General features: G+C 37.4%; 2 protein-coding genes and 1 pseudogene across 2 annotated transcripts; 2 read left to right on the top strand and 1 right to left on the bottom strand.

The window, feature by feature from the left end:
* The first annotated feature begins 13973 nt into the window (after nucleotides 1-13973).
* LOC143638582 (MKI67 FHA domain-interacting nucleolar phosphoprotein-like) lies at nucleotides 13974-15018 on the top strand (annotated as a pseudogene).
* A 7916-nt stretch (nucleotides 15019-22934) lies between these two features.
* LOC143639461 (transcription elongation factor A protein-like 3) lies at nucleotides 22935-23540 on the top strand. The gene has a single exon (XM_077107622.1). The coding sequence runs from the start codon at nucleotides 22935-22937 to the stop codon at nucleotides 23538-23540; it is 606 nt and encodes a 201-aa protein (XP_076963737.1).
* A 14817-nt stretch (nucleotides 23541-38357) lies between these two features.
* Nucleotides 38358-39302, bottom strand: LOC143638760 (transcription elongation factor A protein-like 4). Its single transcript, XM_077106590.1, has 2 exons — nucleotides 39222-39302; nucleotides 38358-38984 (listed from the first exon to the last, which is right to left on the bottom strand). Exon 2 carries the CDS (start codon nucleotides 38955-38957, stop codon nucleotides 38358-38360), a length of 600 nt encoding a protein of 199 aa, XP_076962705.1. The 5' UTR covers nucleotides 38958-38984; nucleotides 39222-39302.
* Nucleotides 39303-72089: the final 32787 nt, after the last annotated feature.

The following is a 72089-nucleotide window of genomic DNA, read 5'->3' as shown; positions in this document are numbered from 1 at the left end:
TTTAATGGATTATTTGGTTTTGTGTTTGAGCTTCTTCTACATACTGGATATTAATTCCTTGTCATAGGTATAGTTTGGAAATATTTGCCCCCATTTTATAGGTTGTCTCTTCAATTGGTTGATTGTTTCCTTTGCTGGGCAGAAGATATTGGTCTGAAGTAATTAATTTGATTTTTATTTTGGTTTTCTTATGCTTTTGGGGTCTCATCCAAAAAATAAGTTGGACATTTTAATGTCCTGAGGCATTTTCCCTTGTTCTTCTAGTAGTTTCAGTTTCAGGTCTTACATTTAGGGTTCTGGTTCATTTGAAGGTTTTTTTTTTTTTGGGGGGGGGTTGTTTTGTTTTGGGTACCAGGGCTTGAATCCAAGGGCACTCAACCACTGAGTCACATCTCCAGCCCTTCTCAGTTTTTACTCTGAGACAGTCTTGTTAATTTCCTTAGGGCCCAGCTAAGTTGCTGAGACTGGCTTCCAACTTGCCATTCTCTTTTCTCAGCCATCTGAGATGCTGGGATTACAAGCATGTGCCACGGCACCCATCTTGAGTTTATTTTGTATATGATGATAGATAGGAATCTAGTTTCATTCTTCTTGTGGATATACAATTTCCCCAGCATCTCTGATTGAACACTGTTCTTTCCCTAATATTTGTTCTTAGCATTTTTGTTGAACAGCAGTTGGCTGTACACATGAGTTAACTTCCAGGTTCTATATTCTGTTCCGCTGGTCTATGTTTATTTTTATGCTAAAAATATTTTGAATACTAAAAATTTGTAGTGTATTTTGAAAGTAGGTAGTGTAATGCTTCCAGCTTTCTTTCTTTTGCTCAAGATGACTTGGGCTATTCAACATAATTTGTGGATGTACAGGAAGTTTAGGATAGTTTTTGTAGTTATGGGGAGAATGTCACTGGTATTTTGAGGGGGATTGCACTGAATCTGTAGATCACTTTGGTAAGTATGGACATTTGAACAACATTGATTTTTTCCAATCTATGATCAAGGGACGTCTTTCCATTTTTTGTGTCTTCCTCAATTTCTTTCATCAATGTTTCATAGGTCCCATTATAGAGATTGTTTTCCTCTTTGGCTAAATTGCTTCCAAGGCATTTTATTTTTTATAGCTATTGTTCATAGGATTGTTTTCTTGATTTCTGCTTTAGATAATTTGCTATTGGTGAATAACAATGATATTGATTTTTGTATGTTGATTTTGTATCCTCCAAATTTAGAATTTTATTAGTTCTAATAGTTCTTTGGTAAAATATTTCAGTTTTTCTCTATAAATGATTGTATCATCTGTAAACATTTACAATTTGTCTTCATTCTTTCCAATTTGGATGGCTCTTATTTATTTCTCTTGCCTGATTGCTCTGGCTAGGATTTCCAATAGTGTGTTGAATAAAAGTAGTGAAAGGAGATATCCTTAGTTGGTTGAAGATTTTATAGAGAAAGCTTTCAGCTTTTCCCTTTTCAGCTGTTGGTTTGTTATACAGGACCTTTATTATGTTGATGAACATTCCTTCTGTACCTAATTTGTTCAGGTTTTTTTTTTTTAATCATGAAAGGTTGTTAAAATTTATTAAATACCTTTTCTGCATCTATTCAGATTATCATGTGCTTTCTGTCCATCATTCTGTTGATGTGGTATATCTTGCTTATTGATTTGCATATGTTGAACCATTCTTGCATCACTCTGATGAATCCCATTTCATCATAATGAATAAACTTGTTGATATGATATTAGATTTTTGTTTTCTTATATTTTGTTGAGGATTTTTGCATCTGTATTTGTCAAGGATATTGGCCTGTAACTTTTGTGTATGTGTGTGTAGGTGTGTGTGTTTGTGTCTGTGTCTGTGTGTCTGTAGGTGTGTATCTCATTTTGGTGGAAGGAGCAGGCTGACCTCATAGAATGATTCTGGGAGGTTTCCATCTTCTTCAAATTTTTTGGAATAATTTGAGAAGAATTGATATTACTTCTTCATTAAATGTTTGGTAGAATTTAGCAGTGAGACCATCAGGTCCTGGGCTTTTGTTTGATGAGAGACTTTTCATTATTGATTTAATATCTTTTTTGTTATTGCTTTCTTTCTCAACCTATATATGAAATACAGGTTTTATATTTTTCATGATTAATTTTGCAAAGATTATATATATATATATATATATCCAACAATTTTTTTCATTTCTTCTGGGTTATCAAATTTGTTGATATGTAGTTATTGCTAATAATTGATAATGATTCTTTGTATTTTGTGCCAGTGGTATGTATCCTTTTTATCTCTGATTTTATTTGAGCATTCTTTTTTTTCTAAGTTAGTCAGCCTAAGAGTTTGTCAATTTTATCTTTTCTAAACTAATTCTCTGTTTAATTGGTGTTTTGTTATTTTATTAGCCTCTATTTGCTAATTTTGTTTATTGTTTCCTTCTAATAATTTTCTGTTTCATTTTTTTCTTATTTTTCTAGATCTTTTTAGATACATTGGTAGATTATTTTTTGAGATCTTTCTACTCATTCAATGTGGACACTTATTGCTGTTTGCTTCCCTCTTAGTATTTGTTTTGCTATATCCCATAGGTTTTAATATGCTGTGTTTCTATTTTCATTTGCTTTATGAAATTTTTCAAATTTCCTTCTGAATTTCTTCCTGTATTTATTCGTTGTTCAGGAGTGTGTTGTTTAATTCCCATGCATTTGTATAGTTTCCAAAACTTTTCTAGTTATTGATTTCCAGTTTTAGTGCATTATTGTCAGGAAAGATATTTAATATTATCTTCAATTCTTAAAATTGGTTGAAAATTTTTTTTTTGGAGTTCACAATATGATCTGTCCTGAAGAATGTTTCATATGCTATTGAGATCAATTATGTTCAGAGCTGATAGTAAGAGTGTTCTGTAGATGTTTGTTGGAATCATTTGATCTAGGGTACAGTTGCACTCTACTGTTTCTGTTGATTTTCTGTATGGGTGATTTTTCTCATATTTAAAGTGGAATGTTAAAATCCCCTACTATAATTACATTAAAGTCTATTTCTCTCCTTTAGGTCTATTAATATTTATTTCATACATTTAGATGTTCTGACATTGGGTGCATATATATTTAGAATTGAAATTTCTTCTTGCTGAATTGACCCCTTTATTATTATATAATGACCTTTCTTGCCTCATTTAGCTGCTTTTGACTTAAAGTTTCTTGTGAGCAGAGTATAGTTGGGCCTTGTTTTTTTTTAAATCCATTCAGTTACACTTTCTTCTAACTGAAGAAGCTAATCCGTTTATGTTTGAGGTTATTATTGCTGGGTAAAGCCTCTGGCCTTTCTACTGCTATTTTATTACTATGTTTTAACATTTAAAAAATTTCTTTTCTTTCTCCCTCTTGTAGTCTTCTTTTGTGGTTAAATCATTGCTCTAGTAGTATGTTTTAATTCCTAAATTATTATTTTTGTTGTATCTATAGTAGTTTTTTTTCTCTCTGATTACCACGATGCTTTCATTATATCTTCTGATTGTAGAAAATTATTTTGAAATGATAACATTGATCATAAATATAGGCGAAAAAAAGAAAAAGACTGATGTAAAAACTTTGTATTTACACTCCATTCCTTTCCTCATTTTGCATTTTTGACATCCCATTTTGTATCTTGTTATGTTGCCTTCCTCTTAACTTGTTCGGGTAGTTATTAAAATTTTTAATGTTTTTAATATTTATATTAGGACTAAGTAGTTTACATACCAAATTTCAATATTAGAGAATTCTGAATATGTCAGGATAGTTGCTCTTACAAGTAACTTTTGCATTTTTTGCAGTTTTCCTCTCATTCAGTAACATTTCTTTTTTTCAGTTCAGGAAACTTCATTTATTGTATCTTGTCAGACAGGTCTGGTGGTAATAAATTCTCTTAGTATTTGTTTGTTTGCCTTTTTCTCCCCTTCATTTATACGTATAATTTTGTTATGTACAATATTTTGAGTTGACAGTATTCTTCTTTCAGCGATGTGATTATCTCATCCCACTCTCCCCTTGTCTATTATATTTCTTCTGAGAAGTCTGCTTTCAGGCAAACTGGAATACCCTTATGCATTATTTGTTTTTCTCTTGATGTCTTGAGAATCCTCTCTCTATTTTGAACTTTTGAAGTCTTGATTAGACTAGATTAGTTGAGTTTAATCTGACTGGTAACTTTTGACCTTCCTGTACTTGGACATTTGTATCTTTCTGTGAGTTTGGAGAGTTTTCTATTATTTTCTCTTTGAAATTTTGCTCTACATCTTTGGCATTCTCAAGTCCCTCTTGATTCCTAATAACCTGAATATTTTCTTCCAAATTTCTTGTAAGCTTTCTTCATTTATCTTTGTTCTTTGTTATTTTTCTCCCCCATCTGTATATTTTCAAATAGCTCATTTATCCTTTGTTCTGTTTAATCTATTCTTCTATTGATGCCATTTAGAAAGTTTTAATTTTGTTTATTATGCATTTCAGCTCAATAATTTGTTTGTTTTAAAATACTTTGGTCTCCATTAAGTTTTACTAATAAGAGTTCTGAACAGATTATCTATCGCCTTGAAGTTTATTGAATTTCCTTAAAACAGCTAATTTAAATTCTAACTTCGAGGATTTATGCATATCCATTACTTTAAGATTCATTTCTAACACTATATTTTGTTCAATAGATGAGTTAATGTTTCCCTGAAATTTTTTTGATGCTTATTGGCACATGGCAGTGTCTTTTCATGGAAGGATTAAGTACTTATTTCAGATTAATTATATATATCCGTTCTTCAAGAAATTAATTCTAAAGTAGTTATTTTCTTTGAACCTGTGATCACTGCTGCTATTTAAGCACTAGATGGTGCCCTTAGGCTGTGTTTGCTATGAATCTTATTATGTGCCACTGTTTCAGCACTAGAGGGGAACACCAAGTCTGAGTTTGTCACAAATCTGAAGTTGATGTGTTATTCAGGATCAACTGGTGGATTTACTAAAAAGAGTATTCCATCCTTGCAACCCTCCACCCGGGGCTGGTTTAGGTCCAGAAGCCTCATCCACAGTCTCTCTCCTATGGTCAGATACACAGGACTCTGTCTCATACTGGGCTTCATCATGGAGGGAATAGACCCAGGCTCCTGAGCAACAACTATATACTAGACTTTTCCCCATAGAGACAGTGATATTATGTCATATTGCTTGGGGTTGGGAGAGCATCAGAGTAGCTTTACTGTTGCCAGTGTTACAACATTGGGTCAGAACTAGAGATTACAGCCCTGAGACCAGCACAACACAAAGGTTACACAAAGGTCTGTACTTCTGTTGAGGGCCTTCTGCTGTGGAGTATATGTTGCTTGAGATTGTTTAAGTCCACTAGAGTAGTGATGTGCTCCAGAATATTAGTTCACCCCACTGGAACAGCAGGTCTCTATCTGGCACTGGGGTGGGTCCTAAGGCTCTATTCATGGCCCTGGCCTACAGACAGGAACTGTTAGGATCTACCTGGTATTGAGTTTCACCAGCCTGGCACTAAGATCAAAGACAAAGTCCCATGCTTAGTCCTCGTCTTACTCCCCAGTAGATGCAGCTTTTCTTTGGACTGTACTATCTGAGTTTGGGGGAAGGATGGTAGAAGCAGTCTCTTCCCTACCAGACTAGGGTAGGTCCAAGAATCCATCTGTGAGCACTGCTCTAGGGGAGGGACTGTGAGACTCTGGATTTCTCTGTGTTAGGCCTACTACTGGGTTCAAAGACTATAGTCTTGGGGTTGGGAGAGCATCAGAGAGCATCAGAATATCCATTCCCTTCCTACAAGAAAGAGATTTCTGTCTTCATGCTTCATTAGTTGGAGTTTGGTAAAGGATGATGCAAGCAAGTTTGTACTTCCTATCTTCTTCAATGTGTCTTTTCTTATTATAAAACTAGGTACTATTATCTCTCAGTGTATTCTTAGCTCTTGTGAAATCAAACTTGTGCATGAATAGCTTTTTAGATTGGTGTTTCTATGAGAAAATAATCATAAGAGGGTCTTAACACTGTCTTCATCTCAATATGGTCTGGCAGCATTTCTACAGACAATATCAAACTGTCTGAAAAATAAAATAATAAAATAATCCCATTCATAATAGTTATTATAATAATAATAAAATACTGTGGAATAGGGCTGGGGTTGTGGCTCAGTGGTAGAGTGCTTGCCTAGCATATGTGAGGCCCTGGGTTCAATCCTCAGCACCACATAAAAATAAATAAATGAATAAAACAAAGGTATTTTGTCCAACTACAACTAAAAATTAAATATTTTTAAAAATACTGTGGAGTAAATATACCCAAGGAAGTTAAATATCTACACACTGAAAACCATAATGAAAGAAATTGAATAAAATAAAAATAAACAGAAGGACATTTGTATTCTTGGGTCAGGAAAATTAATATTGATAATATATTTATGGTACCCAAAGTTATCTACAGAATCAATGAAATCCCTACTGAAATACTGATGGCACTTTTTACAGAAATAGACATAAAGATTCTAAAATTCATGTGGAAATGCAAAAGTCCCCAAATTGTGACAGCAGTCTTCAACAAGAAGAATAAAGATTGTGTCATCACACTACCTGATTTCATCAAAGCTATATGAAGAAAATGATTAGGAGTGTGATGTAAGAGCCTACAGAATGGGAGGAAATATTTGCAAACGACTCCTCTAATAAGGAATTAACATCCAAAATACATACATAAATCAAAACATTTAACACATACAAAAAAGAACCCAAACAATAAATGGGCAAAACAACTAAAAAGGCATTTCTCAAAAGAAGAAATACAAATGGTCAAAAAGTATGTGAAAATATGTTCAACATCTCTTGCAATCAGGGAAATGCAAATCAGAACTATGTTGTGTTTTTATCTCACTTGGGCCAGAATGGCAATTCTCAGGAATATAAATAATAAATGCCAGCGAGGATGTCAGGAAAAAGGTAGACTCATAACTGTACCTTGTTGGTGGGACTACAAATCAGTAAAACCACTCTAGAAAACAGTATGGAGATTCCTCAAAAAACTAGGAATGAATCCACTATATGACATAGCTATCCCACTCTTTGGTACTTATCCAAAAGAACTAAAATCAGCAAACCATAGTGATACAGCCAGATCAATGTTTATAGCAGCACAATTCACAATAAACATATTATGGAACAGGTCCAGGTGCCCTTCAATAGATAAATGGGGCAAAAATGTGATATATATACACAATGGAGTTTTACTCAGACATTTAGAAAAATGAAATTTTGGCATTTGTGGGTAAATAAATAGAAATGGAGAACACCATACTAAATGAAATAAGCCAGACTCAGAAAGTCAAGGGTCAAATGTTTTCTCTCATATGCATAAGCTAGAGCAAAGAGAAAAGAGGGGTTTGGATATCATTAGGATAAAGCGAAGATCAATGGAAGAGAAGGAGATTAAGGGGGAGGCAGGAATGACAGGAAAGGGAAGGAAATGTGGAAACGACTTGACAAAATTACACTATATGCATTAATAAATATACAACAGTGGATTTCACCTTCATGCATATCTATAAAGCACCAATTAAGAATAAATAAATAAATAAATGGTAGACCAGCAGGACACAAGGACAGAAGTAGGAGGAGGAAGGAGTAAAGAGGAGACACCAAGCACTCAAATGGAGCAAATTAAATTCCATGCACATACGATTGTTTCAGAATGAGCCAAACTATTATGTATAACTATATTGCAATAAAAAAGCATTAAAAATATTAAAATAACAATAACTTTAAAAAAAAGCCATAGTAATCAAAACTGCATGGTACTCGTCTAAAAATAGACACATAGACAAATGAGATAAAATGTAGACCCCAGATGTAAATTCACACATTTATTGTCAATTTATTTTTTATAAAGTTGCCAAGATTACACTAGCGGGTAAGTAATGTTTCCTAAAAAACAAAGCATGCTGGAAAAACTGGATTACTACATGTAATGTAAGGAAATCAGAACTTTGTCTCATATCATATATAAAATAACTCAGAATGGATTAAAAACTTAAAACTGATACTGTAAAACTACTAGAAGAAAATGTAGGCAAAATGCCAATTCCATTGATCTGAGCAATGTAATTTGGAGGTCAATTTTAGTTATGACCCCCACATTATAGGTAACAAATGAAAATAGATAAATGAAGCTACATCAGAATAAAATGTTTTGTAGAGAAAAGGAAACAATAAACAGAATGTACAGACAACATACAGAAGGGAGAAAGTATTTTCAAGCCATACATGTAATATAGGATTAATATTCAAAATATATAAGGAACTTGGGTTTGGGTTGAAGCTCAGTGGTAGAGCACTTACCTAGCAAGTGTGAGGCACTGGATTTGAGCCTCAGCACCACATATAAATAAATGAATAAATAAATAAATAAATAATCAAATAAATAAATAAATAAATGTATTATGTTCATCTACAACATATATATAACAAGATAACTAATAAGTCTTTTAAATGAGAAAAATACCTGAATAGACCTTTCCAGAAAAAAAAAAAGACATAAGAGTGTCCAATAGGTAATGAAAAAATGCTCAGTATCAGTGATCATCAAGGAAATGCAAATTAAAACCACAGATGGAATGACACTTCACACCTGTTAGAAATGCTACTATCTTAAAGATAGAAGATGCATCTTTTGTGAAGATTCAGAAAAAGGATAATCTTGTATATTGTTGGTATAAATTCAAATTAGTACATCCATTATCAAAAAAAGTATGGAGCTTCCTCAAAAATGAAAATAAAACCACCATATGATCCACCAATCCCACTAATAGATATATATATCCAAGGGATATGCAATTGGTATGCAAAAGAGATACTTGCACTCCCACAGTCAATGAAGTATTATTCATAATAGCCAAGATATGGGAACAACCTGTGTGTCCAACAATGAATTAATGGATAAAGAAAATATGGTATATACATACAATGGAATGTTACTCAGTGTTTAAAAAGAAATCCTGTAATTTGTGGCAATATGGATGAACCAACCTACTTATGTTAAAATAAACCAGGCATAAAAAGACAAACACTGTGTGATCTCCCTTTTATGTGAAATCTTTAAAAATAAAATTCATGGAAATAGAGTATAATGATGATTATCAGGGACTGGATTGGGTTTTTAAGAGAAAATTGTCAAAGGCACAAAATTTCAGTTAGGATGAATACTTTCAAGAGATTGATTGAACAGCATGGTAACTACAATTAATGACACAACATTGTATATTTGCAAATTGCCTAGACAGTAGACTTTAGGTAATTGATAAGTATGTAAGTTAATGCATATGTTAAATAGCTTGATTCAGCTTTTCCACAGTGTGTACATTTATCAATACATCATGGTGTATTCCATAAATATATATAGTTTTTGCTTGTCACCTAAGTAAGCAAATGAAAGAGACATCTAGAGTGTGTGTTTACAGAGCAAAGGTATTGTGATCATAGAGTGAAAATGCAGCCATCAAAAACTCGGAAAGAAGAGAACAAAAAGAGAAGAGGCTTCAGGAGAAATCAACACTGCAGACACCTTGACTTTAGACTTTCAGCCCCCAGAACTACGAAAAATAAATGTTCATTATTTAAGTTATCCAATATTTGGCATTTTGTTATGGCAGTTTTAGTAGAGAATACTACAGGATAAAATATAGATTGCTGGTTTCCAAGGACTAGAGGAGAGGGTAATGGACAGGGGATGCTTTATGGGTGAGGAATTTTATTTTAGGATGTTGGATATGTATTAAAGCTAGATGTAGGTGGTAAAACATCGTGATTATAATAAATGTCACTGCATTGTTCATTGAAAGATTGTTAATATTTTTAGATATTTTATTGTAGAAAATAAGTATAATAGAAAATTTACATCTTAGTCTTTTGTAAATGTGTAATTTAGTAGCATTAAGTATATTCATATTGCTGTGTATTTATATCAATATCCATCTTTAGAAATTTTTCATAATGCCCAAATTGATATTCTCTCTAATCCCAATTTCCCCTTCTCCTTAACCTCTGGAAACCACTGTTCTACTTTATGTCTATATTCATATGACTATTCTAGGTACCTTATAACAGAAATCATTCAGTATTTGCCCCTTGGTGTCTGGATTCTTTCACTTGGTATATTTTCAAAGTTCATTCATATTGTATCATGTAATAGGTGTTCATTCATTTTAAACTGGAACAAAATTCTACTGTATTATACATCACATATTTTTTATGTATTCATCTATTGATAGACACTTGAATTCCTTTCACATTTTGATCATTGTTAATAATGCAGTTATGAACATGGTTATACAAATATCTGAGTTCTTACTTTCAAATATTTTGTTATATTCTCAGAAGTTGAATTATTAGAATATATATGACAATATTATGTTAAGTTTTTGAGTAAAAATCATAACATTTCTCATAGTGGCTGCATCATTTACACTCCCATCAGTAATGTAGAAGCATTTTAATTTCTCCACAGCCTCTGCAACACTTTCTGTTTATTTATCATAATAAAACAATTACACATTTACATTATTTATCATTATCATGCTAATGAGTATACAGTGGTATCTCATTGTGATTTTGATTTTTATTTCCTTAGTGAATAGATATGATAAACATAATATCATGTGCTTATTGGCCATTTGTATATTTTCTTTGGAGAAAAAGTTTATTCAATTTCTTTGTCTTTTTAAAAATATTTTTATGGATTTGTTTTCTTTTCTTTGGTCATTGTTGTCATTGAGTTCTTTGGGTTCAATCCCTATTCCTTATAAAATATATATTTCCAAATATTTTCTACCAATCTGTTGATGGCCTTTTTACTTTATTGATAGTGTATCTTGATGCAGAGTTATCTAATTTTGATGAAGTCCAATTTATTTTTCTTTTGTTTTGAATACTTTCAGTACCATATAAAATTGTATATCCAATGTCATCAAGCTCTTGTCATATTTTCTTCTAAGACATTTATAGTGTTAGTTTGTACACTAGTCTTTGATTTATTTTGAATTAATGTTTAAGATGATGTAAAGGTACAACTCCAGTCTTTGGAATGTGCATATACAATTTTCCTAGTACCATTGATAGAAAAAATCCATCTTTCCCCCTGATTGAAAAATATCTAGGGGCAGGGAGACAAAGATGGCCAACTCATACTGATAAATGGGCAGACACACAAATCATATGAAACAACAAGGGAACAAACCATTCTAAGCAAACCAAATAACTTAATAACAGAATCCATTGACACCACAGTGGAAGAAGTTTTAGAGGAGGAATTTAGAAATTTCATAGTTAAACTGATCTGTAAGGTAAAAGAAAATGTAAGGAGTGAAATCAGAGAGAAAATACAGGAAGTGAAATATTACTTCAAAAAGAGAGATTCTGGAAAAATAAAAAAACAAGTGGAAATCCTCAAAATGAAGGAATCAATAAACCAAATGAAAAATTCAATAGAGTATCATCAGCAGACTAGACTACTTGAAAAATAGAATTTCAGGTAATGCATGCAAAATATATAATCTTGAAAAAAAAAGTTGACCATGGAAAAAAGACACTAAGAGACCATGAACAGAATTTTCAAGAAAGATGTGATAATATGAAAAGATCAAATTTAAAATTTCTTGTGATGGATGAAGTCTCTAATACAAACTAAAGGAATGTGAAATCTTTTCAATGAAATAATATCCAAAAATTTCCCAAACCTTAATAATGAAATGGAAAATTAAATAAAGAAGGCACACAGGACTCCAGACACACAAAATCGCAACAGATCCACATAAGGCACATTATAATGAAATACCTAACATATGGAATGAGGATAGAATTTTAAAGGCTGCTAGAGAAAAATGATAGGTCACATTTAGAGGTAAATAAATCTGGATTTCAACTGATTTCTCAACCCAGACTCCAAAATCTTGGAGATCATGGAAAAATATATACCAAGACCTGGGAGAAAATGGATGACAATGAAGAATACTATATCCAGAAAAATTAAGCTTCAGATTTGATGATGAAATAAAAGTCTTCCACAATAAACAAAAGTTAAAAAATTCACAACTAGAAAGCCTATACTAAAAAACATACTCAATAAAATATTTCATGAAGAAGAAATAAAAAATAAAATTGAAAACCAGCAGAGGGAGGAACTATACAAGAAGAATATAGTCTATCCAAGGAGAAACTGCTACAAATTAAGAACCAGAAATAAATCAAAATAGCAGGTTATAAAAATCATTTCTCAATAATAACATTGAATATAAATGATATAAACTTATCAATCAAAAGACATAGAATGGAAGAGTTGATTAAAAAAACAAGACCAAACAATATGCTAGACTCACCTCATAGGCAAAGATATCCACAGACAGAAGATGAAATGACGGGACAAAAACATATCACCCATGTGGATCTCATAAACAAGGAGGGATTTTCATCCTCTTACAAAGTGGATTTTTTTGTTTGTTTGTTTTAGGGTACCAGGGATTGAACTGGGGCACTTGACCACTGAGCCACATCCCCGGCCGTATTTTGTATTTTATTTAGAGACAGGGTCTCATTGAGTTGCTTAGCACCTCACTTTTGCTGAGGCTGGTTTTGAACTTGTGATCTTCCTGCCTCAGCCTCCTGAGCTGCTGGGAATACAGGCATTCGCAAATTCACCTGGCTACAAAGTGGATTTCAAGCCAAAGTTAATCAAAAGAAACAAAGAAGGTCGTTTCATACTGTGTAAGGTCATTATACAACATGAAATAACAATTGTAAATATTTATGCCCTAAACAAACAATGAAGCACCAAAGTACATCAAACAAACCCTTCTCAATTTCAAGAGTCAAATAGACCACAAAAGAATAATACTGGGTGAATTTAACACACCTTTTTCATCACTGGATAGGTCTTCCAACCAAAAACTAAATAAAGAAGTAACAGAACTAAAAAATAAAATTCAAAATTTAGTCTTAACACATATAAATAGTATATTTCATCCATCAATTACAGAATACACTTTCTTCTTAGCAGCACACGGATCATGTTCTGAAATAAACTTTATATTAGACTGCAAAGCAACTCTCAACATGTACAAAAAAATAGAGATAATACGTTGGATTCTATTCTATTCTATTCTATGCTATGCTATTGAACAATGAATGCATAGCCAAAGATATCAGGGGTATAATAAAATAAATCCTTAGAGGTAAATAAGAATAATGATGTATCAAAATCTCTGGAACACTATGAATGTGGTTCTAAGAGGTAAGTTCATAGCATTGAGCTCATTCATTAAAATAAAAGGTCACCAAGTAAGTAGCCCAACATTACATCTCAAGGCCCTAGAAAATGAAGACCATATCTACACCAAAACCAGTAAAATAAAGGAAATAATTAACAGCAGAGATGAAATGAATGAAAATGAGGTTAAAAAAATACATGGGGCTCGGGGTGGAGGTCAGTGGCCGAGTGCTTGCCTAGTATGTGTGAGACACTGGGTTCGATCCTCAGCACCACATAAAATAAACAAATAAAATAAAGTTATTCTTTCCATACACAACTACAAAAAATCTTAAAAATATATAAGAACAAGGAAACAAAAAGATGGGTTTTTTTGTAAAACAATGAATAATATTGATAAACCCTTGCTAAATTTACCAAAAGAAAAAAACAAATAATTGAAATTTGTGATGAAAAAGAAAATATCACCATGGACACTACTGAACTACAGAGGATAACCAGAAACTACTTTAGAAAATCTAAACTCCAAAAAATTAGAAAATCTTGAAGACATTGACAAATTTCTAGAGATACATGACCTACCAAATTAAATCAGGAGGACATAAAAATTTTAAATGTATCAATTTCAAGTAGTGAAATTGAAGACACCATGAAAAGCCTACCAACAGATTTCCGGGAGCACGCTGTGTGGAGCTATGTTGCTTAGGAGCTTTCAGCATGGCAGGTTTTCACTGTCCCCCAGACAGATTCTTTTGCTGAATCCGCAGGAAGATGTCCAGTCTCAGAAGAAGGTACAGCTGGTTCACCAGTGCATAACCCAGCTTACAGCTCCTATGTATATACTTGATGCTGGCTCGGGAAATGCAAGCCTAGAAAACAGTTGATGATTTTCTTTGTGGGGAGATAGACATCAAACAACTATTTCTTTACATTACTGCTGTGATAAGTAAAATACAGGAGAAATAAAGCAAGAAAAACTTATTCCTGGAGTAATCTTCGTTGGCCACCCGCCTCAAGCACTTTACAAAACCCAAATCAAAGCATATTCCTTCCAGTTTGGCACTATTACAAGATTCAGACTGTCCAGAAATAAAAGGACCAGAAATAGCAGAGGCTATGCCTTTGTGCAGTTTAAGTCTGAAGATGTTGCCAAGATAGTTGCTGAAACAATGAATAACTACCTTTTTGGTGAAAGATTTTGGGATAAAAATTACACGAAGAACTTTTTAAAGAGTGGAATGGGACATTTAATCAGACATCCAGCCGTGAAGCAGTATAATCAAAATTGGACATTTATTCAAAAACTACACATAGAAGAGTGATTTAAAAGGAAAGTCAAATTGCTCAGGAAGAAATTAGCAGCAAAAGGAATTCATTATGATTTCCCTTCATTTGTTTTATCCAATAAGATAAAAGAGACTTCAGATAAACCTACAAAGAAGAAAAATATTTCAGGCATACCAAACAAGAAGAAAGGGCTTCTTAAGGCACTGGTACCACTCCTGAGAAGTCTACAGATAACCAGGGACCCACAGCACTTTGTACACTAACATTTTTGTTGTGGGAATGGATGGTGATAAAGATGATGAAATAGTTTTCAAGCAGCCTATATCTGGTGCAGAAGAAGGAGTACAAGAGACTCCAATGCCTAAGCACTCAGGGAAAAAAAATGAAGACAAAAAAAAACCAAGCAGTAATTCTGAACGCATTATGTGTATTATAACTTCTGACAAAATGTGATAATTTTCTTACAGTGGCTGACTATATTTTACAAGGTACAATGAAAAGTAGCCATTGACAGAAGTGAAGGAAAAAAATATGCTATTTTTTTGTGTGTGTGTTCCCTAAGGAAAGAAGTGGCCTCACCAAACAGCATGTTGCCCTTGCTGAAATACAAGGGCACAACACAGCCTTCAGTGGTTGGGCTCACACTGCCTTTGTCCTGGTCTCCCCTTGTTTTCCTGTCTCCTCTTCAGTTTGCCTCTGTTAAAGGGTCAGTGTTAACTGCACACATAAGTACTGATTTGCTGGCTTTTTATCACCACTAAATAAAGACAGTAAAACCTGCTTAAAAGAAAAACCTACCAACAAAGAAAAGCCCAGGACAAGACTGATTCTCAGCTGAGTTCTACCAGACCTTTAAAGAAGAGCTAACAAATCCTCCTCAATTATTCCACAAAATAGAAAAGGAAGAAACCCTTCCAAACTCATTCTATGAAGCTAGTGTCACCCCAATACCCAAACCAGACAAAGACACAACAAGGAAAAAAACTTCAGATTAATATCCCTGGAAAACAAAGAGGCAAAAATCCTTAGTAAAATACAGGCAAATCACATAAAAACACATTAAAAAGATATTGCCCCATGATAAGTGAGTTACATCCTAGGGATGCAAGGTTGGATTAAAAAATATGGAAATAAATTAATGTAATTCACCACATAAATAGATTTAAACATAAGAATCCAATGCTTATTTAATAGATGGAGAAAAAGCATTTGATAGAATACAACATTCATTTATGTTCAAAACACTAGAAATCTAGGGATAGTAGGAACATATCTCAACAGTGTAAAAACTATATACATTAAACCCAAGGCCACATCATTCTAAATGGAAAAACTGAAAGCATTCCCTCTAAAAACTGAAACAAGACAGGGATGCCCTCTTTCACCACTTCTATTCAACATGGTTCTTGAAACTCTAGCCAGAGCAATTAGGCAAAAGAAAGAAATTTAAGGTATACAAATAGGAAAAGAAGAGCTCAAACTATCAGTAGTTGCTGATGACATAATCCTGTATTTTGGAGACCCAAAAACCTCCACCAGAAAAATTCTAGAAATTGTATTAATAAATTAATATATATACACTTAAAATAATTTAATTTATACCAATGGTATACTCTGATTACAAAGGAATTAAATTTCTAGAAATTCTAGAAATTGTAGAAGGATATAAAATTAACACCCATAAATCAATTGTGTTTTTATACACCAATGATGAATCAGCTGAAAAAGAAATAAAGAAAACTCTTCCATTTGCAATTGCCTTTAAAAATAAAATAGTTGGGAATCAATCCAACAAAAGAGGTGAAAGATCTCTACAATGGAAACTACAGAACACCAAAGAAAAAATTAAATAAAACTTTAGAAGATGGAAAGATCTCCCATGCTCTTAGATAGGCAGCATTAATATTGTCCTAATGTCTATACTACCAAAAGCACTATATAGATTTAATGCAATTCCTATTAAACTTCCAATGACATTATTCATAAAAATAGATAAAATAGTCATGAAATTCATTTGGAAACAAAGGAGGCCCAGAATAGCCAAAGCAATCCTTAGTGAGAAAAGTGAAGCAGGAGGCATCACAATACCAGACCCTTAAATAATTCTACAGAGCAATAGTTAAAAAAAAAAAAAAAAAAACAGACATGAAGACCATTGGAATAGAAGTACAGAGACAAACCCACATAAATACAGTTATCTCATATTAGAATAAAGGCATCAAAAACATACATCAGAGAAAAGATAGCCTCTTCAACAAATGGTGCTGGGAAAACTGTAAATCTATGTATCAGAATGAAATTTAATCCCTGTCTCTTAGCCTGCAAAAAACTTATCTCAAAGTGGATCAACGACCTAGGTATTAGACCAGAAACCCTGCACCTACTTGAAGAAAATGTAGGCCAAATACTTAGAAATCAACTTTCTAAGCCAAATGGCTTAGAAATCAACTTCCTCAACAACCAAACATCAATAAATGCGATGATATCGAACTAAAAATCTTCTTCACAGCAAAGGAAACAATCAAGAGTGTGAATAGAGAGCCTACAGAATAGGAGAAAATCTTTGCCTCCTGCACCTCAGATAAAGCGTTACTTTCCAGAAAATATAAAGAACTCAAAGAGCTTGACACCAAAAACTCAAATAACACAATTAATAAATGGACAATTAATAAACAGACACTTCTTAAAAGAAGAAATATGAATGATCAACACATACATGAATAAACATTTCTAGCAATTTAGAAATGAGAATTAAAACTATACTGAGATTTCACCTCACTCCAGTCAGAATGGCAACTATCTAGAATATAAGTAATAAATGTTGGAGAGAATGTGGGAAAGGGTAAACTCATAGATTGCAGGTGGGACTTAAAATTGGTGCAAACCCTCTGGATAGTGTGTGCAGAGCAGTGGCTTGAATCACCATCTCTGACTGCCTCATGGCTGCATTTGCTCTGGGAACTTCCTGTGATAACTGTTTCAGCTACAATAGTAAATTAACAGAAATGACATAAATATTTATGTGTATATCTTTCCTCTCCTATTTGATATAAGAGAAAATACTATAAAACTATAATTACCAAGCAGTATGTATGGGTTTATAATGTCTACATATGTAATTTCTATGAAGTTAGTAATATAAAGAAGGAAGGAGAGGATGGAGCTACATGTTAGAGTAAACATCTTGTTTCCCATTGAATCAGTTATAATTGATACAATGTAGATTGTTTTATGATGGTAATTTTAATTCCTAGGACATCTACTAAGACAACCTTTTTAAAATCTTGTTAAAGAAACAAGAGAAGTAAAATGATACACAAAAAAATACCTTTTAAAAAAGAATAGTGGGGAAACAAGGGAACAAAAATATTAGGCCTTAATGAAAATCTATATACACTTAAAAGAACTGAATTTATACAAATGATATGCTCTGATCACAAAGGAATTAAATTAGTAACCAAAAACATAAGAAAATCTGGAAATCTTAGAATTATGTAGAAATTAGACAATATACTCCCATTACATCAGAAGAAATCATTAGATAAATTAAAATGTTTTGAAAAACAGAAGCACAACATATCAAAACCTATGTGTATAGTAGAGCATTACTTAGATGAATACATGTCCTTTAAATCTTAAATCAACAATCTAAGTTTCCACTTAAAAAAAAAGGAACTAGCCAGGTGCAGTAGCACACACCTGTAATACCAGTGGTTGGGAGACTGAGGCAGCAAGATCGCAAGTTCAAAGCCAGCCCCAGCAATTTAGCAAGGCCCTAAGCAACTTAGTGAGACCTGTTTGTAAATGAAATATAAAAAATGGGTTGGGTATGTGGCTCAGTTGTTAAGCTCTTGGGTTCAATCCCTGGTAGCCCCGTCACCAAAAAATAAAATAAAATAAGAAGGAAAGGAATGGTAAAGATTGGAGTGGAAATAAATAAAATAGAGGACAAAATATCAAGGAAACTAAAACTGGGATCTTTGAAAATATGTATCTTTAAAAACTGACAAAACTTCAGCTTCACTGATCAAGAAAGAAAGATGAATATTGAAACTACTAAAATGGGAAAAAAGGACAAGAAATCAGTACTAACCCTGTAGATAAAAAAAAAATGTTATAGAATAATACTATGAAAAACTGCATGTCAACAAATAAGACAAGATGGTTTCAAGAATGAGACAGAAGTCACCAAAAGTGACTTAAAAGCAAACAGACACAAGTAACATCACAGAAAATGTCAGAGTATAGGACTCCAGGGCTCTGTAATGAGCAATTGGGGAGCTAGACAAAACAGTAAGAATCAACATTCTCAGAACTCTGAAGTTCAGTCAAAAAGATAAAAACTTGGCAAAGAAAGAAACTTGGCAAAAAAAGAAACTGCTTTGTAGAGAGAAATTTTAAATTGCCTACCTACCATGTCCCAGATTGGCAGAGAACTTTTGATGGCAGCCCATTCTCTTGGTTTAGATTACTAATTCTAGAGGTAAGGGATCTTATAGAATTATAAGATTGTGGGTTGTGGACATCTTGGAATCTCTCTGGAGGACCAGACTGGGAACACGTCCAGGGCTAGGGTTGGTTTGGCTTTCTGGTTGACATTTTTCCAAAAGCATTTAAAGTCTCATATAATGGCCACAGCAGTCCAGGGAAAGAGACAACACTCAGGACAGCAAATAAATATAATGAGAATCCTGATATGGGAGAGTTTGGGAAAGTATATATGTGGAGGAACAAGCTTAAAAAACAAAACTCTCATATATACTAGGGAATTATTAATACCATATACACAAATGCAAGAGTGGGCTCCCATATTCAGCAAATATCAAAGAAGACTTAGGAATTCACTTTGAGCTTACCTTCAGGTTCTAAACAAGCTGAAGGTAAAGCATTGCAATATGCCCCAATTCAAAGCTTATCAGCAAAGACTGGGACAGTCTTTCCTTCTTTTTCTCCCCCCTTTTGTTGGCTCTAGGCCTTTAAAATAACTGTCCAAACAGAAGCCCACTAATAAGCTAATAAAATACTAACTTCACAGGCTGCACATAACAAAGAATGTAGAATCTACAGATATAATTTAAAAAGCTAATAAACAACAAATGATAACTCACAATAAAGATCAAAAACAAAACCTAGGGAAAGGGAGAATCTGATTGCAAGAGCGAACATATTATAACCAAAATATAAAAATTCCAACAAAATTTGATGAAGCATTTAAAAAATCCTACAAGTATATCAATTTACAGGGAAGAATAAATTATTAGAAACTACACAGGAGAAAGTTTTATATATTGAACCCACTAGATAAATTTTTTTTGTGGTACTGGGGATTGAACCCAGGGATGCTCTACCACTGTGCTACATTCCCAGCCCCTTTATTTATTTTTTTTAAAATTTCAGACAAGGTCTTGCTAAGTTGCTGAAGCTGCTCTCAAACTTGTGATTTTCCTGCTTCAGCCTCTGGAGTCTCTGGGATTATAGATGTGCACCATTGTGCCTAGCTTAGACAAAGTTTTTTAAAAAATATTTTTAGTTGTAGATGGACACAATTCCATTTTTTAATTTAGTTTTGTGTGGTGCTGGGTATTGAACCCAGGACCTCACACATGCTAGGCAAGTGCTCTACCACTGAGCTACAATCCCAGCTCCAGACAAAGATTTTTTTAAAAATTTTTATTTTGTAGTTGGATTTCCTTTATTTGCTTATTTTCAGGTGATGCTGAGAATTGAACCCAGTGCCTCATACATGCTAGGCAAGTGCTCTGCCATTGAGCCACAGCCCCAGCCCTAAACAAAGATTTTTAATCAATTGTCTTAAAAATGCTCAACAAAGTCAAAGGAAATCATTGATAAAGTATAAAATGAAATGGGAAGAATGTCTCACCAAATATAGACTATGAGCAGAGAGACAAAAATATAAAGATAGAAATAATAAGATAAATTGTTTCTGGAGCTCAATAGTACAAAGACTGAAATGAAAAACTCTCCAGAGGGATAACAACAACAGATCTGAGCAGGTAGAAAAAAGAATCAATGACCTTGAAGATAGGCCAATTTATGTAATCCAAAGAAAAAGGATGTGCAAAAATGAACCAAGCCCAAGAGACCTGTAGGACTCCACCAAGCAGGCACAGGGGAAAAAAAAAATAGCCCAGCACAATGCTGCACACCTGTAATCCTAATGATTTGAGAGGCCGAGGCAGGAGGATTGCAAGTTCAGCAATTTAGCAAGACCTTATCAAATAAATAAATAAATACTGAAAAATACTCAATCATAATGAAAAATACAGATCTATGTTTCCATGAAGTTCAATGAACTCCAAACAGAGTAAAGAGATGAAAAAAGACACATTATAGCCATCTTTGGGTTGGGTAATGGTTTCACAAATATGAACAATAAATGGAAAAGGAAAGGGAAGAAGAGCAAGCAGGAGTCAATCATAGCAGTCTGTTACAAATCAATTGTTTGATGAAGTTTTATCTGAAGTCCATATTAAAACATATTTGCCTTCATTGTTAGCTACCTGATATTCTCCAGCAATGATTAACAGTCAAATGTAGGAGAGAAGTTTTCAGATTAGAGAGAGGCTAGCAGAGATGGCATGAAGAGTTGATGGAATCAGTTTGGGGTACGAAGACTTTGAGGTCCCTAAGGGACATTTAGGCAGTGATAGCCAACAGACAGTTGGCAAGGTAGGACAGGGATTTGGGGAGGGAATGGTCTAGACATGCAGATTGGGGAATCACTGGTGTTTAGAGGGAAACAGATGAGATTGCCAGACAGAGAATATATGTGAATTGAGGAAAGAAGAAGCCAAGAAAGAAACTCTGGGAACATTGCCATTTAGAGTGACAACTCAGTTCCCTGACATGCACCACCTCTAGGCTCTGGAGTCAGATAGAGATGATTTTTAAAGTGATTGTGGGATTCAGGAACTGAAAGCTCTTTGCAAAGCTGGGTACCCTCTCTGATCAGCTGTCTTACCTGTAAAGAGCATCAGAGAAGAAAATTATGCAAGTATGCTGTGAGATGTTCCAGGTAAAGCACCTGGGTTCAGAAAGCCACCCCCTTCTTTTGTGTGAGCCAATTCCCTTTTGCCATACCCCCTCCCCATAGTCAGTAACTCCCCCAGTACCTCTTGCATGGGGGTAGAGGGGAGGTGGGGAGGATGCATGGCGGGGGGGAATCCAGTTAGGGTGACGCGGTGTTCATGTGACTGGCTTGGAGCAGACGTGGGCACCAGCCCCCGCGCCCGCCAACCCCGCGGTGCGGTCCTGGACCCGGCGCCCACGCAGAACCATCTCTTGAAGCTGCTGCCTTGGCTGCTGCGAGCCCGAGTAGGCGCAGGCCTGACCCGGGTCCTCGCAGGTCAGTACAAAGGCGGGAGCTGCCAGCGGACCCAGGGCAGGGGTGGAAGTGCAGCAGCAGACAGAGGGCAGGGGGAGGGATAAACGAAATACATAAGGAGAGGGGCGCGTTTCGGGGTGGCACAGCGGAAAAGGAGGACCCTGCAGAGTTCCCGTTGCCTTCTCGACCCCCACGTCCCTCCATCCATTTTAGCGCAAGCCTTGGTGGGGCGGGGGTGGGGGGGGCACTCCCGCAGTGCGGCAGTGAAACGTAGACGCTTTCTGGGGATAACCCCCTCTCACACTCTGCGCCTACGAAAACAAATTGAATGACCTGGCCGAAAGCAGGGATGCTTTGGGCAGGTCGCCTCTGGGGAGGGGGACACGCAGACCCAAAGGTAGTTTGGAAAGCATCCTGGTTTGGTGCCCAAGGCCTGAAAAGAAATGGCGGCTGGGGTGCGGGAGAGGGTAGTAGAGGAGAAGATTGAGTGAGGAGGGCCTGGATTCAGGATAGGGACCCAGTCCTGGTCATTTCTGAGCCCCGCCCCGGCCCTGCGTTCTATCTGCAGGTCTGCGCATCTGTTCCCAGAGCTCTGGGAGGCCTGTAAAAGAGGAGCAACCCGCCCAGGATCTCTGCAGGTCAGTAGGGGGTGGGAGGAGGGAGCATGAAAAGGGACCCAGAAGGGGTGAGAGTGCAGAGGACACGGCCCCAGACAGACTGTGGTGCCCCACCACCCGCCCCCACCGCATGGATTGCACGCACCTCGCCACGCTGAAGCGGCATGGAGAAGGTGACGGACCTGCCAGGGAATGGTTGGCTCGCTGTGGGGGGAGGAGTGTGGGGTAAGGGACCTGCAGAGGCACACTCGGAGGGCCGGACCAGCTTAGGGGAACCCTCTTAAGGGCGAGATGCAATATTCTGTGGGCCTGCGTACACCCCCAGACCTTCAGTCTCCCATGTCTCCTTTTTGTCTCCTCTTCTCTGCATCCCTACCCCCCATGACAGAAGGAGGGGGAATCTCGACATGGAAAAACCCTACCGCAAAAATGAAGGAAAACTGGAAAACGAGGGAAAGCCAGAAGACGAAGTAGAGCCTGAAGATGAAGGAAAATCAGATGAAGAAGAAAAGCCAGACGAGGAGGGGAAGCCAGCAAGGGAGGGAACTCTAGAGGATGAGGGAGAGCCAGAAGAGAAGGGACAATCGAAAGATGGGGGCAAGGCAGAAAAGCAGGGCAAGTCGGGAGGTCAGAGCAAGCCACCAGGGGAGGGCAAGCCAGAATCCCAGGCAAAGCCAGCCAGCGAGCCGCGGGCCGCTGAAAAGCGCCCCGCTGAAGATTATGTGCCCCGGAAAGCCAAAAGAAAAACGGACAGGGGCACCGACGATTCCCCCAAGGACTCTCAGGAGGACTTACAGGACAGGCATTTGAGCAGTGAGGACATGATGAGAGAATGTGCAGATATGTCAAGGGCTCAGGAAGAGCTAAGGAAAAAACAACAGAAAATGGGTAGTTTTCACTGGATGCAAAGAGATGCTCAGGATGCGTTCAACCCAAGGGGCCAGCGGGGTGTCAGGGGAGTGAGGGGTGGAGGTAGGGGCCAAAGGGGCTTACACGATATTCCCTACCTTTAATGCCTTTGGTCATGGATTCAGACTTCTCTGATGAGATTGCCAGCCCTGCTTTCCCTGGTAGATACTTCTTGCCAGGTCCTGTGCTTTAACCTTAAGCTGATATTTTGCTTTAGGTGTCACTCTTGTTGCCAGCAGCTTTTTGATCTAACTACAGCGCTCTGTCTTTTGGTACAGAATTTTCACCCCATGTGCATGGAAAAGATGTTCATGGTACATTGTAAAATAATAAACAGTTTGCAGAACCACAGGTACAGTATCAGCAAACTTTTGTAAAACTGTAAATATGTTGACATAATTCATTTGAACACACAGAAAACTCTGAAAGTGTGTTCACTAAAAAGGAGATAATGGTTATTCCTACATAGTAAACAAGAATAGGTCTTGCCTGTTTTATATAATGAGTTTGACTACCTGATGTTTAGGTGCCCCCATACCTTCCTTCGCTGGTATACCCTCTGTGGGTCTTCCATAGGTGTTATCAAGTCAGTGGGCACTGCTGTCCCCTCTCCTGGATCCTCTACCATCCTATGGCTCTTCCATGTTTGACTAGTTTTTTGATTGTTGTTCACTGATCTCTGCTTTCTCTTAAAGGATATGGATTATGTTTGCCAGCATCATAACATTAAAATTCTAAAACCAGAAAACAATACATGATAAGCAATTAACTGTTGGTTAAGCCTGTGATATCATTGAAGACAGTTAAAATTCCATGTCAGAATGTAAAATAAGTAAAATTCACATTACCTTTGGGACTCATAGCTAGAGACATCTGCCTGGAACTTAAATTCATTTCTATGAGGGTCAGTCTTGTCATCTATAAGCTAGGGAGATCTTAGTTATTCCCAAGGCAAGTCCAGGCAGCAAAGATATAGATGCTGCTCTCTTCTGGGTTCTGCTGTGTCTGCTGGACACTGTTCCCTTTATCCTGAGCTTAGCACCCTTTAATGATAGAGGTTTTAAGATGTCAACTTATTTGGAGTCACTGCTGAGCCAATATTCACCACCCTTGACCACTATAGTGAAGTGGATAAAGCCTTCTCCTGACTTTGGAGTTACCACCATCAGTTATTTGTAGTATCACCCTAGTGCTACTTAGGCCCTAATTAATATCCTTGGTTTCTTTTTTTAGCCAAATGATCATTTGTGTACATTTTGTTGATTTGTTTGTGAGATATAAATATTCTCACTAAATTCAGATATTGCAGGCTAGGTCAGAAACAATATCTATGATAGCACTTGTTTTGTTCTCATAGGTTAATAATATCTTGCCTGCAGATTCTCTTTCCTAGGTTGAAATCATTTACAGGAGTTTCTCATTGGGTCCCACCTTAGCAGTTCAGTAGAACCATTAACACATTTTGAGTGTTAAATTTTTAGTAGTAAACTTGTGGCTTATGCACCAGTTTCATCAGCATCACTTGAGGGATAATCTGAAATAGAATAATAATTTCAGGCCCTATCTCAGACCTACCAAGTTAAAATCTTCATTTTTACAAGATCCTAAGGTGATTCTTTTGCACACTGAACTTGGAGAAACACCTCCTGAAGGGAAACTCTTCTCAGATTCCATACTCCAACTTCACATGAAATCATGTGCCTGAAGGGATAAATATACACATTATACAATATACACATCACAGATTGTTAAATGGACCATGTTCACTAAACCACACTTTTCCTTTCTCCATGCAAAATATATCTTGAAATCAATTCAGTGGGTCAAAAGCTACAAATTTTCTAATGAAATGGGATATAATAGAGACAAATAGGAAATATCAAATTGCATTGTAGGTAGTTAGGGTGAATATTAATTTTGTGAAATTTGTGTTTTATATGTATATGCATGTGGGTATGATAAGTTGTGATGAACAGTTTATTTCTCACTGTAGGTTGTGGTAAAAAATGAGAAATATTGGCATTATACTCTTTGAATCTTAGGGCATAGCCTGTCTATTTCATACTCATATTCCTAATGCCCAGCATAATTAAATGACAAATATTAGGCACTTAGTAAAATTGGAAATAATAATGACTAATCAGGAATCATGAATTATTCTCCTTTTAGCCCCTATCTACCTAAATAACCTTGGATAAAGAAATTAAGTTGTTTAGCCAGGGTTTGTTTACAGTCTCCCAAAGCTATTGTAGTTCACAGTCCAAGCTGACATTATTAAAGAATACATAATCTGCAGCACCAAGGAGAGCTCCTGGGCTGTAGTGGATGGGACTTCTCAACCCCAGGAACATAGACTCTGCAAAGTGAAACTAACCAACTGTGGGATTTGTGCTGTAAAAAGACCCAGTGGGGGGTTCTGTACATGCCACAGGAACATAGCTTCACAAAAGAGTGAAAGCATGCCTGCCATCATGGGAGGCCAGGAAGTTGGGAAGATGCCCTGGAGGAGTAGCAGTTGAGCACATACCTGAAGATTATCTTTTTCCACTTAATTTATGGAAATTCATGCTTTTGATTTTAGAGGCAACATATATCATATTACTTTTGTGCTTGGACTATGCACAATTTCTAGTTTTGAGTGGTAATCAGAGGGGAAAAAAGATCTACAGTATCTACAGTAGGTCTAGGCTATATAGTGCAAGCTTCTCTCACACATCAGTCTCATGACCCTGGAAATTCAATTGTATTGTGTGTATGTTAGACACAGAGGATCCATGAAGTCTTAGAAAACTCCAGTAGTAGAATTAAACTACACAGTCCTACAGTTTTAGAGCAAAACCATAGCTCTTGGCTTGCTATTAAAACCTAGCACAGACTTAACACTTGATCGTGCAATATTAATTTTCTGCACAAAAGAGTCACACATTGTGAACTTGTTTCTGTTTACTCTCCTAAATAATAAAGTGTGTTGTGTGTACCAACTTTCCAGCATTAGTTGAAAAAGGCTTTAAAAGTAGGCCTGAGTAAGTCAAGAAGGTACAGGTAAATGAAATGTGCAGTTGGACCAGACTCCTTTGATATATACTTCTGCTATTTCTGCTCTTTCTCAACCTATGTTCTATAGTGTAGATCTGGAATGTCCTCTATAAGCCCATTGTTAAAGGCTTGTTCCTTAGAGTGGTGCATTTTGGAGGTGATTGAACCTTTAAGAAATGGGGCCTAGTGAGATGTCTTCCAGTATTTGCCCTTGAAGGGGCTATTGGGACACCAACCCCTTCCTGTCCCTCTTTCTCTCCCATACTCAGTCATGAGGTGGATGTGTCTCCTCTGCCACTTGCTCCCATCATGACACATAGTGTTGAAACAGGCTCACAGCAACAGGGTCGGCTGAAAGTAAAATAAAGCCTCCAAAACCATGAACCAAAACAAAATTTCCCTCTTTATAAGTTGATTTATTGTAGGTATCTGTTACAGTAGCAGAAACTGAATAAAATACTATATACATCATGTATGCCCTCATGGGGAGTTCATCATCCTCTTGACCACTTAGAAAAAGAGAGACAAACAATGGCTTCATTTATAGATGTATTTTGGTGGTATGTTGCAAGTGAATAGTGCTGAACAATATTGCAACTCAGAGATAATCCAAAGAAATGATGGGAAAAAAACATGCTACCAATGGGTAAAATTTTGTGTGGTTCATATGAGTGTCAATTTTTAAATAAAATCTATCACCGTTGGGGGTTTGGATCTATTTTGCCTCATTGGCAATGAATAAAAGATTGTATGATCAGGGACTTGGAGAGATTTATGTTAGAAAATTAATGATGAGATAGCTTTGGGAAGAGGTTTATAGATCAGCCACTCATGAAGGGCACACATAGAAAATATATTTATGTTTCAGTCCATTCCATTTATTGATTCTTAGTTTTAATTCTTGAGCTATCAGAGTCTTATTAAGGAAATTGGGGCCTAATCCCACATGATGAAGATTAGGGCCTATTTTTTCTTCTAATAGATGCAGAGTCTCTGGTTTAATTCCTAGGTCCCTGATCCATTTTGAGTTGAGTTTTGTGCATGGTGAGAGATAGAGGTTTAATTTCATTTTGTTGCATATGGATTTCCAGTTTCTCCAGCACCATTTGTTGAAGAGGCTATCTTTTCTCCAATGCATGCTTTTGGCGCCTTTGTCTAATATAAGATAATTGTAATTTTGTGGGTTAGTCTCTGTGTCAATAAATGGGATGGACTCAAACTAAAAAGTTTCTTTTCAGTAAAAGAAACAATATGTGAGGTGAATAGAGAGTATACACCTTGGGAGCAAATTTTTACCCCTCACACATCAGATAGAGCACTAGGGTATGTAAAGAACTCAAAAAGCTAAGCATCAAAAATAACAAATAACCCAATCAATAAATGGACCAAGGACCTGAACAGATACTTCTCAGAAGATGATGTACAATCAGTCAACAAATATATGAAAAAATGTTCATCATCTGTAGCAATTAGAGAAATGCAAATCAAAACTACTCTAAGATATCATCTCACTCAAGTCAGAATGGCATCTATTATGAAGACAAACAACAATAAGTGTTGGCGAGGGGGTAGACCACAAATTTTCATATCTGTGTATATAAAGTATGTTCACACCAATTCTTGTCTTCATACATGTACTTTGGATAATGATGTCCATCATATTCCACCATAATTGTAAACCTCCTGCCCCCCCTTCTCCTCCCACTCCTCTGCCCTATCTAGAGTTCATCTATTCCTCCCATGCTCCTCCTCCCTGCCCCACTATGAGTCAGACTCCTTATATCAGAGAAAACAGTGATGTGTGGAAAAAAATACATTCATACACTGCTGGTGGAATATGGAAAGCAGTATGGAGATTTCTTGTAAAACTGGGAATGGAACCACCATTTGACCCAGCTATTCCTCTCCTCAGTCTATGCCCAAAGAACTTAAAGACAGCATACTACAGGGACACAGCCACATCAATGTTTATAGCAGCACAATTCGCAATAGCTGAACTGTGTAACCAACCTAAATGCCCTTCAGTAGATGAATGGATTAAAAATGTGGCATATATACACAATGGAATATTACTCAGGAATAAAAGAGAATAAAATCATGGCATTTGCAGGTAAATGGATTCAGTTGGAGAAGATAATGCTAAGTGAAGTTAGCCAATCCCCCCAAAACAAATGCCGAATGTTTTCTCTGATATAAGGAGTCTGACTCATAGTGGGATAGGGAGGGGAAGCATGAGAGGATTAGATGAACTCTAGATAGGGTAGAGGGGTGGGAGGAGAAGGGAGGGGGCAGGGGATTAGCAATGATTGTGGAATGTGATGGACATCATTATCCAAAGTACATGTATGAAGACATGAATTGGTGTGAACATACTTTATATACCCAGATATGAAAATTTGTGCTCTATATGTGTAATAAGAACTGAAATGCATTCCATTGTCATGTATTTAAAAAATAAAATCAATTTAAAAACAAATGTAAATTTAACTGCATACTTGTCAATGACTAATGAGTCAAAGAAGAAATTCAAATAGAAAATAGAAAAAAAATCTTGAGACAAAGACACATGAAAATACAGTATACCAAAATGGAGGGGATAGAATAAAAAAAAGCTTATAGTGACACATGCCTACATTAAAAATGAAAAAAGATCTCAAATAAAGAACCTAAATTTACACATCAAAGAATTAAAAGAAGAAAAAACCGACCACAAAGTTAGCAGAAGGAAGGATATAATAAAGCTTAGAGCAGAAATAAGTGAAATAAAAAAATATCAGAAAACATAAATGATACTGAATTTTTTAAGATCACCAAAATTGATGAACCAGACTAAAAAAAGATTCAATAAAATCATAAATGAAAGAGGAGCTACTGCAAATACAGTTTTTAAAAATATTTATTTATTTTTGGTTGTAGTTTGACACAAAACCTTCATTCTATTTATTTATTTATTTTTATGTGGTGCTGAGGATTGAACCTAGGGCCTCGAATGTGCTAGGTGAGTGCTCTATCACTGAGCCACAACCCCAGCCCTAACAAGTACAGTTTTTTAAAAGAATACAATAAAGTGTTTTACTGTATTCGAAGTGTAAAACATAGTGTTTTGACAAAAGTATATCTGGCTTAATGATTCCTACACTTGACCTAAAACAGAAAGTAGAACTACAAATTTTTCTTAAATATCTGTTTTTTGGCCTTCATTTGTGTCTCTGACCAGCAAGAAAATATAACTCTTTAAAATATAGCTCTTTAAAATAAAAAGGCTCCAGAGGGAAAAAAAAGAAAAGATATTTATGTTTCATAAGGCTATCATTTACTATTGCATAACAAATTACACTTAGAAGCTTAATAAAACACTCATTCATTAGCTCAAAAGTTTGTAGGTCAGAGGTCTGGCCCAGCATGATCCTGTTCTCTGCTTAAGGTCGCGCAAGGTTGAAATAAAGATGTCAATCTAACTCATCTGAAGGCTTTGTGGGGAAAATCTGCTTCCAAGATCATTCAGCTTGTTCTCCTAAGTCAGTTCCTTGCAGATATAGGCCTGTGGTCCCCATTATTTTTTGGCTTTTAACCAGGCTGTTTTTAGCAACTGATGGTCATTTGCATTCCTAACCCTGTAGCCCTTCCAATCTTTGCTGTGTAAGGGCACATTTAATCTCATTCTTCTAATCTCTGACTTATCTTTCTCTGATCTGAGATCTGTATTTTAAGGGATAATATAATTTGGTCAGGCTCACCCAGATAATCTTCCAGTTAAGGACAAACTGATTTGACACTCTAATTACATCTACAAAAGTTCTTCACAGCAACACATATATTATTATTTGATTAACTGAAGAAGGTATTTATATATTGTGTGGTGGTAATTTACAGAGCTATTTCAGAATTCTTCTTGCCATTGTCTGCTTTCTGGTTCCCTAAATTCATGAATTTCTTAGCAAAACACACTTAGCTCCTCTGAAGATTTCCTGTAATCTCATCACATTAACAGCATCAACTCAAAAGTCAAAATATCACCATCTTAAATCATCTAAATCAGTGTTGATGAGGATCTCGGGCATAATCTATTAAGAAAAATTTCTGAAGACATCTCTCCCCCACACCTGTGGATCTGTGAAACTAAGGAGATAAATTCTCTGTCTGCAAAACTCCCCATATGTGGTAATTAGATGTAGCACACCAGTTCCAGACAAAAGTATGTGAAATGGAAGATAAAAAGAGGCCACTGGCTCAAAAATGTTTCCTTACTAGTTTTTAAGGTCTGGGGATAATCGCCTGTGGCTCTCAGCTTTAACTTCTGTGCTCTTGCCTCTGTCCTCTCAGCTCTGTAGTCTAAGCTCTTAGATCTGTCTTTGAGTAACCCTTCCTTTTTCACTGAAGGCAGCGCATGTTCCCAGCTGAGTAGTTTATCACACTAGGAGAATTTGGGGGAGTCTGATGGCCTCATTTTATTGTATATTCTATTTCATTTCAAACTGATAGTGTTTCTGCTGAATATTAAGAATTTATAAAAGAATCTTAAGAATCCTATATAAATGCCACTGAATTTTACTCCATTGGAGAAAATCTACAATCAAATATTTTTGACATCATCTTTCTTTATATTAGGTAGCTGGGTGTGGCTGCTCTTAGTTCCTAAAGCCCATACACATTCTTTACTTCATGATGCCCTCCATCTTCAAGCTAGTAGTGTCACATTGAATCCTTCTGCTTTGAATCTCTATTTCTCAGTCACTGAGTTCAATATTCTCTAAACTTCCTAGAAGCCATATAATTTGGTTGAGAGAATGTGAAAGTTATATTTTTAATTTCTTGAAAATGACCTTTATGTGACAGAGTACTTGGATTTTGTCTTTTTGAGGTTTCAGCAAAAGTTTGTACCAGATATACCTTCTCCCACAATGCCATATTTTTGGAAGAAATCTCTTAATTTTAGTGTATTTTGCCATTTGGATAATAATATGGAATTTTCCCAAGTCATTATGTCCTTGTTGCTTTTTGTTTAACAGATAATCCCTCAAATGATCATTCCTATCACGTTTTATAACAAATAGCAAGAAACCTCAAAACTTTTCTTGGAAATCTCAGCTAAATGTCCAAGTCTATCACAAGTTCTACTTTACACATAACTGTGGGAAACAATTTCTCTAATCTTCATGCCACTTAATATACAGATCTCCCTTCCTCCAGTTTCTAGTAGCACGTTCCACACATCCTACTGTTGCCTCACTAGCAGAGTTGTTAAGATGTTTATTTTTACTTTATACTCAGATCAAGTAATCATGCTTTTCAAAATTCTCCCAGCATCTATTCACTGACCATTTCCCAATTTACTCTCACATTTTAGGTATTTGGTATTTTCAGTACCAAAATATGTATTAGTACCCCATTATTGTATAACAAATTACTTAAAATTTAGCAGCCTAAACATCCACTTATTATTTTAACAGTTCTATAAGTCAGAACTTTTGCACAAGTTGGATGGATTCCCTGCTTACAATCTTATAAGGTTGAAATAAGGTGTCAGCTGAAATTAGTTTCTATCTGGAGGGTTGGAGGGGTATGCTATCAAGTTCATTCTTTTTGGCAGAATTCATTCCTTATTCTGGCCCCCAGCTGGGATAGAGGCAACTTGCCCTGATTTGTGACTGATCTTATTTAAAGCTGGGTTTAAGTCATGTAAGCATAGATATAGCCTAAGATATAGCCTTTCCTGGTTCCAACTGAAATTCAAGGATGTATATTGGAACCCCTCCTTTAGAACCTCAACTTCAATTTCTGTTGCACAGAAACAGAATGATGATGGCTAAAAACACTAATATCCTCAACTTTCCTACCAGCAAATGCCTCATGACTAAAGTTGTGTCAAGGGTAGCATTCACCTTTGTGGGCTGCTTTTCGATTGCATTTATAGAAGTCTTCACTTCCTTGATATCTTTCCAATGATTTTCAGCATAATTTTTGTTTTGTTCGGCTTTTCTAATAATCTATCATGGGAGGGTTTGCTCTGATACAAGCTAATCTATCATTGATAGAATCCTAACTTCTATTGTCTTACTAATTATTAAGAATTTCTTCCATAAACAATGCATTTTGGTGATCATTTAAGTTAGCAAGACATATCTTGACATTTTGCTCACTTTGTGAGCAGTCCATGTACATACTTCTCCAGATTTCCTTCTCATCAGTTTCCCAATTTTGCACTCCAAGTCACTGGAAATCTAGTTAGCCAATTTGCTAGTCCAGTTGCTCTTGAATTTGAATAATATCTTTTTGCATCCCATGTGATCAAGATATATGTTATTCTTCGGAGATGAGATGCCCCCAAAAGCTGATAGGTTATCCAATGCAGCAATATTCAGAGGTGAAATTATGAGATTATGAGAGCTATAACAATCAGTGAATCAATGATGGATTAGTAATTTGAAAGGACTACTGTACTGGGTGGTAACTGTAGGGAGGTAGGTCATGGCTGGAGGAAATAGATCACTGGAGGATGCGCCTTCAGGGATTATATTTTGTCCCTGGCTCCTTGTGCGCTCTCTCTCTCTCTCTCTCTCTCTCTCTCTCTCTCTCTCTCTCTCTCTCTCTGCTTCCTGGCTGTTATGGGCTGAGTAGCTTTTCTCCACCGTGCCTTTCCACCATGATGTTCTGCATCACTTCCTACAAAACTGTGATACCCCAATAAACTTTTCCTCCTCTAAGTTGTTCTTGTCATATATTTTAGTCACAATGATGAAAATTTGATTAACACAATATGTCATCTAAATTTCTTCCCATTAGGAGAATTTACCTTTGTTCTACTCTTTCAGTTCCAATCTCTACTCTCTTCTCCAGTCATAAGGAATGTTCCATTAGGCCATAAATATGAATTGATAGTTCAGCAACAGGAAAAGCTACCTTGAGAGTCTGAACATCCTGCTTGTGCCATTTTCTTGTGCCTTGTACTCATCCTTAGGTTCATTTATTTATCTATAATTTCAATTTTAAACAGAATTCTTCTGTGTGCATCTCTTCTGTGATTTGCTGGATCTGCTCCTGATAAGCAGTTTAGGATGCATTAGTTATCTGGAATTCCATAGTCAGATATTTGGTTCCTTCTATCATACAGAGGCTACTTTTCAAAAAGAGAACAATTGTTGCCTTAGTCAGTCATTTCCAAAAGCTCTTTAATATGATCATGGGTTATGATACAGTTTGGGGTATCCAGAGATTACCATCAATTCAAAAACTTTAGTAATCACTCTTACAATGTCTTGGTATCTCTCTTGTTTTAGTGCACAGTCAACCTGGAAAGTATTTGCAGGTCCACTGGGGAAATTTTGATGAAAGGTTCATAGTGTACCAGTGGCTATAGAGGGCCTGTCTTCTCATTTGTTAGGAATGAAGTACAGAAACACCACTACAACAACTTGAGTTAGGGTTTCTAACATACCTACTTTCTTTTCTGCCTAAATATGTCAGGCAGCATCTGACAGGTTGTTCAATTATCTCACTTTAGGAATGCTCTTATTACCATCACAACAGATCCCTGTAGGTAAAAAATCCTCTCATTACCATTTTATTACTGTGGCTGATTGTGGTGTTGCACTCACTTTGCCTTAGCTAATTAAGCCTTGTTACCTGTCTTCCACCACTCTGGGATCCAATAATTCACATTAAGATTAGGTAGTAAAATTTTACTGCAGCATTCTCCACCATCACCTTCAACTCATAAAGACACACAGAAATCTTTAAGGATGCTGATAACCCTCTCACCAACGCATTTCACAATGGCTTAGAGTGTGCCTGCACAAATGCCCCTATCCCATACATAAGGGTTCCATTCCATCCCTACTACTGTTCTTAATTTATTGTAAAAGCCATAGCAGATGGAGCATTTCATTGTCAATGGAACTGCAACACTACAAGGACCTGGGCTTGGTCTTCAGCTGTGCCTGCCCTAAGACAAAAGACTCTCTCAAACCTGCCATGAAAGCTTTCTGGTGCTCTACATGTGTTCTTAACCTCCAATGTTCTCATTTCCCTATGCATACTCTATATGAACACATACTCCCACATGTTTTTGATAATTATTTCATCTCCATGAAGTAGGCCTGAAAGACAAATGAAGAGAGGCTACTAAATATACAGAGCCTATGGAGAAAGCCACCTCCTAGGAACCTTAGATAATGGACTCTGCTAGCATGTGCTGACACCTTCAGGGAACAAGTTCCTGACCACATTCTCCATTACGGGATTCAAGAGATCAAAAGAGTCATCTGATGTGTTCCATGTAGGCCACTCTTCCTTGGATCACAGAGCAGGGTAGAGAAGAATGGAGATTGAACCAGGATGGGAAGATGGGGAAATATGCAGCAAATTAGTGACGGTCATGGGGAAAAGTGCCTGCACTGGAAAAGAGCACCTCTATTTAGCTTTATATACATTATAAGGAGAAAGGGAAAAAACATTATTCTTCAAGGTTATCTGGGGCAGAATTGAGGTTTGCTTGAATTTTTCTATTAAAATAAGAAATGCACATGGATATTGACCCATGGTAAAAGCATAGAGCATGCTGAATTAAGCATATTGTCTTATAATCATGAATTTGAGGAGTTTTGAGTGATTTGTATCAGCTCATCAGTTTTATTAATTTCAGTCAGATTATTTGTTTCTGATCTAGATGGACCTTTCTTCCAAGGATTCTGCTGTTGGGGCTGGCGATGCAGCAAGAATATGCCTACATGTATGAATTGCCAAGATCATTGTAATGTCATGTGTAGCTAATAAAAAAATAAAATTAAAAAAAGAATATGCCTACATAAGCAGCAGTGTACCAGAGACCCTCTTTTGTGCTCTCTGGTTCCATGTACACATCAGTGTTTCTGGACCCAAAATAAATACATCTTTTCAGAGCTCTTATAGAGAGGGAAGATGCTTGGAGGTCATACCTAGCCATTCTAGATCCATTGCTATGAGATTTTGGCTATGGTGTATATCCATGCTACTTCTATGTTGCATTCTTTTTTCTTCAATAAACTTTAGATTTGCAAACATTGCCATTTGTGGTCCCATGAGTCTCCCATAGTAATGAAACTGGTTAGCTACCCTAGTTTTCAGGGCATCTGAAGCAGAAAATACAACATACTACAAGGTGCCTTGCTTACGCCTTTATTTATAGGCATAATTTTCTCTAAAGACACTTGCAGGTTCTGTTCAGTATATATAGTAATTGTTGCTGTTGGATTCTTACTCCCAAAATTTGTTTTATACTTTAGAAAGGTCTTCCCTCCCTCACCATCCAAAAATAAGAGAGACATTATAATTCTTTTTTCTGCTTACTTTATGGTTTGCACTGAATGTGACTGAAATCATAATGAATATATAAATCAATGCCTTTTTAGTGTGAATTAGAATCACCTAGGATGCCTGATAAAAACAGAGATTCCAGAGATTTATTCACTGGAACTTAGGAGTGGGTCAAATAGTTGACATTTTCTTTTGGTGATTTTGATAGATGTCAAGCTAACACACCTTAAAAATGCATTAGTGATGGCTGGTGATGTATCTCAGGGATAGAATGATTTTCTAGTGTGTGTGAGGCCCTGGGTACAACTCCAGGACTAATGCATTAATCAAATGAGATAGGGTTAAATTTGTGGTACAAGCCCTTTTCCATGGTGTTCCTTTTGGAACTGCAAGTAAACACTGCTAGAGAAGACTCCACAGTTATTTATGTAGATAGGGAATTATGTGGGACAAAAACTCTTGATTCAGCTACTATTATTTATAAATTCATTAAGAACTGTGCTAGGCACTAGGGGTACCAGGATAAAGGTCAGATTGTGCTTTGAAAAGCAGAATCCAATGTTTCCCAATTTTTTAAAGCTCCAGCCCACAGCCAGAAATAAATTATTCACAACTCAGGTACACACATGTACATGTATACATAACTGAAACACAAATTTCACAAAAATATATGCACTTTATCTACCTGAAATATAGTCTGATATTTACTATCTGGCTCTGATTTATTTTATACCATTTAATTAAACATATTGCAAGTCTTCACTGAATTTAAAATATACTAATAAATGTAGGGGGATGAAACTGCAGTTTGACAATACAGGTCTACTTAATAATCTGTGATGAATGTATTATATAATGCATATATTTATCTTCCTAGAAACCTATTTCATGAGGTAAGAGTGGGGTGGCTGAGGAGAGTCTCCTTATAAGCCAGTGTTTCTTTTTTGGGGGGAGATATTGGTGATTGAACTCCACCACTGAGCCACATCCCCAGCCCTACTTTGTATTTTATTTAGAGACAGGTCTCACTGAGTTGCTTAGCACCTCACTTTTGCTGAGGCTGAGCTTTGAACTCACAATCTTCTTTGCCTTAGCTTCCTGAGCTGTTGGGATTATAGGCATGCACCACTGCACCTGGCATAAGCCAGTGTTTCTCAAACTTCAATATGCACAGAAATCACCTCAGGGTATTGTTAAAATTAAGATTTTGATTCAGTATGTTTGGTGTAGGGACCTGAGATTCTGTATTTTCTAACTTTCTCTCAGATGATGTTGATGCAGCTCATGCACAGATCACTTTTTGTGTAGCAATGCTCTAATATTCACAAACGTATTAAACTGGTAAGGCAGTACCTACCAAGAGTTACCTAGGACAAAATTTCTTCTAAGGATGACAAAAAATTGGACAAGTCACTGACATATGAGAATAGCAAGTGTGTTATGCAAAATTTACCCCAGTCTCTCACATCTGAATCTGATAGAGAGATTGCTGCATGCAAAAATGCTATCAACCAACCGAGAAAGAATTATTTTACTAAAAATATGAAATCCATCAGGGGCCAAAGTTATCATTGAGATGTTACTAAATTTGGTAAGTAAAACTCAAAAGTGAGGAAAAGGGTATTATCCATATTTCTATAGATGTCATGGCTTGGAATAGAGTTGACTTGGCTTACTAGAGATTCCAGAGAAATCAATTGGGCTTTGTCTTGATGCCTGCCCATCAGCAACACTGGGATCCTTTGGAGGTTGCAAGATTTATGAGAAGGGGCACAGTGCCTAGCAGACATGGTATTACATAGGGGAGGATAATACCTACCTTTCAACTTCCTGAACGTAACCCCAGGTACAGGTGAGATGTACCCCAGTCTTTCTCCAAGTGTCTAAAGGAGTCTTGGTTCTGCTAGTACTGGGGATAAAGAAGAAGGCAATCTAACACATTTCACACACTTTGTACTTCATGTAATATACTCAGCAGTTATGGAATGCAAGTATTATCTCCATTTGACAGATAAGAGGACAGTCCCTTACGAGTAAGGGGTTTGTAATAACCATAGATTTCTCCAAATATGAGTTCCAGAGGTATGGGAGTTTTACCTACAATTTTAGTTTTGACAACAAGAATTTTAAGTGTTTCCACAGCCTTTAAAAGCTTATTGGACAATTTTTCCATTGTTATTTATGTACTGTTTTCTAATTTTCAAATATCTTATCACTTTTTGTGAGATAAGAAATCTGTTTTATTTAGGAAAAAAATAAACAGATAAGTTGAAAGGAAACAAGGAAAGAAAATCATCCACAGCCCACAACTCAGAAAAACAATTGTTAACCTTTTAGGGATCAAAACTTTCTATCTTCTCTGTGCACACATACACTAAACTTTCCTTTTACAAAAACAAATAGATTCTGTAGATGATACTGTAAACTCCTTTATTTTTCCAAAATCACAACAACTTTGCAATACACATGGGGAAAATTCCCTACATAAACACAAAGTGAGTGCTGCAATAGTGTCAAAAGAATTTCTGGTAACAGAAGAGACACTTAATGTATTAGCTTAAAACACAAGACCTGGCAATTGCCTGCCAGGAGCACTACACATAGGGAATGTCTTCAAGGTCTCTCCGTGGGGCTCTACAGCCACCCCTGAATTCCCTTGGGCCCCTTGGGTAGAAGGGGTCCTCTAAATTTCTTTGCATCCACAAAAGCCTCCCTAATTTCTGTCTGCTTTTTCTCATGTCATCCTTCACCTTAGCCATACTGTCAAATTCTCTTATCATATCCTCATTGCTGAAATTCATATCATGTATGGACTCTTTATACTCCTTGAGGTAATGAGCCAGCCCCTTGTCAGTTTTTCTTTTGGCTTTCCTGGGTATGTCATCCTCAGCTAGGCGCTTTTCTGCAGCCCTTGTTTCACTTTCTGGCTTTCCTGAGCACTCTGGCTTTTCCTCACTTTCCACCTTTCCCTCTCTCTCTGGCTTTCCTTCCTCTTTTGCTGTTCTCTCACTCTCTGGCTTTTCCTTATCCTTCAGCATTTCCTGATGTGCAGTCTTTTCCTCATTTTCTAACATTTCCTTGTCTCTCAGAGTACAGGCTCCTTCTGGCTTTTCCTCATCCTGTGGCTGTTCTTCATTTTCCTTCTTTTCTTGGTTGGAAGGTGTTCCTCTGTTTTCACTGTAGAGTTCTTCCATGTCACGATTTCCTCTCCTTTTCCTGTCCTGGGAATGGGGGAAGAGAAGAGAAGACTAAGAAGAGACATGGGAAATTGAATAGGGGTGTAACACAGGTTCACAGGGTACTGCATCTTGCCCTTGTGAGGGTTCCTCTTAGCTTGCCCAGCCCTCCAAGTGTGCCTCTGCAAGCCCCTTACCACACATTCCGCCCCCTACAGCACGCATTCCCGGGGCTGTGCCCTCCGCACTCTTACCCCTTCTGGGTCCCTGTCCATGCTGCACACCCCGCCTCACTGACCTGCAGGGATCCTGGGCGGGTTGCTCCTCTTTTACAGGCCTCCCAGAGCTCTGGGAACAGATGCGCAGACCTGCAGACGGGATACGGGGCCGGGCAGGGCGCTCAGGACTGACAGGGACTGGGGTCCCTTTTTAAAATCCAGGCCCTCCTCACTCAACCTTCTCCTCTACTTCAAGTCGCCATTTCTTTTCAGGTCTTGGGCATCAAACCAGGATACTTTGCACACTATATTTGGGTCTGCATGTCCCCCTACCCGAAGGCAACCTGCCTCACCCCTTCCCCCCTTTTGCCCAGGTTATGCAGTTCCATTTCATAGGTGCAGAGTATGAGAAGGGGGTTATTTCCAGAAGGCGTCTACGTTTCACTGTCGCATTGCAGGGTTGCCCCCCACCGCATGACTTGCTCTAAAATGGATGGAGGAATGGGGCGGAGGTTCGAGAAGGCACCTGGACTTCTGCAAGGCCCTTCAGTCCCTGCCGCTCGGGGTCCCCCTCCTCACTGATCTCGCTGATCCCTTCCCCCGCCCCCAGCCAACTGCAGAAGGATCCTGCTGCCACCCACCTCCACCCCTGCCACGGGTCTGATGACAGCCCCTGCCTTCGTACTGACCTTCAAAGACCCAGGACAGGCCTGCGTGTGTCCTCTAGCTCAAGGTAGCCTTCTAACGGATCACCCGCCGCCCAGAAGAGAGTTCTGTACGGATGCAGGGATCCAACTGCAGGGCGCACGATCAGGCAGGCGCAAAGGCTAATGCCTAGGTTGGGCCCCGGCTGGTCACGTGAAAGCTGCGTCACTTGAGTTTCCCCGCGCCCCCCCACCATACTATGCCAAAGCACCTCACCCCCCCACAAATCCTAGAGACTTTGAAGCTGCTGAAGAGGGGTGTGTGTGTGTGTGTGTGTACACCCAGAAAAGGAGGAGGAGTTGAAAACCGGACCCCAGGTGCATTACTGGTGCACCTAACAGCACCCTCTCACACCATCCCTCTCAGATGCCCATTTTCATCAGGTTTGACAGCAAATCAGAAGAAGTACTTATTTAACAAGAACGCTCAGCTCCTGAAGCTCACAACCACTTTGAAAAACGCCTTTGTCTAATTCCCCCCAGATCCTTAAAAAAAGGAGGAAGACTTTGCCAACACCTTGATTTCAGTCCAATAAAACTGATTTGAGATTGTTGACTCCTACAACGGTAAGAGAACAAATGTGTGGTGTTTTAATTAGCGCTAGAAAAGTAATAAGTTTACTAAACCTATTCTAGACTAGTTTGACATAAGTTATCAGTAATAGCAAGGCATTATTTTAAAATTTAAAATGTTGAGAAATATTAAACTAGAGGTGATGCTAGGTGAGTATTCAACAATTCATATTGTTGGGGATAAATCATCCTGAGATAATTTTCATCCTGAGATAATTCGCAGAAATTCACTAGCATAATGACTGAATGTGGCCTAGGGTCAATAGAGTCAGTTTTCCTAGTTCCCTGGACAAGAAGACTAACTTTACAAAAAAAAAAAAATTCTAAGCATTATTGTAGATTTACATGTAATTGTGATTTCCCCCCAATGGTAATGACTTGCCAAAAGCCCCTTGGTGCCCCTGGCCCCTGTGCTTTATGTTGCAATGTTCACTCACAAATCTTCTTTTATTCCTGGGTCAGTTATACATATTATTCTTGAGAAATTAATATAAAATATACGAAGTGGAATGGGAAAATATATAAAATAAAGTGAAATAGGGTGATAGCTTTCTTTTCCAACACTATCCAACTAATTAAATGATTGTTTTCTTTTTTCCTAAATTCTCTGAGAAATCACTTCAGAGTGTAGATATGAGACTCAAGCTAATACATAATGGAAAATTTTGCATTTGCCTTCTATTAAATACTTCCATTTATCATGCTCACACTTAAGGATAAGTGTTTTTGAACTGTGTATGAATTTCCCCTTGACAATCCATTCATGTGTGACTGAGTACTAATAGTTTTCTTTTTCCAAGTAGACATGTCTAGTAAATATAAGCATCTAGTTCTCAGAAGAAAGATTTGCAATATAGATTTTGGCTGGAATTCCTGGCCAATAATGCACACTTAATAAATATCAGTTGAAATGATTAGTTTAAGTATTAATTAAAAAGTATGGTTCTTAATCCATTAAGAACTCCTATAACAAAATAGTAAAAAGAATAAAATTTGTTAACAGTACACAGAGGAAGAAATTTAAATAAATTCTTATTTCATTTTATTGATTATTGTATCATAAAAGAATATAACTCATTAATAATTAAGACTAATAATTAACACTTATCACATATTAGCTACAAAAATCATAGGCAGAAACATACCCAATATAACATGGGCAAAAATTCACAGGAGACACACTTTTAAATTAACAATGCATGTAGATGAAGAGAAAGAGATAAGACTTGAATGTGATTCAAGGAATTGGAAACTGACCTATCAGTGTGTTTTTAAAATATTTTTATGAAATATTAAAAATACATTTAAGTATTATGATGATGCCAAGAATGGAGGTATTTACTGCAACACTGAAATAGAAAACAAAAAAGGAATAAAACAAAAAGCAATCTAAAATCTCATCAATAAACAATGAATATAAAAATAAAAATCAACAAAAATATTTCTGCTTCTCTGGGGAATAATCTCTGTTTTTTTCTAATACTTTTTTATGGAAACTTGATATTGGTATAAGTAGACAAAATTTCTTTGTTTTCTGTTTGTTTCAGTGCTGGGGATTCAACCCAGGGCCTTTCACATACTAGGCAAGTGCCTTAACACTAAGCTACATCCCCAGCCCAGACATTTCTTATGGCAAAAAATGACTATGGATCAGTGAACACTTCTGTTTTTGACTGTGTCCATTACTGCTATGACACCTGCAAGTGACACTCATAGGCTTTATAAAACATTGACTTTTTTCAGGCATGGTGCTTGTAAACAGGTTTCCTCCACACTCTTTGTGGTATCTTTGTTATACCCAGACACTCACATAGGGGGACAGAACATGCGAAAAACAACCCCTAGACAGATCTCTAAGAACTTCTCCTGCTAAAAAGATATGCATATTTGACAATGTCTTCCATTTTATCTCATTACAAATTCAAATGAACCTAGTACCAGTTGGCACCAGATGAGTCTTATGAGTTTGGCTGCCAATGTGAATCCAAATTCACTGATGTGGGAGTTATAAACCAGCACAAAAATAGTATATTCATTCAATGAAATACTATGCTACAGTTGAAATGAATGAGTTATATCTATAAGTGTTAAAATGGGTGAATCTCTAAAGCATTTTCAAGTGAGAACAACTCAAATAGCAACAAGATAAAATCAGTATAATGCACTCTGAAGCTAAATCTTATGCATATAAAGTGATACCTTACATTATTCATAATACAAGCATAAAAGATAAAAGTAGAAGTAACTAACTGGAAAGTATACATATAGTTGTTATCTCTAGGGAACTAGGGAAGAGAATAGATGATGAGCTTTTCATTGGATCTACAATACATTTCTTTAAAAACCAAAAATGTCTGAATCAAACTTGGCAAAAGCTAAAGTGTGTTAGATATGGATGATGAGCATACATATAACTATCATATATTTTCTTTTCCTTTCCATGTTTGAAATATTTTTAAACAGAATGGATAATATTACATATTAGTGACAGTTTTAACAAAATGTCATTGTTAGAGTACAAATGGGCAAAACGTATTCCTGACCCCCCAGTACTGTAGTATCCAGGGTTTAATTCTTGGATCCCAACACTTCCCCATCTTCCCTCACTTGTAAATAATTTCAACTAGTTCCTTGGGATAAAAATCATATAAATATGACTCCATTATGTATACCCCATGTCCAGATCTCACTCCTAAAATCCAGGGTAATATTATTTGATTTTCTCTGCAGTTCACTCCTTTCCCTTTATAATGTGTTTTAGAAAAACTGCATTACATAACATGCTTCAGAATTTATTTAAATATCTTATTTCTTCATGAGAATTTGGATTCTAATTTTTTTCATCCTGTGCCACACACAGTTTGTACTACGTAGCTTAGTCTCCACTGTAATTAGAAAAGATGGTATATGGTTTTTAGAGGAATAAATGCATTTATTGTTTAACCTAATTCATGACCTAGTATCCATTGAAACTGTGGTATGTATTCTCCTTACCTTCCCTCACTTTCCAAAATAGAGACTAGTGCATCATGAAAAGTTGTATGACTTTACCATAAAGTCTCCAAGAATAATCTAGATGAGAGAATGAAACTGTTGGGGATTACCACCAAAGGACAGAAGTCAAATAAACTGCTGGGCCCTTAACCTTTTACTGCTTAAATGCATGATATGTGTTTTCTTCTACCTGTGCAGGACAGCAGCACTGACAAAAGAAATGTGGCAGTTTCTGGTATAAACTAATCACCTATTCATCAAGGTCAGACTTTCTTCATTTAAAAAATATTTTAAAACGGTACCTTGAACAATAAAAATTTACCAGATTTTAACCCACTCTAGGAATCAATAAAAGCTTATGTCTCCCTTTGCTCAGAAAAGCCTGGTCCCCTGTCCATCAGTGCTGTCTCCATTCAGGTGAACCCCAATTAAGACCTTGCCAATATGGTTGCATTCACTTGACTTGATTTCACTTTTAGTGGCATAGAGTCAAATCTTCAATATCACAACCACAGTATAACTCAAAGAACACAGAATGAAAGAATCCTAACATGAAAAATTAGAAATGAATGAATTAAGGAAAAACTACAATAAAATATATACAAGCTTATTTTGAATGGTCAGCAAAATTTTAAAAAACAATGGATAAAACAATAAAGATAATTGAAAATAAAGAAAACTAATTTTAAAAATTAACCAAGAAAATATACAAGGTTCAAAATAACAGGAAAGAAATAAAAATCCAATGAAAACAAAATTTCAAGATTCCTAAGTGAGTAATTTGCATAACTCTATTCAAATACTTTTGAAAACACACATGATATTTCTAAGTGTCTAGAAAACCACAACTTTCACAAACTGATACTAGTAGAGACAGAAAGTACAAACAGACCCATTGCACAAAAGAAACAGAAAAATTGGTTAAATTTCTCTCCCGAGAAAATGTGAAGTCCAAGAGAATTTTACCCCCCAATTTTTTTCAATACCAGAGATTGAACCCAGGGGCACCTAACCACTGAACTACATCCCTGCCGCAGTCTGGCTAATGGCTCTCAGCACATCCCGACCCCTTTCTATATTTTATTTTGAGGAAGGGTTTTACTAAATTGCTTAGGGCCTTGCTAATTTTTTGAGGCTGCCTTTGAACTTGTGATCCTCCTGCCTCAACCTCCTGAATCACTGGGATTACAGGCATGTGCCACCATGCCTGGTTTCTACCAAACTTTTAAAATTTGATCTATTCAAGGAATGTGGAGAAGCAGAAAAACTTTCATATTCTTATAGTTAAGCAAGTATATAATTGATTTCTGTGACATTTAATTTTATGGGTTAAATTGACTGAACTATGGGGTGCACAGACATTTGGTGAAACATTATTTCTGGGTTTATGTGTAAGGTTATTTCTGGATGAAATTAACAGTTGAATTGATTAATAGATTGAGTAAAGTAGATTGCTGTGTCCAATATGAATGAGTCTTATCCAATCTGTTGAAGTCCTGGAAAAAATAAAAAAACTGAGTAAGAGAGAATCCTTTCTGTTTGCCTGTCTTCATCTTTGAGCTAGGCCATTTGACTTGGACTCAGATGTTAACTTACACCATTGACTCTCCTGATTCTCAGGCTTTTAGATCTGAATTAGAACTATACCATCAGATTTCTGTGTCTTCAGCTTGCTTTCTGCAGATCTTGGATTCTTTACTTTTCATAATCATATGATCCTTCTGTAGGGAATATGTTTCCTGCATTTTGGTGCTCAGATATCAAGAGCAAATAAAATGCATTCAGAAAGATTCATGAAACAAGATGTAAGGAAGAACTTGGGCTTTCAATATTAGCTGCCTAATGATTAAAATATTTTATCTGTATAACATTTCCTGGAGCAGAAATTTATGCATTTTCCACATCAATTACAAATATTCCAGAAATCCTTCTAATTTTAAAGAACCTTCCTATAGAAAATCTCCACTCAGCACAATCTAAAATTAAGAGTTTTAGCTGCATTTTTTCTTAATTAGATTAGATTTAGATTTTCTTCTGGCTAAATAAGGAAGAATGTGTACCCTTGTAAATGAGTCTTGCTTGTTTATTAAATGAGCCAAAACATAGACATCAGCTTAAAATAAAATGGATGAGACCAGCACATTTTTTTCACATATTCTATAATAAAAATGAATCCTGTGTGTGATCCTGGATAACTGGGCATCAAAAGAGAATCAGAAAACAGGTTGTTAAAAATGTATCATCAAGAGGATGTGGAGAAAAAAAAAGAACAACTTTACATTGTTGGTGGGATTGTAAACTAGTACAACCAATACGAAAATCAGCATGGATATTCCTCAAAGGACTAGACATGGAACCACCATATGACCTAGCTATGTCGCTCCACAGTATTTATAGTAAAGAATTAAATTACAGTTATACATGCATACCCAAGTTTATAGCAGCACAATTTACAATAGCCAAAATTATGGAACCAGCCTAGGTATCCATTAATGGAAGAATTAATAAAGAAAATGTGGTATATACACACAATGGAATTTTATTCAGTCATAAAGAAAAATGAAATTATGGGATTTGCAGGAAAATGGAAGGAAATAGTGAACATCATGTCAAGCAACATAAATCAAACTCAGAAGTCAAGAGTTGTGTATTTTATATGTGGAAGCTACAGAGGAAAAAGGAAAAAGATGGGGGGATCTCATGAAAATAAAAGGTAGATCAGTAAAGAAAAGGGACAAAGAGGGAAAGAGGAGAGAGAAAGTGAGATGTGCTGGAGAATGATATTAGCCAAATTATATTGTGATAGTTTGTGCAAGTTACAACTATATGACAACAAATCCCTTCATAATGTATAAGTATAATGTACCAACAAAAAGTGTTGAAAATGTATCATATAGTCTCTATTTTATTTTTGCTTTTTCATATTCTCTATAATTAAGTGCTATGTGCAAGGTTAAATCAAAAACTTGAAGCAGTTATGGAATCACAAATTCTGAAAATCTATAACAAGCTTAAGGAGAAAAAAGATGTTTATAATGTAATAAGAATTACTGTTGAGCCTTATTGTCCCATCTTTTTTGGGGGGGTACGAGGTACAAGGGATTGAACTCAGGGGCACTCGACCACTGAGCCACATCCCCAGCCCTATTTTGGATTTTATTTAGAGACAGGGTCTCACTGAATTCCTTAACGTCTCACTTTTGCAGAGGCTGGCTTTGGACTCATGATCCTCCTGCCTTAGCCTCCCAAGCCACTGGAATTACAGGTTTGTGTCACCATGCCCAAATAGTTGTCCCATCTTGAAGAAAAAAAGAGGGTATTGTAGTAGGCAGAAAAATGTTTGTTAATGGAATTTATCAACCTGCAACCATATCATACTGTTATCATAACTGAATGTGTCAGGAACTGTTCCTATGTAGATGTTCTGTGAAATTGGTTTTTAAAACATTACAAGAAACTATTTCCTTTTTTTAGGAGGAGAAGTTGGAGGAAGCAAGGAAGAGGTCTGAAAATTAAACTATGTTGATATTTACGTATGCATTAAAAACATATGCACTGCCAAGGTGTGGTGCATGCCTGTAATCCCAGAGGCTTGGGAGGCTGAGGCAGGAAGATGGCAACTTCAAAGGCTGCCTCAGCAAAAGCAAGGCACTATGCAACTCAGTGAGACCCTATCTCTAAATAAAATACAAAATTGGGCTGTGATGTAGCTCAGTGGTCAAGTGCCCTGGAGTTCAATCCCTAGTACCGGCTCCCCCCACCAAAATAAAAACACATGCACACATGAAAACACAGATTTTAAGGCAAAAGTTGTTCCTAAGGAACAAAATTGTAGGACTGAGTTTTCTGAATTGGTTCTGGGTTTTCTTGAATCAGCTTTCTAATCTTACTAGATATAAAGATACTAAAGACTCTATTCGCAGTAGTAAAGAGTGTACTGATAGTACATATCATAGTCTGGCAATAGAAATATGCAAAATATCTCTATTGGATATTCCAAATATAAAATGCACTGAACATTTTTCAAAAATCAAGAATATAATGATTTTGGTGATTTGCTCCTAATGTCTGTGGATAAAGTGATAAATGAAAAGAATTTCTTTATAAATTCAAATTTCCAACTCAAGAACTGCATAAGTGACCTAAAAGCTTTCATGTATGCCCTTAAGGGAAGGGTGCTTTAATCACCTGTAGCTTCAGGAATGTGATTTTTGAAAATCAAATGCAAAATCCCATCCTCCAATTGGCCAAATTACAACACAAGTTGAACACCCGGACTCACAAGATGACTACTGTTAAAGTGAGGATATTGATTGAGAAAAGTGGGATCCTATAAGTTGAAATTGAGATGTTTGAGGGGCCTGATGAAGCTCAGGACATTGAGCCCCTAAATTCTGATGATTCTTCTTTGCCAATGAGTGAGGGCTCCCCATCCCCAGTGGAAGTGGGCCTTTCCTTCCACCGAATCTGAGGGGATTATAAACCCCTCACCACTGAGGAAATTGTAATGGCCTACTCTGGGGTGGTTGCCATGTAAAACTATGGGAGTCTCAAGGATCCATCCCTACCACCCCTCTTTCATATAAACACATAATTAGATTGAAGTCCCAGCAGCCTCTTAAAGGTGAGGTACAAATTATATTGTTATATTGTGTACATGTATAAACATGTAACAAGTCCCATTATTATATAAAACTATAATCCACCAATTAAAAATGTGGAAAAATTTTAACCCATGTGGAATTTCACAATATGCTAAAAGAGCTACTTGAGTTTTTAATTTATATGGACAGAAATATGGAAGACATGTTTGGAAATGAATACTGAAGGTGCAAGATGATGATAGAAGGATCATAAAATTTTATCAGACTGAATTTATAGATAGAGATTAAGATATTTTGCATTTAATATTGCAGGTTGAGTAGTAGGAACCAGTTGCTTAGTTGAAATATGGGCCAAAAGATGCCCCATAGTGACTAAATTATAAATGTGAGGCCTGCTTTGGATTAATGTAGAGGAAGGGATACAAAGATTTAGGATGCTTAGAACATTAGAGTGGATTTGTCATTTAAGACCAACTCATCCAAACTAGAAGAAGACCTACTCATTCTACTTATCCCAACTAGAACACTTATCTTCCACTATTACTGTGAGAAACAAATTTGTGTATGGGTTCCAGTATTACCGAAGAGCTCTATGATTGCTCTTCTCTGTGGATCAGGTCCAAAAGTGCATACTGTATTCATTCAATTGAGAAACCTAAATGAAATGGAAGTAAGTAGATCCAGGGGAAGCAAGGGCCAAGTGGAATCAAAACATAAGTTAGGCAAGGTTACCATAATGGACAACAGAGTCAAAGTATCAATCAGAATTATCTGCTTTGTACAAATCTATGGTATTTAATAGTTGATCACAGAGTTCCTAAAAGTGAAGTAGATAAGTCTATTAAATTCTTGCTTGATCCGTTTAAGCAGAAAAGTTTTATGCCATGTGAACAAAAGTCTACCTTTAATAATGAAAATATATAGTGATGATACTACAATAATTCCTGACTTGAGCCAGTTTATAGACCCAGAACCACTTCAATGAATGGGAGCCTTAGTCCCCTTGAGAAAAAGACCCAGAATTATCTGAAATTATAGTGTCAATCTTTCTTCTAGCTTTACCCAAAAAGAACTAAAATTTTTTAGCAGGATAGTAACTATACATTGGGAAAAGGAAATAATCAGAACTTTGGGGGACTACGAGATATTCTATGAATGGATACTAATTTCAGGAGGCATAAAACACCACTAGGGTCTACCGGTCAAGAGTAGAGGCTTATGAAAGTCAAGTGATCAATGGAGATTTAGCTCTAGTTCATCTGACTGTGGTCCTCTTGTGTCCCTGAATTCATCCTATGGTTACTTCCCAATTCTGAAGTGGAATAGTTGCTCTCTGAAGCTGGCAAAATCACAATACTGGTTCCTTAACCATAAAATTAAAGCAATACTGCATTCCTTGAGGGATTCCAGTAATAAATACCACCATCTGAAAGATACAGATGTGGCAATTCCAATTATCCTTTTCAACTCTTATTTGCTATATGTAGAAAACAAATGAATCTTGTAGCTCAATTAAGGTGGCAACTTCAAGATACAGATGTGGCAATTCCAATTATCCCTTTCAACTCTTATTTTCTATATGTAGAAAACAAATGAATCTTGTAGCTCAATTAAGGTGGCAACTTCAGATGCAACTACTATACTAAATCTTGTTCCATTGTTTGAGCAAATTGGTATTTGGTATGCAGCTTTTCATCTGCCAAATGCTTTTTCTCTATACTTATTAGTAAAGACTTCCACAATTCATTTGATTTCTGATGGCAAGGCCAGTAATATGCAATTCCCGTAACACCTCAGAGGTATTTCAACTCTTCAAACATTTGTTGTAATTCAGTTCACAAGGATATTGATAAACTTTCACTTCCAAAAGATATCAAATTACTCAATTACATTGGTAACATTATACTGGAAGGAATTTATAAGCAAGAAATAGCAATAACTCTAAACTTATTGGTAATATATTTTTATATGAGAGGGTGGAAAATAAGCCCAAGAAAATGGGTGTTCTACTTCACTGAAATTTCTAGAAATCCAAACATCAGGGGACATGTTAAGATGTCCTGTCAAAAGAGAAGGATAAGATGTTGCATATAGCCCCTCCTGTAATTAAAAAAAAATGAGGCATTCTACCTGTTTTATTCTGCTTTTTTTTCTGCTGTAACTAAAAGACCTGATAAAAATTAGAGGCAGAAAATTTTATTTGGGGGCTCATGGTTTCAGAGGTCTCAGTCCATAGACAGCCAGCTCCATTCCTCAGGGTTCAAGGTAAGGCAGAATATCATGGTGGAAAAGTGTGGCAGAGGGAAACAACTCACATGATGGTCAGGGAGCAGAGAGAGCCTAAGCTCAGCCCACCAAATATATAACCCAAAACACATCCCCAAAGACCCACCTCTTCCAGCCACACCACACCAGCCTGCAGTTACCACCCAGTTAATCCCTGTCAGGGGATTAATTAACTGATTGGGTTAAGACCCTCACAACCCAATCAGTTCACTTCTAAATTCTTATGTTTGAGAGGATAGCTAATATCTAAACCAAAGCATTTCTCCTCTGGCCCCCCAAAGCTCCTTATCATCTTACAAGACAAAATATATATAGTCTATTTGCAAAAGTCCCAAGTCTTCACAGTTTCAGGATTGTCCAAAAGTTCAAGCCCAGAGTCTCCTCTGAGACTCAAGGCAAACTCTCAGCATGAGCCCCTCTAAAAAAATCAAAAGTAAGTTACATATATCCTACATATAAAGGCATAAAGTAAAAATTTACATGCAGAAAAATAAGGGCATAGAAATAGGGGATGGGAACAAAGCAAGACCAAAATCCAGCTGTGTTGAGAGCCACAGCCGAAGGGGCCCCAGCAAACTTCCAGCTGCCAGCTGATTGGCTCCTCTGCGGTGATGCTCATTGGGCTGTTTCCCCACCCTTTCAGACCACGGAGCTGCTCATTGGGGGACTCTTTTGGCTCTGCCCATGCGACCCAGCCAATCGTCCTCAAGAGCAGGAGGAGTCGGGGGTTGAGAGGCTCACTGGAAGCCGGTGTGGCAGTTGGGCTCTGAGGGAATTCCTGAAGAGCTCGTGTGGTGTGGTGTGTGTGTTCTAAAAATAAAGTTCATTTCTGTTTGACAAGTGGCTCGTGAATTGTGCCCAGCCAGACTGCGGCACAGCTGGACAAAAAGTCCTATATCTTCACAGCTAGCATCTGGGGCATATGGCATGGTGATGTTCTGTCCAAAGGGCCTGTGTAGCTTTGCATCTATGGCTTTACTGGTTGTAGTACACATGGACTCTCTTTTGGCTTGTCTCTGATTCCTGCAACTTTCATAGGCAGACATTCCACAGTACTGGCTTTCCTTAATTTCCGGAGTCTCCACTGCATCCTTGGCTTCCTCCTCACATGTTCACACATCACCCTCTCAAAGACTGCCTGCAGGTACTCTGACCCTGCTTCACTTTGCCTGACTTCCCAGGCCTTCCTTTGAAATCTTTGTGGAAGCCTCCATGATCCTCTAAATCCAACATCCTGCAATCCTGCAGAACCAGCACCACATGGTTGCCACCAAGGTCTGCCACCATCTCAAGCAATGACCAAGCCTCCAGGCACTCTGGCTACAGCAGCCTCTGAGTGCCTGGGTGGCTAAGAAAGTTAAAACCTTCCTAGGCCTCCCTGTGCAATCAGGGTGCCACACAGGTCTCTTCTCAATGAAATTTTTACTTTTACTCCCTTGACCCTGAGATGGGCGAGGTCTTGTCAATTCCTGAGGTACCCCCAAGTTATCTTTCTTATCAACTCTGGGAAAAGTGTTCAGCATTTCTTCAGTGGTGGCAATGTCTTTAACAATTACAACTTCCTTAGCTCAAGTTCTTTCAAATCTTTCTGCTCCTGAATATCACAATAAATTTGGCTGAAAGCCACTGAAAATACCTATGCCACTGCCTGAATACTGTGCTGCCTAAGAAATTTCTTTCACCAGATTAAGAAGTCCATCACTTTTAAAATTAGTCTCACAGAAAGTACCAGGACATGGGCAAAATGTGGACAACTTCTTAGCTAGAACATAACATGAATGGCCTTTAGTTCAATTTCCAATACAGTCCTTCTTCTCCTCTGAAACCTTATGACCACAGTCTTTACTGTGTGTAGTCCTATTGGCATTCTGGTCTTCTGAGCTCCCATTAGAAACACCCATTAAGCTCCCAAGTACAATAATCTAAAACTTTTCCAGCTTGCATTGCTAAACTTTCCAAAATTCCTTCTACAACTCCAAAAAACTTCCAAAAGCTTCTGGACCACATGGCCAGGTTAGTTACAGCAATGACCCCCACTTCTTGGTAACAATTTCTGTTTTAGCCACCTTTTTCATTGTTGTGACCAAGAGACCTGACAAGAGCAACAAGAGGAGAAAAAGTTTATTGGGGGCTCATGGTTTCAAAAGTCTCAGTCCATAGACAGCCAGCAACATTCCTCAGGGCTGGAAGTGAGACAGAGCATCAAGGTAGAAGAGTGTGATGGAGGAAAGTGGCTCAGGACATGGCCAGGAAACCTAGACAGAGCTCATATCAATAAGGACAAAATATATACCCCAAAAGCATGCTCTTAGGGACCTACCGCTCCAGCCCCTCCTACTTTCCTACAGTTATTTCCCAGTTAATCTCTATCAGGGGATTAATTAACTGGGTTAAAGCTGTCATAACCCAATCATTTCACCTCTAAATCTTCTTTCATTGTTTCATACATGAGTTTTGGGGGGACAATAACTATTAAAACCATGACACTACCTAATGGACCTCCTTGGAAATTGGAGAGGATATTCCTAATTTGGATATTTTGCTCGTTTATTTTGTTATCTATTGACACATAACAAAATATCCTAAAATAAAAGCAGCTTAAAATAGCAAACACATGTTATCACATCATTTCTAAGAGTCTGGAAACTGAATATGGTTTAGCTGTATGCCTTCAACTGAAGATTTCCCACAAAACTGCAGCTATTATGTCTGTTATAGACATAATAGACGTGTGTTCATTGGCCATCCTCAAGGCCACACTGTTTGTTGATCAGAGACATTAGTTTCTTCACATGGGGGCAGCACCCAGTACAGTGGCTGCTTTCCTCAGATTAAGCAAGAGAGAACACACAAAACAAAGCTGTAACCACTTTATAAATAATTTCAGAAGTGACATCTTATAACTTCACAAGTCTCCTACTCTTTAGAAGCAACTAACTAATTATACTACACTCAAGGATAAGGGATCTCAAAAGAGTGTTGATAGTGTGGGGATATGGATCATTGAGAGTTATTTTATCTGACTTTCATTATCTGTTTTATTTTGTGGGAAATAGTTCCATATAGTTTGCAAATATTTACTCTGACTTTTTCATACAGGCGTCATTGATTTTTCTGACATACAGTTTTGAATTTTTCGATAATACTGCAATTTTAAGGTAATATAATTTATTATAAAAATAAATTATTATCCTAGATAGCATTAAATTAGAATAGTGTCCTGGTGGCCTCATGATACAATGGGAAAATTTTTAGTGTAATTTTATTTTTCACTGTTGAGCAAACATTTATAAAGACGTTTCTCTGATTACTTTCTTCCTTCCTTTCTTTCATTCTTTCTTCCTCAGAGTAATAAGATTAGGATTTATTCAAGTGAAAAGAAAAGAGACAGAACTCTCACAAGACAAGAGGGGACCCAATAGGTGTTGCCATTTAATATACTAATCTATATATAAGACCATATATAGCGACTGAGCAAGGGAATCTATGCTAATCATGTACTGGAAAAGTATTTAGGCTATTGGCTCCACCTGTAACATTCTGATTGGTTAGCCCTTCAGTCTGTAACCTTCACTCAGGTCTGTCTTGCTTCCCTTTTCCAACCATCCTAGGACAAAGGAGTTGGCTGAAATGTTTGAAATGCTTCGGCAGGTTAACCTCATGGAGTAGCCTTTACACTTAGAGAAGACTTTATGGGGCCCATTTACTTACCTGTCTGCCTGTTTTCACTGTTTATTTCTACTATCTTTTTGATTCCCCACCCCCTGAAGAAATTTCTCTAACTGCCATTAGGGGAAAGAGGTGATAACCACTCTGGCTACATAAAGCTGAAAAGGGGCATGGAAAGGGGACAACAGTCAAGGTCTACCTCCAAACTTTCTATACCCTGTTCTGAATTATGAATTTAATTACAAATAACTTGGATAAATGTTAAGATCAAAAGAGATACACTTAATCCACAATAGCCTCAAAAATGAAATACCTAGGAATAAATCTAATCAAAGAGGTGAAAGATCTCTACAATGAAAACTATAGAACATTGAAGAAGACCTCAGAAGATGGAAAAACTTCCCATGCTCATGGATAGGCAGAATTAATATTGTTAAATGATCCTGCTATCAAAAGCCATATATAGATTCAATGCAATCCCCATCAAAACACTAATGACATTCTTCACAAAACTAGGAAAAATAGTCCTAAAATTCATTGAGAAATATAAAAGACCCCAAATAGCAGCAATTTTAAGCAAAACAAAACAACAACAACAAAACAAACAAACAAACAAACAAACCATGCTAGAGGCATCACAATACCAGATTTCAAATTATACTATGGAGGTTTAGTAACAGAAACTTCATGGTACTGGCATAAAAACAGGCACATAGACCAATGGTAAAGAATAAAAATCACAAAGACAAACCCACACAGATACAGTTGTCTGATATTTAACAAAGCTGCCACAATGTATTTAGGAGAAAAGACAGTCTTTTTAACAAATTGTGCTGGGACAACTGGTTTTCCATATGTAGAAGAATGAAACCAGACCTGTATCTCTCACTCAGCACAAAAATCAAGTCAAAATGGATCAAAGATTTGGTGTCAACATATCTTATATATAATCAGAGATATGATAAATTATAGTATAATCGTGTATTAAGAATTATAATGCAAAAATAAATAAATAGATCAAAGATCTTGGATTTAGACCAGAAACTATGCAACTCCTAGAAGAAAAATAGGGTCAACATGCCAGCTTTTAGGCACAGGCAATGACTTTCTCAATAGCACCCCTAAAGCTTAGGAAATAATGCCAAGTGTTAATAAATGGGACTGCATCAAATTTGAAAGCTTCTGTATAGCAAAGGAATCAATTAGAAATGTGAAGAGAGAACCCACAGAATAAGAAAAAGTATTTGGATATGTCAAGAGCATTGTAATGTTTTGAGCAACCAATAAAAAAATTAAAAAAAGAAAAAGTATTTGCTTGCTACTCTTCTGACAAAGGATGAATATATAGAATATATAAAGAGCTAAAAAAGATTTCACCAAGGGCTGGGGATGTGGCTCAAGCAGTAGCGTGCTCACCTGGCATGCGTGCGGCCCAGGTTTGATCCTCAGCACCACATACAAACAAAGATGTTGTGTCCGCTGAAAACTAAAAAATAAATATTAAAAAACCTCTCTCTCCCTCTCTCTGTCTCTCTCTCTTTTTCAAAAAAAAATTCACCAAAATGTCAAATAACCCAATGGGCAAATTCACTAAACATACATTTCTCAAAAGAAGAAATACAAATGGTGAACAAATACATAAAAAATGTTCAACAGGGCTGGGATTGTAGCTCAGTGATAGAGCATTTGCCTAGCATGCGTGAAGCACTAGAATCGATTCTCAGCACCACATAAAAATAAATAAATAAAATAAAGGTGCATCAACAACTCAAAATACATATAAAAATGTTCAAAATCATTAGCAATTGGGGAAATGCAAATCAAATATATACTAAGATTTCATCTTACACCAGTCAGAATGGCAGTCATCAAGAATATAAGTAATAATAAATGCTGGAGAGGATGTGGAAAAAAAGGAACATTTTTATACTGTTGGTGTGTCTGGAAATTAGTCCAACCACTATGGAAATAAATATGGAGGCTCCTTAAAAGACTAGGCATGACCCAACTAAACTACTTCTAAGCATTTAACCTGAAGAATTTAAGTCATTTTACAATAGCGATACATGAATAAACATGTTTATAGTTGTGAAATTCACAATAGCCAAATTATGGAACCAGCCTAGGTTTATATCAATATATAAATGGATAAAATATGATATGTATATACAATGGAGTTTTATTTAGCCATAAAAAGATATAAAATGACATTTGCAGAAAAATGGATGGACTTGGAAACCATAATCTTAAGTGAAATAAGTCAAACTCAGAAAGTTAAGGGTTGCATGTTTTCTCTCATATGTGGAAGCTAGAGGGGAAAAATGAAAAAAGATTTTGAGGTAGATCTATTTAAAATCAAAGAGAGGGGCTAGGGTTGTGGCTCAGCAGTAGCGCGCTTGCCTAGCATGCATGAGGCACTGGGTTAGATTCTTAGCACTGCATACAAATAAATAGAAATTAAGGTTTATCAACAACTAAAAAAATATTTTTAAAAAATCAAAGGGAAATCAGTTGACGAAAGGGACCAAAGGGTCGGAGGGAAGGAGGCAGGGCAGAAATGCTGGCAAGGGATCTTGGTCAAATTATATTGTTATATTGTGTGCATATACAAATATGTAACAACAAACCCCATCAATATGCACAACTATAATGTGCCAATAAAATATGTAAAAAAGTAAAAATTGGTGGAAAAAAAGATACAATTTAGAGAACTACTTGTTTTATTTGGTTTTGTAAAGATTAATATTCTAAACTCTAGGCTAGATTTTCCAGAGGAAAATTTTTTTGAATGTACTCCTTTTTTTGAATTTACTCCTTTTTTTGAAAGTACTCCTTTCAATTAACTTAAAAGACAGTATATTCACATGATTCCCATACCAGGTCCATTGCCTAAGGGACTGAATTTCATGTCATGCATCATCATCATTAACAACATCATTTTTACCAAGAGTGCTTCTTGAGGAGTGAATACCCACAAGGGAGTATAAAATGATCAGTGCCTAGGCTGTGATGGCCCATTGTCTACATAAATGGTCATTGGTTTTATACAAGGTTTCTCAAATTTTTTTCCACTTTCATCCCCATTACAAAGACTTAAATATTTCTAATTACAACCCCATCCAAAGAAAATGAAATGTTTAATACCAAAGACATAGTTTATATCTATGTAACTGTGATTATTTTAGAGGGCTACAGACCATGATACTACCTAAGATCTCACCTCCAAGAACCAGTTCATCCCCTTGGGGACAATTTTGCCTGCACTGAGAATGCATAGTATATTATGATGAAGGCAAAAATTGCAAGTCTATTACCCTGGCTCTTTACTTTATGTGTAAAGTTGGAATACTTTCTTGCCCTCTATTAGCCTGCCCTTGGTCATCTGCAAATGGGGACTCATGATACCTTATTTAAAAGTGATGACTTTGACCTAAACCAACAACACAACTGCCATAGAAACCACCAGGAAATGTAGCATCAACACTTTGGGCCCTTTCTTTGTTGGAAAATGATTTTTCTGGGGGAACTGTGTTAAGGGAATATTATCAAAGCATATTTTATGAACGTATTTTATTCAGTCAAATGATTGTGGACAGTTTCTTAGTTTATTCCACAGAGGGTTAACTGCTTTACATGGCTGTGAATTTTAAATGCTCACCCTCAGAAGGCTAGCTCATCTGCAAGGTCCCTAACATACTCTCCTGGGTCTCTGATAGTACTCCCCTATACACACTCTCTCACCCTCTCTTTCCCATGCCATTGTGTCTTTAATAAGGCTAAGAAAATTCTAAACAACAAGGACAGAATTTGCTGTACCAAAAACGGCCAGTGTCCTGACAATTGCCTAATTCCTCTAAGAAGTAAGTTTTCTCAATCTTCATCCTAAAAGCTAAAGGTGTTTTCTTTCACCAAAGGGGGAAGAAAGGAATACCTGTACAGGAATATCTCTAGTGACTAGTAAAAGCCAGAGCATTGTGGTTGCCACAGAAACTTGACATCAATATGATGAGAGTGAAACTTTTTGATAAGAGACCAACAAATGTGGCCTAGCAAGAAGAATAGAGACCCCTCTCTAGGTGTTTGGCCTCAGCTAATTATGTGGATGCTCTGTAGTTGGGCTGAACCTCCCTGTGGTGTGTGGAGATGAAGGGATTCCTGATCCAAGTCACCTCTTTCTCACTGTGGGACTCAATGCCCAGGCTGTCTGGTGATGCAAAGAGATGTGTAACTGTCAGCCCCAAGAAGTGTAGTCTCCTGTTCTTTATAGCCCCTGTCCAGAGCGGGCTACTGAACCGGGGTCACTCAGGTAAATTTGGGGTGACATGAAATGACCACGCAGACATGGAAATACTTTTTCTGGGTATCAGGACAGCTTCCCTAGTTCCCAGCTTCAAGCTCCCACAAAGGCAGCAAGAGAAAAACACAAGAGGGTGGTGAGAGACAGAAAGGGCATGCTCTGAGGCTCCACTTTTATTACTGGGGGAAGCAGTTCCATGAAACATTCTACCCAAAATAGGGCCACAGTTTAGAATTACAACAAACAGGTGGGTGTAATTCAACCCCATTGGGTGACACCCACTGCCAAAGCTGCACCTTTCTTATCCAAGCAGAGGCAAGTCCACTTGCACTGCAGTGTGCAATACCAGTCTAGTACCTCTTTACTCAGGACTTAAAGGTATGTGTATACCTTCTGTTCAGGGTAATCCCAAGCACTGCTCCAGGGTGTCTGAATCTACTTTCTGATAAAGACAGGGGTGTAGGCAATAAGATAGATTATTGAGTGTAAGAGAAAGGGAGAAAGCATGTGTGTTGTGTATGTGTGTGTGTGTGTGTGTGTGTGTGTATGCATGCATGCATGTGTGTGAGTTCTGTTCAGTTCTAGCATACCTTAAGAACAAAGTCAGTGGTGGTGCAGCCCTGTAATCCCAGTGGCTTAGAAGGCTGAGGCACGAAAATCACTAGTTCAAAGCCAGCCTCATCAACTTAGTGAGGCCTTGAGCAACTCAGCAAGACCCTGTCTCCAAATAAAATACAAAAAAGGGCTGGGCATGTGGCTTAGTGATTAAGTGCCCCTGAGTTCAATCCCTGGAACAACAACAACAACAACAACAACAACAAAGTCAGGATTACTGCTTCCTTTTATCAGCTTTCCTTGGTAAAAATGGTTTCTATGGTGACTTAGTGACTAATGTGGATTTTGATGAGGATTGAGCAACCACTTATGATTCTTGCCTGGATTATTACTATGACAACTATCAGATGTTGCTTTTCCAATTCTTTTATTCCTTTTAGAATTATCAGTTGTCATTTAGGTGTAGGATAGAGCTTTCTTTTCTTATTTGTATGCTTATTCATGCATTATATCAGTATAACTCATAGTTGGCATTTAAGGAAAAGTCACAGCTTTCCCTCCTCTTTTATTTATTAATGTATTAATTAATACTTATATAAATATGACTCAGAGATTTCCATTTTCTCAAAGGGCTACCCTCTATTCTATCATTATATACATTGGTGCTCAAATTGTTCCCAATTTGACCAGTGGGAGCTCCTTCAAGTCGGCTTTTGAGTTCACTTGATACATCCGTAGAATTTCTTGAAGTGTACTATGTTACCTGAACCTGACCAGCTCTCCATATGTAGAAAGGAAGTCATGATGCCCACGTTGTTACCTAAACATAATGCATGTGTCTTCTAGTATGCTCTCAATAAATATTAACACTCCATCCTTACTTTACTTCCTTCATAACGTCAATGCAATGCCTCTCTTATTTACATAATAACATGACTACAGAGAGAATATTTACAAATGTAATAGCAAACTGAACTAAACCCATATTTCCATTGTGCGTAACCTTCAGCGTCACAGTTGTGTTTGGGGGGTTTATGATATGGAGCTGAAGAAAGGAAAAGCATCCTTGCATAGCTTTCAATTAGTTCAGTGGGGACAGACATTCCTTATATTTCATGTCCTTTCCCACCCTCTTAATTTCCTCTCTATTCCATGTACTTTCTGGCCTAGCCAAGATCTAAAGAGGAAGTGAAACTTCTGGTAACACATACATGAGAAGAATCTAGATATAAACTACACAAGTGTCACTACATTCTTCACTCTATCTGTGAGTAAAATTCCATCAGAAGGTAGTAGCCCATTAGCACACTGCAAGAACACAGAAGTATAAGCTACAATGAAAGTCTTCTTTTCTACAAGGTAATGACCTCCTCACTAAACCACATAATTTTTGTTTTTTTATGCTGAGTTTCCAACTTTTAGGTTTAATTTGGACTCAACTTTCCTGAAGTGGAGACCATTTGAGATCATACACCATGGTGTGGGCCCCAACATCCATGCTGTTCCTCATGAACATTTCCAGTTATACAGGCTTAGAGAATGATGAAAAGAAGTTTAGAATGCACATATAGAATTGTATTGACAATACCTGGCACACATTAGACATCCACTACAAATTTAATAAGTTAGATGTGGTGTAAGTGTGTGCAGGATATGAAACTATGTAAATGTTCTTTCAGAATTTTAACATGAATTTTTCAGAGTTGAGGTTACAGAGTTTTGGTTACTGATTCATTGTTTGCTTTGAGGAAGTTTTGTTTCTTCTCTTTAAAAAGTTATGTCTTTTCTACAAGATACTAACAACAAAAACTGGAAGTGAATAGCAGAAAGATAAGTAGAGTAGAGGTAAGGGAGAGGAACGGAAGAAAGGGGGACATACTGGGAGGTGAATTAAAGCAAGTTATATTTCATGTTTTTATAATTATGTCAAAAAGAATCATAATGTTATGTGTAAGTATGAAGAACCAATTTTTTTTTTTTCAAAAAATAATGCTTTCATTGTGACAGAAATAACCTATAGAAGATGGGGAAAAAATTCCACCTGGTGATCAAATGTAGAATTGCAGGTGTTAAAATACCTTGCTATCTTAGGGAAGAGTGAAGTAATGGGGGAAAATAAGAGAAGTGAAGGGATTCCACTGTATAGACTACAGTTTTCTGAAAATTTCCACGCACTGGTGATGATATTTCTATATCTATGCTCACCCTAGGATCTTCACGTTCAGTTTGAAGTTTGGGAGTCCAGTCCCATGTGAGCTAAAGAGAAAGCTTCATGAGTTTCTGTATGAATGATTGGCATGTTGAGGCATAGAAACACACATTCACACAAAGAATTAATATAAAATAAATTATTTTGATCTGTTTCTTTTGCCCATAAAACAGTATACTATTAATATATTTCTGAAGTAATGGATATATGACCATCATATTTTTAAAGAGCTTATAAACTTATTGTCTTGTTTTAAACACTATATAAAATAGTTTTCCTATTCAATATACTGCAGAAAGGAAAATGTATAAAATAATTATATCCTCTGTATATATCACCAACATGTACACTTTGAATTATCATCACATAAATCTTTTTTGTTATTTTCACATAATTATTTATGAACATGTTTCTAAATCAATAAATGTATTTCAATGATATTTTGTAACTTGGTTCAAAGACTTTTCTGTTTTACAAAATTGTATTTCAATAACTTTCAGATCACCGGTTAATACTTTTTGTTTAACAAATACCAATTAATAAATAAATATATATTTAGAAGCAGAAGTTATTGTCTGTCTCTCCCTTTTGTCCCACCTTCTGCCCATTTTAATACAAAGACAATCTGTTAATTTATCTGTTCCTATTCACCAGATTTTTCATATGTAACACAATAACTTATATTTGGTGAAGTATATATCAATTCATCCATGCACATGCATATTATTTCCAAGAAATGTGATCATATTCTTCACTATATTTTAAACTTCTTTTTTCATTTAATATGACTCATTTTCATTTTATTTACTTCACTTGGTATTTTCCAAGTGTATATTGGGGTTTATATTGCTTTGTATGGGTTTTATCTTTTGATATCATAGACTTTCATCATTAACGTATTATGTACATCAAGGATACAAACACTCTGAGTATAGGTGGTTAATAATTTCCCCAGCTTTCCACACACATTCTGATTTTAATGTCTGCTGTGAACATGGTACTTTACAAGTTATAATTATTTTTAGTATTTGAAAAGTATTTTGACACATTGTTTCAAAAAGGACAACTAAAATTAATACTTTGAGAATTATCCAATGGCAGCTCATAAAACAGAAAGGGAATAATTTAGTCTTTTGTATAATTCCAGACTTCTAATATAGGAGTCACAATTTATAAATTTATAAGTATTGATACCCCATGTCAAGTTACCTAACTTAATCTCTGCTTTCTGATCCAAGTAATGGGATGATTATTGCTCCTGGACAAAATTATTAAGATTAGAATGAGTTGAAATGCATTTTTGTCAGGTTTTATTGTTGTTGTTGTTCCTCATACATATTTCAATTTGAAATTGGAAAAGGGTTCTTGCAGAGAGCATGGTGAGAAAGGGACATGGTCTGCTCCAACTCCTCAGGGACCTCTGGATCCCTCATACCTCAGGCAGGTGGGTGAGCTGGGGTCCCAGGGATAGGCCACATTCTCTGCCCTGAAGATGCCTGGAGCCCCCACTGCGGCGTGCGCTGGCCAGACCCAGGCTCTGAAGCAACAGAGAGCCTCTCCCACCACCTGGATGACCTGGTGGCAGCAGTGGCCTGTTGGAGGCAAAACACAGCAGGATGCCTGGTCTCCTGGCCCAACCCTCCTGGCCAGGGGGCCACCAGAATGCCACAGGGGCTTGGAGGAAGGCATGTGAATGCCAGGGAGTTACACCACACATTAGAAATGGAGGCACACAGATCAGGGTCCTGAGGGGACCACCTGGCTCCCTGCTCCTTTAAGCAGCCCTAACCTTCTCCTCCCAAGAATGACAGAAAATGGCCTCAACCATCCTGGAAGGTGAGAGAAGCCTCGGAGATGAGGTGGAACTTTTAGCAGCTGACGGAGGAGGGGACTTTCAGTTAAGGTCCAACAGGATTACCTTAACTGTCAACCTGGGTCGATTAGCAACTGACAGGGGGAACCTTAACTGTCCACCAGGGAACTGTAAATAGCCAACAGGGGGAACCTTAACTGTCGATTAGTGGACTGTTAGAGGCTGACAAGGAAACCCTAACTGTCACTGGAGACAGATAGTGGGCCACAGGAGGAAACTTAACTGTGGACTAGGGGACTGTTAGCAGCCGACAGGGGGAATCTTAACTGTCAACTGGGGACAGTTAGCGGCAGACTGTTGCACTAATAAGCTGCATTATTTGGATCTAATTCTATTGCCTGTGGGTCACAATCCACTACAGCAGCATAATTCTCTTCCATGTGGTTGTTGCCTTCATGTTTAATTGGTCAGCTTTCCCCACATCTTCAGGCACTGAGTTTGAGAGGGGTAGAATGCCATGCAGACAAGAGGATGCCAGATCACAGCTATGGGCATGGGACATCTGTAAGATGGGCTGTGGGTGCCTGGTCCTCAGGACTAGAGGTTGGCCGGGGATCCCAGCACTGGCCTCTGTTGCCCAAACTTCTGGGCTCTGTTGCCACCCCTCAGCCCACCAGGCTGCATGCTGGGCCTGGGAACACTGGGACTCTCTGAATTCTTTACCTGTCATTTCCTCTACTGTAGTGTCAATACGATCAATCGTTGATTGGTTGTGGGCTACTGGGGATGAATTGTTCCCTTGATATTTCATATTGTTTAAATTTCTACTCATGAACTGGGATGATCTCTTCTTTTATGCAAGGGAGTTTTTAGTGAGCTTCTTTGACTTTAGTACGTGGTCCAAGCTAGGAGAATGTTTGTGTATTGATATCCTGATTCAAAATGTAGCCACTGCTGTGCCAAGTATCCAACACACGTTGAGGAAAGATACTGATTTATATTAACTGCGATCATTTCAAAACCAAACCATGTACTAATAAACCTTAGGAAAATGACTTAATGAAAATGTCCTCTAATCCAGTTATAAAATAGAAGCAATGTTGTTGAATAGGTTGATAAATTAGTCATTAAAGATAGTGAGATTTGGCTGGGGATATAGCTCAGTTGGTAGAGTGCTTGCCTTGCATACACCAAGCCCTGGGTTCAATCACCAGCAACACACACACACACACACACACACACACACACACACAGAGTGAGATTACTATTAAACTATATAGGAGTTGAAAATGGAAAGAAGAAATGGACAGATAGATGAAAAAAGAAAGAAAAGGAAAATAATAAAAGTAAAATAAGAGGAAGAAAAATGGATAACATTGAGACAGGAGCAGAGGAAATGGAAGAGGGATTATTTAGTGAGTTTCTTTCTCTTAAGTGCCTCAGGCTGGGAGATAAGTATTGATATTCCCACTCAACATGGACCTGCTGCTATGGCCAGTATTCAGCACCACTTTGAGGAAGATACTAAGCCATCTTAACTGCAATCACTACAGAGCAAAACCATCTACTAATAAACCTTAGGGTAAAAACCTGTTGAAAACATTCTCCACAATTCCTCTAATCCAATTATAAAATATCAGGAAAGTTCCTAAATAGGCTGAAAAGTTACTTATTACACTAGTGAATTGCTGTGAAACTATACAGGAGTTGAGAAGACAAAAAAATGGAAAGACAGAAATAAGAAAAGTAAAATGGAGAAAAATAATGCACACTAGGATGAAAAGAAGAAAAATGGGGGGGGCGATTTGGGACAGGGGCAGGTAAGGCAAGGGGGGAAAAGAAAGACTATGAGGAACAAGTGTAAACCTGAGCTAGGAGAGGAAAGATAGAATGATTCCAATTAACGCTTTAAAATATTGGAGGAAATACAATTAATTGGGTTGAGGACTGCAGTATTGAATACTAAGAGAACACCTATTGATTCAAAACAAAAATAATACCTCTAAGATCAAAACTCATACCAGCCAGAGGCTGGGGTTGTGGCTTAGTGGTAGAGTCCTTGCCTCGTCTGTGTGAGGCACTGGGATCGATCCTCAGCACCACATAAAAATAAATAAACAAAATGAAGGTATTGTGTCCATCCACAACTAAAAAAAAATGTAAAAACCTGATACCAGCCAGGTGTAGTGGCACATGCCTGTAATTCCAGTGGCTAGGGAGGCTGAGACAGGAGGATCACAAGTTCAAAGGCAGCCTCAGCAAAAGCAAGACATTAAGCAACTCAGTGAGACCCTGCCTGTAAATAAAGTACAAACTAGGGCTGGGATGTAGGTCAGTGGTCAAATGCCCCTGAGTTCAATCTCTGGTATACCCGCCCCCCCAAATAAAAACACTGATACCAGAACTGTCTATGATATTCCATGCTGAGCTATTTGAGGTTGTGATGTTTGTTACTGAGTCCTCCTGATTTGTGTTTCATCAAGATTTGGGACATTTAGAAGATACCTACTGCTCCTTGAGTTTACCTGTAGTTTTCCCTGGATGTGGAGGTAGTGATCATACCAGCATACTACTGGTAAAATTCCCGGAGGTACTCTCCAATGTGTGGTTATTCTAGGCATCTACTAGCTTTCTGGGGGATCAAAGGAAACAGTCCCTAATTGTGACTTGGAAACAAGCTCAGTCCCTGTTAGAGGGTGTAGCCTTTGTGCCCTCATGAAGAAAAGTCAATATACCCAGCACTATTACACTCCAGTGTGAGTTCCCCCTGTGTGTATTTTGGAAATGGCAGGGTGTGGTGGTCTAAAGTAGAGTATGGTGGTCCACTGAAGTGGCTCTGGGTGACACGTGGGAAGTGCAGTGCTGCAGTTCTGTCTGGAATGAGCAGACTATATGTCAATGGGGTCACTGTTTAGGGACTACCACAACATGCAAATAAAAAATTATGTCCACAAAGAAATATTCCATTAGGAAAAGTGTGGAGAGGAGTGAGAAGGTTGAGATTCCGTTCAGGGTATATATTCAAGAGCTGTGTGTCATTTGTGATGAGACAACTCTCTGAGTGTGAAAAACCCTGTGCGTGAAAAATGATTTAAAAATAAATTGTTATGGAGTTTGGGCAGAGAGTGTGGTGAGAAAGGGACCACGGACTATTCCACCTCCTCAGTTTCCTCTGGGTCCCTCAGAGTCAGGCAGGTGGGTGAGCTGGGGTCCTGGGGCCAGGCCAGGTCCTCTGCCCTCCAGATGCCTGGAATCCCCACTGTGGCTGTGCACTGACCAGGCCCAGGATGTGAAGCACCAGTGAGCCTCTCCCACCACGTGGAATGGCCTGTTGGAGTCTAGGACACAGCAAGATACCTGGTCTCCTGGCCTAACCCTGCCCTGGCCAGGGGGCTATCAGAATGCCACAGGGGCTTAGAAGACCCGAGAAGGTGGTGTAGAGGCCACAAAGCTTGGCCACTCACTAGTCATAGGGGCACATGGATCAGGGCCCTGGTGGGACCATCTGGCTCTCTACCCATTCAAGCAGCCCTAACCTTTTCCTCCCAATGCCAGTGGACAATGGCCTCAACCATCCCGGAAGGTGATAGAAGCCTCGGGCATTAGGTGGAACTTTTAGAGGCTGAGGGCAGGGAGGGGGGCGGGGCTTGACTTTTGGTTAAGGGCCAACAAGGGGAACCTTAACTGTGGACTGGGGACAGTTAATGGCTGACAGAGTCACCTTAACTGTCAACTAGGGGACTGTTAATGACCGACAGGGGGACATTAACTGTGGAGTAGAAGACTGTTAGCGACCAACAGAGAGACATTAACTGTCCACTAAGGGACTTAAAAATAAATTGTTATGGAGTTTGGGCAGAGAGTGTGGTGAGAAAGGGACCACGGACTATTACACCTCCTCAGGTTCCTCTGGGTCCCTCAGAGCTCAGGCAGGTGGGTGAGCTGGGGTCCCGGGGGGCCGGCCCGGTCCTCTGCCTTGCAGATGCCAGGAGCCCCGCTGCAGTAGTGCACTGGCCAGGCCCAGCAAGCATCTCCCACCACCTGGATGACCTAATGGTGGAAGTGGCCTGTTGGAGACCAGGTCACAGTGAGATGCCTAGTCTCCTGGCCCAACCCTGCCCTGCCCAGTCGGCCACCAGAATGCCACAGAGGCTTGGAGGGCCCGATAAGGGTGTGTAAAGGCCACAAAGCTTGGCTAAGCAATAGACATGGGGGCACACAGCACAGGGCCCTGGGGGACCACCTGGCTCTCTGCCCATTCATACAGTCCTAACCTTCTCCTCCTAACAACAATGGACAATGGCCTCAACCATCCTGGAAGGTGAAAGAAGACTCAGACATTAGGTGGAACTTTTAGTGGCTGATGGAGGAGGGGACTTTCGGTTATGGGGCAACAGGGGAACCTTAACTGTCTACTGGGCACTGTTAGCGGTCGATAGGGGGACGTTAACTGTAGACTAGGGTACAGTAAGCAGCCGACAGGGACTGTTAACTGCCAATAGGGGGAACCTTAATTGTCAAGTGGGGAGTGTTAATGGCCAACAGGGGGAACATTAACTGTGGACTGGGGGATGGTAGCGGCCCACAGGGGTACCTTAACTGTCGACTGGGAACAGTTAGCGGCTGAGAGGGGGACAGGTTGGCAGGCAACGGTCAGTTGGTCTTCTCTTCTGCCCAAGAGAGGAAGGGCAGAGGAGCACACCGTTCCGTTCTGGGCCAGTTGGAAGTGCCCACCTCCCTTTGAGAAGATTTCCTGGATGTTTGTAGAGGCCTCTGCATACACCAGGAGAAGCTGCTCTCAACACCGTACCGTCCCCCCCCACACACACACAGGCCCCTGTCCTGACGCTTTGAAAGAAGACTTCTGCTACATCTGGACATTCTAGATGTAAAGAGGCTGCTGACTACAATAAAGTAGAGCTAGAAAATAACAAGTCTTGTAAATTCACACTTGTTTAAAAAATTGGAAAAGAAATGTCTTCTGGAAGTGATTTTGAAATGGAGTTATGAGACCTCTCATGCATGTTTGTTCAAGTGCAATAGAGGAATGAAGAAGATGACCGTGAGAGGAAAGAGAAGTGGTCCTGTTCCAGACTGGTTATATGTAAAAGACATTTTTTCCTATTATAAACACTTCTTTGCCAAAATTTTTTGTTGCTTGTATTCCTGATGATCTAGTTTTAAATTGCATTTCTCTAATTGCTAGAGATGTTGAACTTTTTAATATATTTGTTGACTGATCTTATTTCTTCTTCTGTGAAGTGCCCATTTATTCATTGAGTTATTTGCTTTGTTGCTGGTAAGTTTTTTTTTTAGTTTTAAAAAATATATCCTGAAGATTAATGGTCTATCTGAGACATACAGGTGGCAAAGATTTTCTACCATTCTGTAGGCTATCTCTTCATGCTTGATTTATTCCTTTGCTGTGAAGAAGCTTGAAAAAAGAATTTCTAAATTTAAAAAACACTAAGAATTGGGTGAAAACTTTAAAGAAAGTATTGCACACTATACATATGATATTTAGTTTGCCTTCATGGTTTGGAGAAACACTAAAAAAGAGCACCCTAACAAACAAAAAGTTTGGCACATAATTTCAATAGAAATGTCACAGGAATATATATGAATAATAAGCATGTTAAAATATCCAAAACTAGGCCAGGTGTGGTGGAGCATGTCTGTAATCCCAGAAGCTTGGGAGGCTGAGATAGGAGGATCACGAGTTCAAAGCCAGCCTCAGCGAAAGCAAGGCATTAGGAGGGAAGGGGACATGAGGGATAGGAAAGATGGTAGAATGAGATGGACATCATTACCGTAGATACATATATGACTGCACATATGGTGCGACGCTACATCATGCACAACCAAAGAAATGAAAAGTTGTGCTGCAATTGTGTAAGATGAATCAAAATGCATTTCATTTATACCTAGAATAAATAAATATATAAAAGTTTAAAAATATTTGAAAAGGAAGGCACTAAGCAACTCAATGAGACCCTGTCTCTCATTAAAATACAAAATAGGGCTGGGTTGTGGCTCAGTGGTCAATTGCCCCTGAGTTTAATCCCCAGCACCCCCTCCAAAAATCCAAAACTAATATGATGCCACATTTAAGAATCCTGAGAATTTATATTAAAGTGAAAAACAAAAATTGCAACAGAAAATGAGTCCTGCAATGGTATCTATGGAAAAGACTGTGTGTTGGTGTATATGTTCATACATACCTCACCCAAAATGACATGTCTGGAGAGTATGCATTGCTTTACTGACAACAAATATTTTTGAGTCAGGACACAAGAGTTTGGCCAATGACAGATGCAAGTTAATTTCAATTCATGAATATACTTTTATATATAGTTTGAAATTTGTATTCATGAAAACTATTTTGATAAAATATTGATAACAGCAAAAAGTAAAGGTCTTACATGTTCCTTATTTTGGAAAAGCATTTAGATTTAATTTCCTCGGGAAATAACTATATTTTTAAAAATTAATCAGGTGTGTGTGTGTGTAGCTCCTCTAGCTCCACCATCTCTAGTATGGCTCACATTGGCTACCTTCTCATTAGTTCATACCAGAACTGGTTTCTCAACTCTCAACTGGCTTAGAGATCTCCAAAAATGTGTTTTTAAAAATAAACTAGAAAAATGAGAGACACAGAAAGATCTCTTTACGTAAATGAAAAATTCCACAAAATTCTGCTTGATTCCATTAAATCAAGTGCCCAACATCCATCCACCATGCCCACTATTTAGCCCCTGATCTACTATTAGAACTGCAATCTTGGTTCTGTCTATTACAGTTTTCTTCTTTTCTTCCCCCTCTTCCTCCTCCTTCACCTCTTCCTCTTCTTTTGCTTTTCCTCCTGTTTCTCCTCCTCCTCCTCCTCCTCCTCCTCCTCCTCCTCCTCCTCCTCCTCCTCTTTTTTCTACTGGGGACTGAACTCAGGGTCACTTTACTACTGAGCTATGTCCCCAGACTTCTCTTATTTTGACATAGAGTCTCACTAAGTTGCTTAGGGCCTCCTTAATTTGCTGAGTCTGGCCTTGAACTTGATATCCTCCTACCACAGCCTCCCAAGTTGCTGGTATTACAGGCTTATGCATTATGCTTTTTTCATGAAAGAAAATGGGTACAGTTTGGAAAGAATAAAAAATGTTATGAAATAGTTTGCTTACTATGATACCAGTTATGTTTGGAAAAAATATATATGAATTCAAACACTTAAATTTGCTGTCATTTTAAAATATACATTTCATCCATTAATTTCTCTCTTCCAACCCTCATTGTAGGTTGAGGTGTCCTCATTGTAGAGGAGTCCCTTGCAGAGATAAGGCTTTATCCTTTATTACCCTACTACATTCCAGCTTCCCAGACCTTCTCCCATCTTCTCAGTCACCCCTTCTCCAGAATACTTTGGAAAAGGTTTCCCAGACCCTGCATAGATGCCCTCGTAGTCTCTCAGTCACCCTTCTACAGACCTGTAATGACCACCTGCTACAACTAAGATGCACTGGAGCTAACTGATATTTCATTCCCTGTATGTTCTATGATGTGTGTTTACACTCAAATTTTACACCTATCAATTTCTTTTAAACAGAATCAGAATCATTCTGTACTTAGATTCATAATCCGGGTTGTAAGTGAGATTTTTTTTCCCTCCTTGCATGTACCTCTTTATGTAGAGGTTTGATAATGGAGGTACATTAGTGCCACCTTGTGAGAGAATCCTGAACTACAGCTTGAACATTGCAGAGGAGGACATTACCCAAGCCTACCCTTGCAGAGCTTTCTGGAAATCTAGGTAGAAAAGGGGATTACAAGGATACAGATGGAGCACACCTGTAATACCCCTGGCTTGGGAGGCTGAGGAAGGAAGATAGCAAGTTACAGGCCAGCCTCAGAAATTTACGGAAGCCCTAAGCAACTTAGCAAGACCCTATATCAAAAGAAATAAATAAATAAACTAACTAACTAATTAATTAATCAATTAATTAAAATGGGCTGGGAGATATGGCTTAGTGGTTGAATGCCCTGGATCCCTGGTTTCAAACCCTAGTACCAATTGGCAATCAATCAATCAACACACACACAGATGGACTCCAGACATAAAGTGCAGCCTCTTATTATGTTGAAGAGAAAGCTATGTGGGCACTAAAAAGACACCTTTTAAAATGTTTTTATGCTTTGAGATTTCTGAATAAATAGCTACAGACCCATACCAGCAAAAATCTATCTTGGCTACTTGTCATATATGATGTTTTAATTCTCTATTTTGCATTGTTACCTGATATTCTCTGTACAAGAAACTCTCCCTCCTCAATTGTAAATTAATATTTTTGCATAGGAAGTTTAGGTTGGATGTTTAATTATTTATTTTGCAATATTTCTACTTTTAAAATAATCAATTCTTTCCTTAAGTCCTCCAAAGAAAATCAATGAATCAAATTTTTTTTAAAAAAATTTAGTGTATCTTCATTAGCTCTGGATATTTGTACAGTTGTTGCATTTTAATCTAGTCCAATCACTTCATTTGACATTCAAATCACTTTGTTTTTGTGAAGTGGGAGTCTCTTTAGCTTGGTCGTTTTGACATGCCTTCTGGTATGATAGTTTGATCAGATTTATGTGGTACATTCCTTACTCCAGACCTGTGATCAACCACTTCAGGGAACTTTGTTTCTTTTAGTGGAAAATGTTTCCAGAATATTCAAACTGGAGACTAGAGTTGCTCATTACTAATGCATTGATCACTTTTTTCTCCCTTTAATTGAATGGATCTAGAAAATATATATTGTGCTCTTTTAAGAGAATATGCATGATTGGCTTCCATCCTGAGTTGCTCCTCCAATCCCTTATAAAGTAATAATGTTTATCAATCTACTTTAAACTTCCAATTTTAAAATACATACATATACAATATTTACATTAGTTTTCTCCTATTTCATAGATAAAATCTGGCATATTTCAGATTGTGGAGTCTTAATTGCATTAGAGATGCAAGTATTCTATCTCTACATATCCAATAAGTAGCCACTAGCTATTTGTTGATATTGAGCTCTTGCAATGTGGTAAGTGCAACTGAAGAACTGAAGTTTTAATTTCATCTAAGTTCAATCAACTGAAATTTAAATAGCCACATGTGGTTAGTTTCTACTATATCGGACAGCAACAACCTGAAATATTTTTCTGCACCTTGTTTTCTTCACATAACAATATATTCTGGAGATC

Source organism: Callospermophilus lateralis, chromosome X (assembly GCF_048772815.1).
Source record: "Callospermophilus lateralis isolate mCalLat2 chromosome X, mCalLat2.hap1, whole genome shotgun sequence".
Classification (NCBI taxonomy): Eukaryota; Metazoa; Chordata; class Mammalia; order Rodentia; family Sciuridae; genus Callospermophilus; species Callospermophilus lateralis.
Note: the sequence above shows the minus strand (reverse complement) of the source record. Positions and strands in the feature narration are given on the sequence as shown.

Bases quoted from the DNA above. Each gene is read 5' to 3' on its own strand.
- LOC143639461 (XM_077107622.1), top strand. From the start codon at position 22,935: ATGGAAAAACCCTACCGCAAAAATGAAGGAAAACTGGAAAACGAGGGA.
- LOC143638760 (XM_077106590.1), bottom strand. From the start codon at position 38,957: ATGGAAGAACTCTACAGTGAAAACAGAGGAACACCTTCCAACCAAGAA.